Genomic DNA, 72,089 nt, shown 5'->3' with positions numbered 1-72,089 from the left:
AATGTTGTTGCCAAAACTATAATACTTATGTGCAAATAATATACAATTTTAGGAAAAGGAAAATATCAGTTTGTAACTTTCATAAAACCACAGGAGCCAACTTCATAACTAGAAAAGAACCCCGAATTTCAAGAGCTGGGTGAAAATTAATTTCCCTCTGTTTTTCCAAGGACCATTAGTGAGACTGGTGAACGGACAGAACGGGTGTTCCGGTCGCGTTGAAGTCCGTTACAATGGAAGATGGGGAACAGTCTGTGATGATGCCTGGGACATGTCTGATGCAGAGGTTGTGTGCAGACAGCTTGGGTGTGGCCAGGCCATTGAGGCCCCCACGAATGCCCGGTTTGGTGAAGGCTCTGGAAGTGTTCTCTTGGATGACGTGCAGTGCAGAGGGAACGAATCCTCTCTGTGGCAGTGCTCGCACCAGGGTTGGGGCACACATAACTGTGCTCACCATGAGGATGCCAGTGTCATCTGCTCAGGTACTCGCATTTGTATTATTTTTACCTGAAATGTATTTTAGAGGAATAACATCCAAACCTCCAAGTGGGAAACTCACCATCAGAAATTGGTCCTGAGCCATCTGAGGGCAAGAGTGTGTGTGTGTGTGTGTGTGTGTTTGTGGCTTCACTGAAGTCATGTTGCCAAGTAGGCAGATGGAGCTCAGTTGCCCAGTGATCCATACGAAGATCTGGGAGGATGGTGTGTACTCCGTTAACATCGCATGACTTCAACGGTCTTTGGGATTTCTCCTTTACTTTCCTCAAGTGGGAGTGCAGAAATCCTAGTCCCCCATCAAGAACTTGAACTCTATGGTGTAAAGAGAAGCATGGAAAGGTTTCCTCCAAGCCGGAAACTGATCTAATGGGTTTTCCCAGAGCAATGAGCAATAAGACACATGGTACAAGCTCATCTCCCATATATCCAAATTCCTTTCCCCAATTGCCTGGCCCAGACTTACTTAATTTTGGCATTAACATAACACTTGGGTCACTGTCTCGTTAAGTGTCCTCCTCTCTGCCGATCCACAGAGGATATGAGTGTGTTACAACCCCTGCAAGAGCCTTTTGAGTCTCAAAATCAACCTTCAGCACCTCGTACTTTTAGCTCTGGAGGTTGTGCTTCAACCTCTGGTGTATTGAGGAGGTGGACGCTGTCATGTGAGACCAGGCTTGTCCTGAATTTCAATTGCTGTGCCCGACGATGCTTGGGATCAGCTTTTTTGACCAGAAGAAGTAGGTAACCCACTGCTGAGAGTGTGTTACAGGTCTCCCTGTGTGCCCAATCCACTGAGGGTATGAATCTATCCGCTACATTAGCACTCACACGTTCTCCATTTGGGTTTGTAGTTTTGAATATATCTCGTTCTTCATTCACGCTCCTTCGGTGATTATCTTCTAGTTTGTGAATGTCTCTTGTCTTTCATTCTTGCAATTGTACGTCATAAAAAGTATTCAAATGTCCACCTAATAAAGATGGCTTTTAATCATCTTGAATCATTTTTAAGACTGTCCTTATCTTTTTGCATTGCCAGCTCCATCACCTCCAACAAACGGGCCCCCTCCAAGTGGTAAGCCTTTTCTCAGCTGTCCTTTCAATAATGGTCTTCTTCTTATCTTCTCCCTCCTGAGTTAAAGAGGCGCCCATAATTTCTCAGTGCAGTTACTGGGCTCCTCTCTCCAGCATACACACCCGAATTGCCGTGAAATGGCAGAAACCCGCAGAGGTAAATGTTGTTGCCAAAACTATAATACTTATGTGCAAATAATATACAATTTTAGGAAAAGGAAAATATCCGCTTTGTAACTTTCATAAAACCACACGAGCCAACTTCATAACTAGAAAAGAACCCCGAATTTCAAGAGCTGGGTGAAAATTAATTTCCCTCTGTTTTTCCAAGGACCATTAGTGAGACTGGTGAACGGACAGAACGGGTGTTCCGGTCGCGTTGAAGTCCGTTACAATGGAAGATGGGGAACAGTCTGTGATGATGCCTGGGACATGTCTGATGCAGAGGTTGTGTGCAGACAGCTTGGGTGTGGCCAGGCCATTGAGGCCCCCACGAATGCCCGGTTTGGTGAAGGCTCTGGAAGTGTTCTCTTGGATGACGTGCAGTGCAGAGGGAACGAATCCTCTCTGTGGCAGTGCTCGCACCAGGGTTGGGGCACACATAACTGTGCTCACCATGAGGATGCCAGTGTCATCTGCTCAGGTACTCGCATTTGTATTATTTTTACCTGAAATGTATTTTAGAGGAATAACATCCAAACCTCCAAGTGGGAAACTCACCATCAGAAATTGGTCCTGAGCCATCTGAGGGCAAGAGTGTGTGTGTGTGTGTGTGTGTGTTTGTGGCTTCACTGAAGTCATGTTGCCAAGTAGGCAGATGGAGCTCAGTTGCCCAGTGATCCATACAAAGATCTGGGAGGATGGTGTGTACTCCGTTAACATCGCATGACTTCAACGGTCTTTGGGATTTCTCCTTTACTTTCCTCAAGTGGGAGTGCAGAAATCCTAGTCCCCCATCAAGAACTTGAACTCTATGGTGTAAAGAGAAGCATGGAAAGGTTTCCTCCAAGCCGGAAACTGATCTAATGGGTTTTCCCAGAGCAATGAGCAATAAGACACATGGTACAAACTCATCTCCCATATATCCAAATTCCTTTCCCCAATTGCCTGGCCCAGACTTACTTAATTTTGGCATTAACATAACACTTGGGTCACTGTCTCGTTAAGTGTCCTCCTCTCTGCCGATCCACAGAGGATATGAGTGTGTTACAACCCCTGCAAGAGCCTTTTGAGTCTCAAAATCAACCTTCAGCACCTCGTACTTTTAGCTCTGGAGGTTGTGCTTCAACCTCTGGTGTATTGAGGAGGTGGACGCTGTCATGTGAGACCAGGCTTGTCCTGAATTTCAATTGCTGTGCCCGACGATGCTTGGGATCAGCTTTTTTGACCAGAAGAAGTAGGTAACCCACTGCTGAGAGTGTGTTACAGGTCTCCCTGTGTGCCCAATCCACTGAGGGTATGAATCTATCCGCTACATTAGCACTCACACGTTCTCCATTTGGGTTTGTAGTTTTGAATATATCTTGTTCTTCATTCACGCTCCTTCAGTGATTATCTTCTAGTTTGTGAATGTCTCTTGTCTTTCATTCTTGCAATTGTACGTCATAAAAAGTATTCAAATGTCCACCTAATAAAGATGGCTTTTAATCATCTTGAATCATTTTTAAGACTGTCCTTATCTTTTTGCATTGCCAGCTCCATCACCTCCAACAAACGGGCCCCCTCCAAGTGGTAAGCCTTTTCTCAGCTGTCCTTTCAATAATTGTCTTCTTCTTATCTTCTCCCTCCTGAGTTAAAGAGGAGCCCATAATTTCTCAGTGCAGTTACTGGGCTCCTCTCTCCAGCATACACACCCGAATTGCCGTGAAATGGCAGAAACCCGCAGAGGTAAATGTTGTTGCCAAAACTATAATACTTATGTGCAAATAATATACAATTTTAGGAAAAGGAAAATATCAGTTTGTAACTTTCATAAAACCACAGGAGCCAACTTCATAACTAGAAAAGAACCCCGAATTTCAAGAGCTGGGTGAAAATTAATTTCCCTCTGTTTTTCCAAGGACCATTAGTGAGACTGGTGAACGGACAGAACGGGTGTTCCGGTCGCGTTGAAGTCCGTTACAATGGAAGATGGGGAACAGTCTGTGATGATGCCTGGGACATGTCTGATGCAGAGGTTGTGTGCAGACAGCTTGGGTGTGGCCAGGCCATTGAGGCCCCCACGAATGCCCGGTTTGGTGAAGGCTCTGGAAGTGTTCTCTTGGATGACGTGCAGTGCAGAGGGAACGAATCCTCTCTGTGGCAGTGCTCGCACCAGGGTTGGGGCACACATAACTGTGCTCACCATGAGGATGCCAGTGTCATCTGCTCAGGTACTCGCATTTGTATTATTTTTACCTGAAATGTATTTTAGAGGAATAACATCCAAACCTCCAAGTGGGAAACTCACCATCAGAAATTGGTCCTGAGCCATCTGAGGGCAAGAGTGTGTGTGTGTGTGTGTGTGTGTTTGTGGCTTCACTGAAGTCATGTTGCCAAGTAGGCAGATGGAGCTCAGTTGCCCAGTGATCCATACGAAGATCTGGGAGGATGGTGTGTACTCCGTTAACATCGCATGACTTCAACGGTCTTTGGGATTTCTCCTTTACTTTCCTCAAGTGGGAGTGCAGAAATCCTAGTCCCCCATCAAGAACTTGAACTCTATGGTGTAAAGAGAAGCATGGAAAGGTTTCCTCCAAGCCGGAAACTGATCTAATGGGTTTTCCCAGAGCAATGAGCAATAAGACACATGGTACAAGCTCATCTCCCATATATCCAAATTCCTTTCCCCAATTGCCTGGCCCAGACTTACTTAATTTTGGCATTAACATAACACTTGGGTCACTGTCTCGTTAAGTGTCCTCCTCTCTGCCGATCCACAGAGGATATGAGTGTGTTACAACCCCTGCAAGAGCCTTTTGAGTCTCAAAATCAACCTTCAGCACCTCGTACTTTTAGCTCTGGAGGTTGTGCTTCAACCTCTGGTGTATTGAGGAGGTGGACGCTGTCATGTGAGACCAGGCTTGTCCTGAATTTCAATTGCTGTGCCCGACGATGCTTGGGATCAGCTTTTTTGACCAGAAGAAGTAGGTAACCCACTGCTGAGAGTGTGTTACAGGTCTCCCTGTGTGCCCAATCCACTGAGGGTATGAATCTATCCGCTACATTAGCACTCACACGTTCTCCATTTGGGTTTGTAGTTTTGAATATATCTCGTTCTTCATTCACGCTCCTTCGGTGATTATCTTCTAGTTTGTGAATGTCTCTTGTCTTTCATTCTTGCAATTGTACGTCATAAAAAGTATTCAAATGTCCACCTAATAAAGATGGCTTTTAATCATCTTGAATCATTTTTAAGACTGTCCTTATCTTTTTGCATTGCCAGCTCCATCACCTCCAACAAACGGGCCCCCTCCAAGTGGTAAGCCTTTTCTCAGCTGTCCTTTCAATAATGGTCTTCTTCTTATCTTCTCCCTCCTGAGTTAAAGAGGCGCCCATAATTTCTCAGTGCAGTTACTGGGCTCCTCTCTCCAGCATACACACCCGAATTGCCGTGAAATGGCAGAAACCCGCAGAGGTAAATGTTGTTGCCAAAACTATAATACTTATGTGCAAATAATATACAATTTTAGGAAAAGGAAAATATCCGCTTTGTAACTTTCATAAAACCACACGAGCCAACTTCATAACTAGAAAAGAACCCCGAATTTCAAGAGCTGGGTGAAAATTAATTTCCCTCTGTTTTTCCAAGGACCATTAGTGAGACTGGTGAACGGACAGAACGGGTGTTCCGGTCGCGTTGAAGTCCGTTACAATGGAAGATGGGGAACAGTCTGTGATGATGCCTGGGACATGTCTGATGCAGAGGTTGTGTGCAGACAGCTTGGGTGTGGCCAGGCCATTGAGGCCCCCACGAATGCCCGGTTTGGTGAAGGCTCTGGAAGTGTTCTCTTGGATGACGTGCAGTGCAGAGGGAACGAATCCTCTCTGTGGCAGTGCTCGCACCAGGGTTGGGGCACACATAACTGTGCTCACCATGAGGATGCCAGTGTCATCTGCTCAGGTACTCGCATTTGTATTATTTTTACCTGAAATGTATTTTAGAGGAATAACATCCAAACCTCCAAGTGGGAAACTCACCATCAGAAATTGGTCCTGAGCCATCTGAGGGCAAGAGTGTGTGTGTGTGTGTGTGTGTGTTTGTGGCTTCACTGAAGTCATGTTGCCAAGTAGGCAGATGGAGCTCAGTTGCCCAGTGATCCATACAAAGATCTGGGAGGATGGTGTGTACTCCGTTAACATCGCATGACTTCAACGGTCTTTGGGATTTCTCCTTTACTTTCCTCAAGTGGGAGTGCAGAAATCCTAGTCCCCCATCAAGAACTTGAACTCTATGGTGTAAAGAGAAGCATGGAAAGGTTTCCTCCAAGCCGGAAACTGATCTAATGGGTTTTCCCAGAGCAATGAGCAATAAGACACATGGTACAAGCTCATCTCCCATATATCCAAATTCCTTTCCCCAATTGCCTGGCCCAGACTTACTTAATTTTGGCATTAACATAACACTTGGGTCACTGTCTCGTTAAGTGTCCTCCTCTCTGCCGATCCACAGAGGATATGAGTGTGTTACAACCCCTGCAAGAGCCTTTTGAGTCTCAAAATCAACCTTCAGCACCTCGTACTTTTAGCTCTGGAGGTTGTGCTTCAACCTCTGGTGTATTGAGGAGGTGGACGCTGTCATGTGAGACCAGGCTTGTCCTGAATTTCAATTGCTGTGCCCGACGATGCTTGGGATCAGCTTTTTTGACCAGAAGAAGTAGGTAACCCACTGCTGAGAGTGTGTTACAGGTCTCCCTGTGTGCCCAATCCACTGAGGGTATGAATCTATCCGCTACATTAGCACTCACACGTTCTCCATTTGGGTTTGTAGTTTTGAATATATCTTGTTCTTCATTCACGCTCCTTCGGTGATTATCTTCTAGTTTGTGAATGTCTCTTGTCTTTCATTCTTGCAATTGTACGTCATAAAAAGTATTCAAATGTCCACCTAATAAAGATGGCTTTTAATCATCTTGAATCATTTTTAAGACTGTCCTTATCTTTTTGCATTGCCAGCTCCATCACCTCCAACAAACGGGCCCCCTCCAAGTGGTAAGCCTTTTCTCAGCTGTCCTTTCAATAATTGTCTTCTTCTTATCTTCTCCCTCCTGAGTTAAAGAGGAGCCCATAATTTCTCAGTGCAGTTACTGGGCTCCTCTCTCCAGCATACACACCCGAATTGCCGTGAAATGGCAGAAACCCGCAGAGGTAAATGTTGTTGCCAAAACTATAATACTTATGTGCAAATAATATACAATTTTAGGAAAAGGAAAATATCAGTTTGTAACTTTCATAAAACCACAGGAGCCAACTTCATAACTAGAAAAGAACCCCGAATTTCAAGAGCTGGGTGAAAATTAATTTCCCTCTGTTTTTCCAAGGACCATTAGTGAGACTGGTGAACGGACAGAACGGGTGTTCCGGTCGCGTTGAAGTCCGTTACAATGGAAGATGGGGAACAGTCTGTGATGATGCCTGGGACATGTCTGATGCAGAGGTTGTGTGCAGACAGCTTGGGTGTGGCCAGGCCATTGAGGCCCCCACGAATGCCCGGTTTGGTGAAGGCTCTGGAAGTGTTCTCTTGGATGACGTGCAGTGCAGAGGGAACGAATCCTCTCTGTGGCAGTGCTCGCACCAGGGTTGGGGCACACATAACTGTGCTCACCATGAGGATGCCAGTGTCATCTGCTCAGGTACTCGCATTTGTATTATTTTTACCTGAAATGTATTTTAGAGGAATAACATCCAAACCTCCAAGTGGGAAACTCACCATCAGAAATTGGTCCTGAGCCATCTGAGGGCAAGAGTGTGTGTGTGTGTGTGTGTGTGTTTGTGGCTTCACTGAAGTCATGTTGCCAAGTAGGCAGATGGAGCTCAGTTGCCCAGTGATCCATACGAAGATCTGGGAGGATGGTGTGTACTCCGTTAACATCGCATGACTTCAACGGTCTTTGGGATTTCTCCTTTACTTTCCTCAAGTGGGAGTGCAGAAATCCTAGTCCCCCATCAAGAACTTGAACTCTATGGTGTAAAGAGAAGCATGGAAAGGTTTCCTCCAAGCCGGAAACTGATCTAATGGGTTTTCCCAGAGCAATGAGCAATAAGACACATGGTACAAGCTCATCTCCCATATATCCAAATTCCTTTCCCCAATTGCCTGGCCCAGACTTACTTAATTTTGGCATTAACATAACACTTGGGTCACTGTCTCGTTAAGTGTCCTCCTCTCTGCCGATCCACAGAGGATATGAGTGTGTTACAACCCCTGCAAGAGCCTTTTGAGTCTCAAAATCAACCTTCAGCACCTCGTACTTTTAGCTCTGGAGGTTGTGCTTCAACCTCTGGTGTATTGAGGAGGTGGACGCTGTCATGTGAGACCAGGCTTGTCCTGAATTTCAATTGCTGTGCCCGACGATGCTTGGGATCAGCTTTTTTGACCAGAAGAAGTAGGTAACCCACTGCTGAGAGTGTGTTACAGGTCTCCCTGTGTGCCCAATCCACTGAGGGTATGAATCTATCCGCTACATTAGCACTCACACGTTCTCCATTTGGGTTTGTAGTTTTGAATATATCTCGTTCTTCATTCACGCTCCTTCGGTGATTATCTTCTAGTTTGTGAATGTCTCTTGTCTTTCATTCTTGCAATTGTACGTCATAAAAAGTATTCAAATGTCCACCTAATAAAGATGGCTTTTAATCATCTTGAATCATTTTTAAGACTGTCCTTATCTTTTTGCATTGCCAGCTCCATCACCTCCAACAAACGGGCCCCCTCCAAGTGGTAAGCCTTTTCTCAGCTGTCCTTTCAATAATGGTCTTCTTCTTATCTTCTCCCTCCTGAGTTAAAGAGGCGCCCATAATTTCTCAGTGCAGTTACTGGGCTCCTCTCTCCAGCATACACACCCGAATTGCCGTGAAATGGCAGAAACCCGCAGAGGTAAATGTTGTTGCCAAAACTATAATACTTATGTGCAAATAATATACAATTTTAGGAAAAGGAAAATATCCGCTTTGTAACTTTCATAAAACCACACGAGCCAACTTCATAACTAGAAAAGAACCCCGAATTTCAAGAGCTGGGTGAAAATTAATTTCCCTCTGTTTTTCCAAGGACCATTAGTGAGACTGGTGAACGGACAGAACGGGTGTTCCGGTCGCGTTGAAGTCCGTTACAATGGAAGATGGGGAACAGTCTGTGATGATGCCTGGGACATGTCTGATGCAGAGGTTGTGTGCAGACAGCTTGGGTGTGGCCAGGCCATTGAGGCCCCCACGAATGCCCGGTTTGGTGAAGGCTCTGGAAGTGTTCTCTTGGATGACGTGCAGTGCAGAGGGAACGAATCCTCTCTGTGGCAGTGCTCGCACCAGGGTTGGGGCACACATAACTGTGCTCACCATGAGGATGCCAGTGTCATCTGCTCAGGTACTCGCATTTGTATTATTTTTACCTGAAATGTATTTTAGAGGAATAACATCCAAACCTCCAAGTGGGAAACTCACCATCAGAAATTGGTCCTGAGCCATCTGAGGGCAAGAGTGTGTGTGTGTGTGTGTGTGTGTTTGTGGCTTCACTGAAGTCATGTTGCCAAGTAGGCAGATGGAGCTCAGTTGCCCAGTGATCCATACAAAGATCTGGGAGGATGGTGTGTACTCCGTTAACATCGCATGACTTCAACGGTCTTTGGGATTTCTCCTTTACTTTCCTCAAGTGGGAGTGCAGAAATCCTAGTCCCCCATCAAGAACTTGAACTCTATGGTGTAAAGAGAAGCATGGAAAGGTTTCCTCCAAGCCGGAAACTGATCTAATGGGTTTTCCCAGAGCAATGAGCAATAAGACACATGGTACAAGCTCATCTCCCATATATCCAAATTCCTTTCCCCAATTGCCTGGCCCAGACTTACTTAATTTTGGCATTAACATAACACTTGGGTCACTGTCTCGTTAAGTGTCCTCCTCTCTGCCGATCCACAGAGGATATGAGTGTGTTACAACCCCTGCAAGAGCCTTTTGAGTCTCAAAATCAACCTTCAGCACCTCGTACTTTTAGCTCTGGAGGTTGTGCTTCAACCTCTGGTGTATTGAGGAGGTGGACGCTGTCATGTGAGACCAGGCTTGTCCTGAATTTCAATTGCTGTGCCCGACGATGCTTGGGATCAGCTTTTTTGACCAGAAGAAGTAGGTAACCCACTGCTGAGAGTGTGTTACAGGTCTCCCTGTGTGCCCAATCCACTGAGGGTATGAATCTATCCGCTACATTAGCACTCACACGTTCTCCATTTGGGTTTGTAGCTTTGAATATATCTTGTTCTTCATTCACGCTCCTTCGGTGATTATCTTCTAGTTTGTGAATGTCTCTTGTCTTTCATTCTTGCAATTGTACGTCATAAAAAGTATTCAAATGTCCACCTAATAAAGATGGCTTTTAATCATCTTGAATCATTTTTAAGACTGTCCTTATCTTTTTGCATTGCCAGCTCCATCACCTCCAACAAACGGGCCCCCTCCAAGTGGTAAGCCTTTTCTCAGCTGTCCTTTCAATAATTGTCTTCTTCTTATCTTCTCCCTCCTGAGTTAAAGAGGAGCCCATAATTTCTCAGTGCAGTTACTGGGCTCCTCTCTCCAGCATACACACCCGAATTGCCGTGAAATGGCAGAAACCCGCAGAGGTAAATGTTGTTGCCAAAACTATAATACTTATGTGCAAATAATATACAATTTTAGGAAAAGGAAAATATCAGTTTGTAACTTTCATAAAACCACAGGAGCCAACTTCATAACTAGAAAAGAACCCCGAATTTCAAGAGCTGGGTGAAAATTAATTTCCCTCTGTTTTTCCAAGGACCATTAGTGAGACTGGTGAACGGACAGAACGGGTGTTCCGGTCGCGTTGAAGTCCGTTACAATGGAAGATGGGGAACAGTCTGTGATGATGCCTGGGACATGTCTGATGCAGAGGTTGTGTGCAGACAGCTTGGGTGTGGCCAGGCCATTGAGGCCCCCACGAATGCCCGGTTTGGTGAAGGCTCTGGAAGTGTTCTCTTGGATGACGTGCAGTGCAGAGGGAACGAATCCTCTCTGTGGCAGTGCTCGCACCAGGGTTGGGGCACACATAACTGTGCTCACCATGAGGATGCCAGTGTCATCTGCTCAGGTACTCGCATTTGTATTATTTTTACCTGAAATGTATTTTAGAGGAATAACATCCAAACCTCCAAGTGGGAAACTCACCATCAGAAATTGGTCCTGAGCCATCTGAGGGCAAGAGTGTGTGTGTGTGTGTGTGTGTGTTTGTGGCTTCACTGAAGTCATGTTGCCAAGTAGGCAGATGGAGCTCAGTTGCCCAGTGATCCATACGAAGATCTGGGAGGATGGTGTGTACTCCGTTAACATCGCATGACTTCAACGGTCTTTGGGATTTCTCCTTTACTTTCCTCAAGTGGGAGTGCAGAAATCCTAGTCCCCCATCAAGAACTTGAACTCTATGGTGTAAAGAGAAGCATGGAAAGGTTTCCTCCAAGCCGGAAACTGATCTAATGGGTTTTCCCAGAGCAATGAGCAATAAGACACATGGTACAAGCTCATCTCCCATATATCCAAATTCCTTTCCCCAATTGCCTGGCCCAGACTTACTTAATTTTGGCATTAACATAACACTTGGGTCACTGTCTCGTTAAGTGTCCTCCTCTCTGCCGATCCACAGAGGATATGAGTGTGTTACAACCCCTGCAAGAGCCTTTTGAGTCTCAAAATCAACCTTCAGCACCTCGTACTTTTAGCTCTGGAGGTTGTGCTTCAACCTCTGGTGTATTGAGGAGGTGGACGCTGTCATGTGAGACCAGGCTTGTCCTGAATTTCAATTGCTGTGCCCGACGATGCTTGGGATCAGCTTTTTTGACCAGAAGAAGTAGGTAACCCACTGCTGAGAGTGTGTTACAGGTCTCCCTGTGTGCCCAATCCACTGAGGGTATGAATCTATCCGCTACATTAGCACTCACACGTTCTCCATTTGGGTTTGTAGTTTTGAATATATCTCGTTCTTCATTCACGCTCCTTCGGTGATTATCTTCTAGTTTGTGAATGTCTCTTGTCTTTCATTCTTGCAATTGTACGTCATAAAAAGTATTCAAATGTCCACCTAATAAAGATGGCTTTTAATCATCTTGAATCATTTTTAAGACTGTCCTTATCTTTTTGCATTGCCAGCTCCATCACCTCCAACAAACGGGCCCCCTCCAAGTGGTAAGCCTTTTCTCAGCTGTCCTTTCAATAATGGTCTTCTTCTTATCTTCTCCCTCCTGAGTTAAAGAGGCGCCCATAATTTCTCAGTGCAGTTACTGGGCTCCTCTCTCCAGCATACACACCCGAATTGCCGTGAAATGGCAGAAACCCGCAGAGGTAAATGTTGTTGCCAAAACTATAATACTTATGTGCAAATAATATACAATTTTAGGAAAAGGAAAATATCCGCTTTGTAACTTTCATAAAACCACACGAGCCAACTTCATAACTAGAAAAGAACCCCGAATTTCAAGAGCTGGGTGAAAATTAATTTCCCTCTGTTTTTCCAAGGACCATTAGTGAGACTGGTGAACGGACAGAACGGGTGTTCCGGTCGCGTTGAAGTCCGTTACAATGGAAGATGGGGAACAGTCTGTGATGATGCCTGGGACATGTCTGATGCAGAGGTTGTGTGCAGACAGCTTGGGTGTGGCCAGGCCATTGAGGCCCCCACGAATGCCCGGTTTGGTGAAGGCTCTGGAAGTGTTCTCTTGGATGACGTGCAGTGCAGAGGGAACGAATCCTCTCTGTGGCAGTGCTCGCACCAGGGTTGGGGCACACATAACTGTGCTCACCATGAGGATGCCAGTGTCATCTGCTCAGGTACTCGCATTTGTATTATTTTTACCTGAAATGTATTTTAGAGGAATAACATCCAAACCTCCAAGTGGGAAACTCACCATCAGAAATTGGTCCTGAGCCATCTGAGGGCAAGAGTGTGTGTGTGTGTGTGTGTGTGTTTGTGGCTTCACTGAAGTCATGTTGCCAAGTAGGCAGATGGAGCTCAGTTGCCCAGTGATCCATACAAAGATCTGGGAGGATGGTGTGTACTCCGTTAACATCGCATGACTTCAACGGTCTTTGGGATTTCTCCTTTACTTTCCTCAAGTGGGAGTGCAGAAATCCTAGTCCCCCATCAAGAACTTGAACTCTATGGTGTAAAGAGAAGCATGGAAAGGTTTCCTCCAAGCCGGAAACTGATCTAATGGGTTTTCCCAGAGCAATGAGCAATAAGACACATGGTACAAGCTCATCTCCCATATATCCAAATTCCTTTCCCCAATTGCCTGGCCCAGACTTACTTAATTTTGGCATTAACATAACACTTGGGTCACTGTCTCGTTAAGTGTCCTCCTCTCTGCCGATCCACAGAGGATATGAGTGTGTTACAACCCCTGCAAGAGCCTTTTGAGTCTCAAAATCAACCTTCAGCACCTCGTACTTTTAGCTCTGGAGGTTGTGCTTCAACCTCTGGTGTATTGAGGAGGTGGACGCTGTCATGTGAGACCAGGCTTGTCCTGAATTTCAATTGCTGTGCCCGACGATGCTTGGGATCAGCTTTTTTGACCAGAAGAAGTAGGTAACCCACTGCTGAGAGTGTGTTACAGGTCTCCCTGTGTGCCCAATCCACTGAGGGTATGAATCTATCCGCTACATTAGCACTCACACGTTCTCCATTTGGGTTTGTAGCTTTGAATATATCTTGTTCTTCATTCACGCTCCTTCGGTGATTATCTTCTAGTTTGTGAATGTCTCTTGTCTTTCATTCTTGCAATTGTACGTCATAAAAAGTATTCAAATGTCCACCTAATAAAGATGGCTTTTAATCATCTTGAATCATTTTTAAGACTGTCCTTATCTTTTTGCATTGCCAGCTCCATCACCTCCAACAAACGGGCCCCCTCCAAGTGGTAAGCCTTTTCTCAGCTGTCCTTTCAATAATTGTCTTCTTCTTATCTTCTCCCTCCTGAGTTAAAGAGGAGCCCATAATTTCTCAGTGCAGTTACTGGGCTCCTCTCTCCAGCATACACACCCGAATTGCCGTGAAATGGCAGAAACCCGCAGAGGTAAATGTTGTTGCCAAAACTATAATACTTATGTGCAAATAATATACAATTTTAGGAAAAGGAAAATATCAGTTTGTAACTTTCATAAAACCACAGGAGCCAACTTCATAACTAGAAAAGAACCCCGAATTTCAAGAGCTGGGTGAAAATTGATTTCCCTCTGTTTTTCCAAGGACCATTAGTGAGACTGGTGAACGGACAGAACGGGTGTTCCGGTCGCGTTGAAGTCCGTTACAATGGAAGATGGGGAACAGTCTGTGATGATGCCTGGGACATGTCTGATGCAGAGGTTGTGTGCAGACAGCTTGGGTGTGGCCAGGCCATTGAGGCCCCCACGAATGCCCGGTTTGGTGAAGGCTCTGGAAGTGTTCTCTTGGATGACGTGCAGTGCAGAGGGAACGAATCCTCTCTGTGGCAGTGCTCGCACCAGGGTTGGGGCACACATAACTGTGCTCACCATGAGGATGCCAGTGTCATCTGCTCAGGTACTCGCATTTGTATTATTTTTACCTGAAATGTATTTTAGAGGAATAACATCCAAACCTCCAAGTGGGAAACTCACCATCAGAAATTGGTCCTGAGCCATCTGAGGGCAAGAGTGTGTGTGTGTGTGTGTGTGTGTTTGTGGCTTCACTGAAGTCATGTTGCCAAGTAGGCAGATGGAGCTCAGTTGCCCAGTGATCCATACGAAGATCTGGGAGGATGGTGTGTACTCCGTTAACATCGCATGACTTCAACGGTCTTTGGGATTTCTCCTTTACTTTCCTCAAGTGGGAGTGCAGAAATCCTAGTCCCCCATCAAGAACTTGAACTCTATGGTGTAAAGAGAAGCATGGAAAGGTTTCCTCCAAGCCGGAAACTGATCTAATGGGTTTTCCCAGAGCAATGAGCAATAAGACACATGGTACAAGCTCATCTCCCATATATCCAAATTCCTTTCCCCAATTGCCTGGCCCAGACTTACTTAATTTTGGCATTAACATAACACTTGGGTCACTGTCTCGTTAAGTGTCCTCCTCTCTGCCGATCCACAGAGGATATGAGTGTGTTACAACCCCTGCAAGAGCCTTTTGAGTCTCAAAATCAACCTTCAGCACCTCGTACTTTTAGCTCTGGAGGTTGTGCTTCAACCTCTGGTGTATTGAGGAGGTGGACGCTGTCATGTGAGACCAGGCTTGTCCTGAATTTCAATTGCTGTGCCCGACGATGCTTGGGATCAGCTTTTTTGACCAGAAGAAGTAGGTAACCCACTGCTGAGAGTGTGTTACAGGTCTCCCTGTGTGCCCAATCCACTGAGGGTATGAATCTATCCGCTACATTAGCACTCACACGTTCTCCATTTGGGTTTGTAGTTTTGAATATATCTCGTTCTTCATTCACGCTCCTTCGGTGATTATCTTCTAGTTTGTGAATGTCTCTTGTCTTTCATTCTTGCAATTGTACGTCATAAAAAGTATTCAAATGTCCACCTAATAAAGATGGCTTTTAATCATCTTGAATCATTTTTAAGACTGTCCTTATCTTTTTGCATTGCCAGCTCCATCACCTCCAACAAACGGGCCCCCTCCAAGTGGTAAGCCTTTTCTCAGCTGTCCTTTCAATAATGGTCTTCTTCTTATCTTCTCCCTCCTGAGTTAAAGAGGCGCCCATAATTTCTCAGTGCAGTTACTGGGCTCCTCTCTCCAGCATACACACCCGAATTGCCGTGAAATGGCAGAAACCCGCAGAGGTAAATGTTGTTGCCAAAACTATAATACTTATGTGCAAATAATATACAATTTTAGGAAAAGGAAAATATCCGCTTTGTAACTTTCATAAAACCACACGAGCCAACTTCATAACTAGAAAAGAACCCCGAATTTCAAGAGCTGGGTGAAAATTAATTTCCCTCTGTTTTTCCAAGGACCATTAGTGAGACTGGTGAACGGACAGAACGGGTGTTCCGGTCGCGTTGAAGTCCGTTACAATGGAAGATGGGGAACAGTCTGTGATGATGCCTGGGACATGTCTGATGCAGAGGTTGTGTGCAGACAGCTTGGGTGTGGCCAGGCCATTGAGGCCCCCACGAATGCCCGGTTTGGTGAAGGCTCTGGAAGTGTTCTCTTGGATGACGTGCAGTGCAGAGGGAACGAATCCTCTCTGTGGCAGTGCTCGCACCAGGGTTGGGGCACACATAACTGTGCTCACCATGAGGATGCCAGTGTCATCTGCTCAGGTACTCGCATTTGTATTATTTTTACCTGAAATGTATTTTAGAGGAATAACATCCAAACCTCCAAGTGGGAAACTCACCATCAGAAATTGGTCCTGAGCCATCTGAGGGCAAGAGTGTGTGTGTGTGTGTGTGTGTGTTTGTGGCTTCACTGAAGTCATGTTGCCAAGTAGGCAGATGGAGCTCAGTTGCCCAGTGATCCATACAAAGATCTGGGAGGATGGTGTGTACTCCGTTAACATCGCATGACTTCAACGGTCTTTGGGATTTCTCCTTTACTTTCCTCAAGTGGGAGTGCAGAAATCCTAGTCCCCCATCAAGAACTTGAACTCTATGGTGTAAAGAGAAGCATGGAAAGGTTTCCTCCAAGCCGGAAACTGATCTAATGGGTTTTCCCAGAGCAATGAGCAATAAGACACATGGTACAAGCTCATCTCCCATATATCCAAATTCCTTTCCCCAATTGCCTGGCCCAGACTTACTTAATTTTGGCATTAACATAACACTTGGGTCACTGTCTCGTTAAGTGTCCTCCTCTCTGCCGATCCACAGAGGATATGAGTGTGTTACAACCCCTGCAAGAGCCTTTTGAGTCTCAAAATCAACCTTCAGCACCTCGTACTTTTAGCTCTGGAGGTTGTGCTTCAACCTCTGGTGTATTGAGGAGGTGGACGCTGTCATGTGAGACCAGGCTTGTCCTGAATTTCAATTGCTGTGCCCGACGATGCTTGGGATCAGCTTTTTTGACCAGAAGAAGTAGGTAACCCACTGCTGAGAGTGTGTTACAGGTCTCCCTGTGTGCCCAATCCACTGAGGGTATGAATCTATCCGCTACATTAGCACTCACACGTTCTCCATTTGGGTTTGTAGTTTTGAATATATCTTGTTCTTCATTCACGCTCCTTCGGTGATTATCTTCTAGTTTGTGAATGTCTCTTGTCTTTCATTCTTGCAATTGTACGTCATAAAAAGTATTCAAATGTCCACCTAATAAAGATGGCTTTTAATCATCTTGAATCATTTTTAAGACTGTCCTTATCTTTTTGCATTGCCAGCTCCATCACCTCCAACAAACGGGCCCCCTCCAAGTGGTAAGCCTTTTCTCAGCTGTCCTTTCAATAATTGTCTTCTTCTTATCTTCTCCCTCCTGAGTTAAAGAGGAGCCCATAATTTCTCAGTGCAGTTACTGGGCTCCTCTCTCCAGCATACACACCCGAATTGCCGTGAAATGGCAGAAACCCGCAGAGGTAAATGTTGTTGCCAAAACTATAATACTTATGTGCAAATAATATACAATTTTAGGAAAAGGAAAATATCAGTTTGTAACTTTCATAAAACCACAGGAGCCAACTTCATAACTAGAAAAGAACCCCGAATTTCAAGAGCTGGGTGAAAATTAATTTCCCTCTGTTTTTCCAAGGACCATTAGTGAGACTGGTGAACGGACAGAACGGGTGTTCCGGTCGCGTTGAAGTCCGTTACAATGGAAGATGGGGAACAGTCTGTGATGATGCCTGGGACATGTCTGATGCAGAGGTTGTGTGCAGACAGCTTGGGTGTGGCCAGGCCATTGAGGCCCCCACGAATGCCCGGTTTGGTGAAGGCTCTGGAAGTGTTCTCTTGGATGACGTGCAGTGCAGAGGGAACGAATCCTCTCTGTGGCAGTGCTCGCACCAGGGTTGGGGCACACATAACTGTGCTCACCATGAGGATGCCAGTGTCATCTGCTCAGGTACTCGCATTTGTATTATTTTTACCTGAAATGTATTTTAGAGGAATAACATCCAAACCTCCAAGTGGGAAACTCACCATCAGAAATTGGTCCTGAGCCATCTGAGGGCAAGAGTGTGTGTGTGTGTGTGTTTGTGGCTTCACTGAAGTCATGTTGCCAAGTAGGCAGATGGAGCTCAGTTGCCCAGTGATCCATACGAAGATCTGGGAGGATGGTGTGTACTCCGTTAACATCGCATGACTTCAACGGTCTTTGGGATTTCTCCTTTACTTTCCTCAAGTGGGAGTGCAGAAATCCTAGTCCCCCATCAAGAACTTGAACTCTATGGTGTAAAGAGAAGCATGGAAAGGTTTCCTCCAAGCCGGAAACTGATCTAATGGGTTTTCCCAGAGCAATGAGCAATAAGACACATGGTACAAGCTCATCTCCCATATATCCAAATTCCTTTCCCCAATTGCCTGGCCCAGACTTACTTAATTTTGGCATTAACATAACACTTGGGTCACTGTCTCGTTAAGTGTCCTCCTCTCTGCCGATCCACAGAGGATATGAGTGTGTTACAACCCCTGCAAGAGCCTTTTGAGTCTCAAAATCAACCTTCAGCACCTCGTACTTTTAGCTCTGGAGGTTGTGCTTCAACCTCTGGTGTATTGAGGAGGTGGACGCTGTCATGTGAGACCAGGCTTGTCCTGAATTTCAATTGCTGTGCCCGACGATGCTTGGGATCAGCTTTTTTGACCAGAAGAAGTAGGTAACCCACTGCTGAGAGTGTGTTACAGGTCTCCCTGTGTGCCCAATCCACTGAGGGTATGAATCTATCCGCTACATTAGCACTCACACGTTCTCCATTTGGGTTTGTAGTTTTGAATATATCTCGTTCTTCATTCACGCTCCTTCGGTGATTATCTTCTAGTTTGTGAATGTCTCTTGTCTTTCATTCTTGCAATTGTACGTCATAAAAAGTATTCAAATGTCCACCTAATAAAGATGGCTTTTAATCATCTTGAATCATTTTTAAGACTGTCCTTATCTTTTTGCATTGCCAGCTCCATCACCTCCAACAAACGGGCCCCCTCCAAGTGGTAAGCCTTTTCTCAGCTGTCCTTTCAATAATGGTCTTCTTCTTATCTTCTCCCTCCTGAGTTAAAGAGGCGCCCATAATTTCTCAGTGCAGTTACTGGGCTCCTCTCTCCAGCATACACACCCGAATTGCCGTGAAATGGCAGAAACCCGCAGAGGTAAATGTTGTTGCCAAAACTATAATACTTATGTGCAAATAATATACAATTTTAGGAAAAGGAAAATATCCGCTTTGTAACTTTCATAAAACCACACGAGCCAACTTCATAACTAGAAAAGAACCCCGAATTTCAAGAGCTGGGTGAAAATTAATTTCCCTCTGTTTTTCCAAGGACCATTAGTGAGACTGGTGAACGGACAGAACGGGTGTTCCGGTCGCGTTGAAGTCCGTTACAATGGAAGATGGGGAACAGTCTGTGATGATGCCTGGGACATGTCTGATGCAGAGGTTGTGTGCAGACAGCTTGGGTGTGGCCAGGCCATTGAGGCCCCCACGAATGCCCGGTTTGGTGAAGGCTCTGGAAGTGTTCTCTTGGATGACGTGCAGTGCAGAGGGAACGAATCCTCTCTGTGGCAGTGCTCGCACCAGGGTTGGGGCACACATAACTGTGCTCACCATGAGGATGCCAGTGTCATCTGCTCAGGTACTCGCATTTGTATTATTTTTACCTGAAATGTATTTTAGAGGAATAACATCCAAACCTCCAAGTGGGAAACTCACCATCAGAAATTGGTCCTGAGCCATCTGAGGGCAAGAGTGTGTGTGTGTGTGTGTGTGTGTTTGTGGCTTCACTGAAGTCATGTTGCCAAGTAGGCAGATGGAGCTCAGTTGCCCAGTGATCCATACAAAGATCTGGGAGGATGGTGTGTACTCCGTTAACATCGCATGACTTCAACGGTCTTTGGGATTTCTCCTTTACTTTCCTCAAGTGGGAGTGCAGAAATCCTAGTCCCCCATCAAGAACTTGAACTCTATGGTGTAAAGAGAAGCATGGAAAGGTTTCCTCCAAGCCGGAAACTGATCTAATGGGTTTTCCCAGAGCAATGAGCAATAAGACACATGGTACAAGCTCATCTCCCATATATCCAAATTCCTTTCCCCAATTGCCTGGCCCAGACTTACTTAATTTTGGCATTAACATAACACTTGGGTCACTGTCTCGTTAAGTGTCCTCCTCTCTGCCGATCCACAGAGGATATGAGTGTGTTACAACCCCTGCAAGAGCCTTTTGAGTCTCAAAATCAACCTTCAGCACCTCGTACTTTTAGCTCTGGAGGTTGTGCTTCAACCTCTGGTGTATTGAGGAGGTGGACGCTGTCATGTGAGACCAGGCTTGTCCTGAATTTCAATTGCTGTGCCCGACGATGCTTGGGATCAGCTTTTTTGACCAGAAGAAGTAGGTAACCCACTGCTGAGAGTGTGTTACAGGTCTCCCTGTGTGCCCAATCCACTGAGGGTATGAATCTATCCGCTACATTAGCACTCACACGTTCTCCATTTGGGTTTGTAGTTTTGAATATATCTTGTTCTTCATTCACGCTCCTTCAGTGATTATCTTCTAGTTTGTGAATGTCTCTTGTCTTTCATTCTTGCAATTGTACGTCATAAAAAGTATTCAAATGTCCACCTAATAAAGATGGCTTTTAATCATCTTGAATCATTTTTAAGACTGTCCTTATCTTTTTGCATTGCCAGCTCCATCACCTCCAACAAACGGGCCCCCTCCAAGTGGTAAGCCTTTTCTCAGCTGTCCTTTCAATAATTGTCTTCTTCTTATCTTCTCCCTCCTGAGTTAAAGAGGAGCCCATAATTTCTCAGTGCAGTTACTGGGCTCCTCTCTCCAGCATACACACCCGAATTGCCGTGAAATGGCAGAAACCCGCAGAGGTAAATGTTGTTGCCAAAACTATAATACTTATGTGCAAATAATATACAATTTTAGGAAAAGGAAAATATCAGTTTGTAACTTTCATAAAACCACAGGAGCCAACTTCATAACTAGAAAAGAACCCCGAATTTCAAGAGCTGGGTGAAAATTAATTTCCCTCTGTTTTTCCAAGGACCATTAGTGAGACTGGTGAACGGACAGAACGGGTGTTCCGGTCGCGTTGAAGTCCGTTACAATGGAAGATGGGGAACAGTCTGTGATGATGCCTGGGACATGTCTGATGCAGAGGTTGTGTGCAGACAGCTTGGGTGTGGCCAGGCCATTGAGGCCCCCACGAATGCCCGGTTTGGTGAAGGCTCTGGAAGTGTTCTCTTGGATGACGTGCAGTGCAGAGGGAACGAATCCTCTCTGTGGCAGTGCTCGCACCAGGGTTGGGGCACACATAACTGTGCTCACCATGAGGATGCCAGTGTCATCTGCTCAGGTACTCGCATTTGTATTATTTTTACCTGAAATGTATTTTAGAGGAATAACATCCAAACCTCCAAGTGGGAAACTCACCATCAGAAATTGGTCCTGAGCCATCTGAGGGCAAGAGTGTGTGTGTGTGTGTGTGTGTGTTTGTGGCTTCACTGAAGTCATGTTGCCAAGTAGGCAGATGGAGCTCAGTTGCCCAGTGATCCATACGAAGATCTGGGAGGATGGTGTGTACTCCGTTAACATCGCATGACTTCAACGGTCTTTGGGATTTCTCCTTTACTTTCCTCAAGTGGGAGTGCAGAAATCCTAGTCCCCCATCAAGAACTTGAACTCTATGGTGTAAAGAGAAGCATGGAAAGGTTTCCTCCAAGCCGGAAACTGATCTAATGGGTTTTCCCAGAGCAATGAGCAATAAGACACATGGTACAAGCTCATCTCCCATATATCCAAATTCCTTTCCCCAATTGCCTGGCCCAGACTTACTTAATTTTGGCATTAACATAACACTTGGGTCACTGTCTCGTTAAGTGTCCTCCTCTCTGCCGATCCACAGAGGATATGAGTGTGTTACAACCCCTGCAAGAGCCTTTTGAGTCTCAAAATCAACCTTCAGCACCTCGTACTTTTAGCTCTGGAGGTTGTGCTTCAACCTCTGGTGTATTGAGGAGGTGGACGCTGTCATGTGAGACCAGGCTTGTCCTGAATTTCAATTGCTGTGCCCGACGATGCTTGGGATCAGCTTTTTTGACCAGAAGAAGTAGGTAACCCACTGCTGAGAGTGTGTTACAGGTCTCCCTGTGTGCCCAATCCACTGAGGGTATGAATCTATCCGCTACATTAGCACTCACACGTTCTCCATTTGGGTTTGTAGTTTTGAATATATCTCGTTCTTCATTCACGCTCCTTCGGTGATTATCTTCTAGTTTGTGAATGTCTCTTGTCTTTCATTCTTGCAATTGTACGTCATAAAAAGTATTCAAATGTCCACCTAATAAAGATGGCTTTTAATCATCTTGAATCATTTTTAAGACTGTCCTTATCTTTTTGCATTGCCAGCTCCATCACCTCCAACAAACGGGCCCCCTCCAAGTGGTAAGCCTTTTCTCAGCTGTCCTTTCAATAATGGTCTTCTTCTTATCTTCTCCCTCCTGAGTTAAAGAGGCGCCCATAATTTCTCAGTGCAGTTACTGGGCTCCTCTCTCCAGCATACACACCCGAATTGCCGTGAAATGGCAGAAACCCGCAGAGGTAAATGTTGTTGCCAAAACTATAATACTTATGTGCAAATAATATACAATTTTAGGAAAAGGAAAATATCCGCTTTGTAACTTTCATAAAACCACACGAGCCAACTTCATAACTAGAAAAGAACCCCGAATTTCAAGAGCTGGGTGAAAATTAATTTCCCTCTGTTTTTCCAAGGACCATTAGTGAGACTGGTGAACGGACAGAACGGGTGTTCCGGTCGCGTTGAAGTCCGTTACAATGGAAGATGGGGAACAGTCTGTGATGATGCCTGGGACATGTCTGATGCAGAGGTTGTGTGCAGACAGCTTGGGTGTGGCCAGGCCATTGAGGCCCCCACGAATGCCCGGTTTGGTGAAGGCTCTGGAAGTGTTCTCTTGGATGACGTGCAGTGCAGAGGGAACGAATCCTCTCTGTGGCAGTGCTCGCACCAGGGTTGGGGCACACATAACTGTGCTCACCATGAGGATGCCAGTGTCATCTGCTCAGGTACTCGCATTTGTATTATTTTTACCTGAAATGTATTTTAGAGGAATAACATCCAAACCTCCAAGTGGGAAACTCACCATCAGAAATTGGTCCTGAGCCATCTGAGGGCAAGAGTGTGTGTGTGTGTGTGTGTGTGTTTGTGGCTTCACTGAAGTCATGTTGCCAAGTAGGCAGATGGAGCTCAGTTGCCCAGTGATCCATACAAAGATCTGGGAGGATGGTGTGTACTCCGTTAACATCGCATGACTTCAACGGTCTTTGGGATTTCTCCTTTACTTTCCTCAAGTGGGAGTGCAGAAATCCTAGTCCCCCATCAAGAACTTGAACTCTATGGTGTAAAGAGAAGCATGGAAAGGTTTCCTCCAAGCCGGAAACTGATCTAATGGGTTTTCCCAGAGCAATGAGCAATAAGACACATGGTACAAGCTCATCTCCCATATATCCAAATTCCTTTCCCCAATTGCCTGGCCCAGACTTACTTAATTTTGGCATTAACATAACACTTGGGTCACTGTCTCGTTAAGTGTCCTCCTCTCTGCCGATCCACAGAGGATATGAGTGTGTTACAACCCCTGCAAGAGCCTTTTGAGTCTCAAAATCAACCTTCAGCACCTCGTACTTTTAGCTCTGGAGGTTGTGCTTCAACCTCTGGTGTATTGAGGAGGTGGACGCTGTCATGTGAGACCAGGCTTGTCCTGAATTTCAATTGCTGTGCCCGACGATGCTTGGGATCAGCTTTTTTGACCAGAAGAAGTAGGTAACCCACTGCTGAGAGTGTGTTACAGGTCTCCCTGTGTGCCCAATCCACTGAGGGTATGAATCTATCCGCTACATTAGCACTCACACGTTCTCCATTTGGGTTTGTAGTTTTGAATATATCTTGTTCTTCATTCACGCTCCTTCGGTGATTATCTTCTAGTTTGTGAATGTCTCTTGTCTTTCATTCTTGCAATTCTACGTCATAAAAAGTATTCAAATGTCCACCTAATAAAGATGGCTTTTAATCATCTTGAATCATTTTTAAGACTGTCCTTATCTTTTTGCATTGCCAGCTCCATCACCTCCAACAAACGGGCCCCCTCCAAGTGGTAAGCCTTTTCTCAGCTGTCCTTTCAATAATTGTCTTCTTCTTATCTTCTCCCTCCTGAGTTAAAGAGGCGCCCATAATTTCTCAGTGCAGTTACTGGGCTCCTCTCTCCAGCATACACACCCGAATTGCCGTGAAATGGCAGAAACCCGCAGAGGTAAATGTTGTTGCCAAAACTATAATACTTATGTGCAAATAATATACAATTTTAGGAAAAGGAAAATATCAGTTTGTAACTTTCATAAAACCACAGGAGCCAACTTTATAACTAGAAAAGAACCCCGAATTTCAAGAGCTGGGTGAAAATTAATTTCCCTCTGTTTTTCCAAGGACCATTAGTGAGACTGGTGAACGGACAGAACGGGTGTTCCGGTCGCGTTGAAGTCCGTTACAATGGAAGATGGGGAACAGTCTGTGATGATGCCTGGGACATGTCTGATGCAGAGGTTGTGTGCAGACAGCTTGGGTGTGGCCAGGCCATTGAGGCCCCCACGAATGCCCGGTTTGGTGAAGGCTCTGGAAGTGTTCTCTTGGATGACGTGCAGTGCAGAGGGAACGAATCCTCTCTGTGGCAGTGCTCGCACCAGGGTTGGGGCACACATAACTGTGCTCACCATGAGGATGCCAGTGTCATCTGCTCAGGTACTCGCATTTGTATTATTTTTACCTGAAATGTATTTTAGAGGAATAACATCCAAACCTCCAAGTGGGAAACTCACCATCAGAAATTGGTCCTGAGCCATCTGAGGGCAAGAGTGTGTGTGTGTGTGTGTGTGTGTGTTTGTGGCTTCACTGAAGTCATGTTGCCAAGTAGGCAGATGGAGCTCAGTTGCCCAGTGATCCATACGAAGATCTGGGAGGATGGTGTGTACTCCGTTAACATCGCATGACTTCAACGGTCTTTGGGATTTCTCCTTTACTTTCCTCAAGTGGGAGTGCAGAAATCCTAGTCCCCCATCAAGAACTTGAACTCTATGGTGTAAAGAGAAGCATGGAAAGGTTTCCTCCAAGCCGGAAACTGATCTAATGGGTTTTCCCAGAGCAATGAGCAATAAGACACATGGTACAAGCTCATCTCCCATATATCCAAATTCCTTTCCCCAATTGCCTGGCCCAGACTTACTTAATTTTGGCATTAACATAACACTTGGGTCACTGTCTCGTTAAGTGTCCTCCTCTCTGCCGATCCACAGAGGATATGAGTGTGTTACAACCCCTGCAAGAGCCTTTTGAGTCTCAAAATCAACCTTCAGCACCTCGTACTTTTAGCTCTGGAGGTTGTGCTTCAACCTCTGGTGTATTGAGGAGGTGGACGCTGTCATGTGAGACCAGGCTTGTCCTGAATTTCAATTGCTGTGCCCGACGATGCTTGGGATCAGCTTTTTTGACCAGAAGAAGTAGGTAACCCACTGCTGAGAGTGTGTTACAGGTCTCCCTGTGTGCCCAATCCACTGAGGGTATGAATCTATCCGCTACATTAGCACTCACACGTTCTCCATTTGGGTTTGTAGTTTTGAATATATCTTGTTCTTCATTCACGCTCCTTCGGTGATTATCTTCTAGTTTGTGAATGTCTCTTGTCTTTCATTCTTGCAATTGTACGTCATAAAAAGTATTCAAATGTCCACCTAATAAAGATGGCTTTTAATCATCTTGAATCATTTTTAAGACTGTCCTTATCTTTTTGCATTGCCAGCTCCATCACCTCCAACAAACGGGCCCCCTCCAAGTGGTAAGCCTTTTCTCAGCTGTCCTTTCAATAATTGTCTTCTTCTTATCTTCTCCCTCCTGAGTTAAAGAGGAGCCCATAATTTCTCAGTGCAGTTACTGGGCTCCTCTCTCCAGCATACACACCTGAATTGCCGTGAAATGGCAGAAACCTGCAGAGGTAAATGTTGTTGCCAAAACTATAATACTTATGTGCAAATAATATACAATTTTAGGAAAAGGAAAATATCCGCTTTGTAACTTTCATAAAACCACAGGAGCCAACTTCATAACTAGAAAAGAACCCCGAATTTCAAGAGCTGGGTGAAAATTAATTTCCCTCTGTTTTTCCAAGGACCATTAGTGAGACTGGTGAACGGACAGAACGGGTGTTCCGGTCGCGTTGAAGTCCGTTACAATGGAAGATGGGGAACAGTCTGTGATGATGCCTGGGACATGTCTGATGCAGAGGTTGTGTGCAGACAGCTTGGGTGTGGCCAGGCCATTGAGGCCCCCACGAATGCCCGGTTTGGTGAAGGCTCTGGAAGTGTTCTCTTGGATGACGTGCAGTGCAGAGGGAACGAATCCTCTCTGTGGCAGTGCTCGCACCAGGGTTGGGGCACACATAACTGTGCTCACCATGAGGATGCCAGTGTCATCTGCTCAGGTACTCGCATTTGTATTATTTTTACCTGAAATGTATTTTAGAGGAATAACATCCAAACCTCCAAGTGGGAAACTCATCCTTATAGGCGATTCCAGGGGCAACTACAGGGAAGGAAGTACATTGCAACGTGACTGAAATGAGCCCTGGGTACCATGTTGCCGCATATTCCATACAGAGGCCTGTGAGCTCCAGTAATCTCTGCTTCCCTAAAATCCTGTGTGCTCTGAAGGGTTTGGAGTTGAACCGTTGGTTCTTCTGCAAGGGGGAATTAAACTGCAAGAAACAAAGAAGAACCTTTTGGTTCTTTTCTTCTTCTAGGCCCCCATCACATTGTTCTCCCCACAGCAGCAAATGATTTAGCTCATTGTAATAGAATACCTGAGATGTAATTTTACTTTATTTTTTCTAGTAGCTCAATGTTTATTGAAATGTCTCTTTTGTAAAATATTTAATTTTGCCTTTTGTTTTCTTTCTTTGTTTACCAGCTTCTTCACCTACCACACAGGAGTCCATTACTACATGTAAGTTTGTATTCCAATTTAAAGAGTTACCTATTATTTCAGAGGGCACGTACTGGATTCCTGTCTCCACTGCTTTAGAAACATACCTGCATTCCAATGGAAAGAGCAGGTATCTGCAGAAGTAAAGCCATTTTCTTCTTCTCTGGCTTTCATACTATTTTGACAGTAGAGAATTATTCCATAGTTGGCTCCTTTTTTTGTTCTCCTTAGCCCTTTTCTACAACTTTAGGGTGTTTTGCACTGGTGTGCCACTACATAAATTACTACTGGCGAAAATTCCTAGTTTAGATGAGCTGCACCAATGCAACATGTGCTTTGTACCAAATGGTCTCATCCCAGGTTTGAAACTATTCCAGTGTTGTTTTCCCAGCATTATGTGAACAGGCAGTGGTGGATTTAGAGGTAGTGGGGTCCTGTGCTCAGCTTTATTTTTGGGGCCCCCGCAACACAACCCAGCCAAGAAAAAGAACATTCTCTCTTATCTCCTCTGCCCCTCCGTTTTTCATTCTTTTTTTCTTCCTCCTCCTTCTCTATTATAAGTAATAGACAACAAAAACAATCAAGGTACCTTACTTTATTTTCATTTTCTTCCTAACTTTATTTTCACAGACCACTTGAAAAGTGTTGAGGGTCTCAGCGAACCACTTAATGATCTTTCCAAATATTGTTTGTACCATTATTTACTATTGTAAAGTGCTTTGGAGAAGACCGCTTTATAAAAAAAAACATCATAACCTTTCCTCAGTCCACCTGAATGGAGTTCTCGGACCATAGTTTGAGAACTTCGGGTCTAGATGAAATTTGCATTATCCTAACGTGAAAAATGTGTAAATATAAAAAGTATAGAAGATGCATGAATGGAAAAATAAAAGTTAACTTCCTCTGAAGAAATCTATTCAATTTGAAAAAAAATATTTATTCAGATAGCTTTTTTTCCACACTTTTTCTTTACAAAATCATCAATTAAGTCATCATAAGTAATATTTTGTAAAGAGGCACTTTCAGTTGTCAATATTGCTGAACTTGTCAAATGTTCCCGACTCATCGTATTTCGCAAATAATTTTTAACTCAGTTTAATACAGAAAAAGAACGTTCACCAGAAGCATTTGTGATAGTTATTGTTTTAAATATTTTCAGAATGGATTCTACATTTGGAAAGATTGTCTGCAAACCATCACGTACAAGTCTGCACAAATCAACTGGTGATCTTGAAGCATAGACCTCATCATAAAATGAATGAAATGTTTCAGTTCATCTTCAGGAAGATTTATGTCTATGTCCTCCCGGTAGAATTCACTTAATTTCTTACTGTAGTGGCTTTTAGCATTTTTGTCCATACTTCTGTTAAAAAACACGCAAAATAAGTCAACAGTTTTCTTTAGAGATTCACTTCTACTCTGCAATTGCACTATTATTGTGTCACAAATAACATTGACTGTCTCAACGATTATCTTCTCTTTCCCTTTTAAATGGATTTCATTGTCTCTAAGTTCATCAAAAAATAACTTCCTGGGTTTTTTACGTTTCTCCTCAGATATATCAGAGGAACCTATATTTTCTGTTAACGTTAGTGCCTCTGCTTCCACCGAGCTATAGTCATTTTGAACTTCTATGACAAAACTTGTAACTGAGGCTAACAATTGTGAAGCATTCAATAAATTTGTATCAACCTTTTGCAGTGATTTACTGATGTCATTAATTCTTTGAAGTAAACAGTTCCACAAAAGAGTGAAAACAGCAATATCGTACTTTTCAAACTTTTCTGCAAAGGATTTTGCTTCAGTTTTCGCAGATGGTTTTTCAGAATTTGATGTGGCCCCACACTGGCTGGCCCAGAGAAGCAGGCAGAGACCCGCGTGCACTGAACACCCACCTGAAGGTGTGTGTGTGGGGGGGTGGGCACAGTTCCATCGGCGGCCACCTGAGCGCCCTACTGCCTCCACGCGCTCATCTCTGCTCACCTTCCCCGGCCGGCCCCCCTGCCTGCGGGCGCTGCACCGGCTCCTGCGGCCAGCCCCATGCCCCGGCCATGCCCCCCCCGCCATCATTGCGGGGGTTGGGAGAATGCCAGGGTATGGTATGTTTTGCGGTAAATCCACCCCTGTCAACAGGCACATGCATGTCGCTGGGAATTGTCATGTTAAGTAATGGCTGAGGCAGAACCAGTGAGGAAAGGGCAGAGAAACAGAGCACAGACCTTGCATGGAACCCATCAGACACAGGCTAGGGTTGTGTTTTATTAACTCCTGACAAGCAAATTGTGGGTTAGGAAAAGATCTTCCCTGTTCCTTCCCTGCCAGACTGAAATCAGTCATTTGGGTGTGTATATTGGTGATAAGACTGAAATGCTGTACCTGTCTTTTTTATTTATCTGTGACTGTTATGTGCACCTAAGGCCAGATACACTCCTATGGCCACAGTAGCATCTGCATGCACCTTTCTGGGCACATGGAGGGGAGGCTGCCACAGAGAGTAAATCAGCGCATCACACGTCTAGCTTGGTTCAGCCCTCACTTGGGCTGTCACTTCTAATTTTGAGGCTGCATCAGCTGGCTCCAGGTTCCTCGCAGAGAGGGGTTTGCATGACTTTGCCCACACACCAGACAGATTGACCATGACTCGAGAGTGAAAAGAGCATAATTCATGTTGCACAAAATGTAAAATAATGGGATTTCCCAAACTATTGTGATTTAATAATTAATAATAATGTAAATAAAGGCATGATTTGGATGCAGATGCAAAGTTCTGATAAGCTAGTGTAACCCACAGACCTCCTTGGTGTGATTCTCTGTTCTCTCTAGTAGCACCAAGACCACTTGGAGATGATTGAGTTTGCTCTACAACCTTAGCTAAGGGCTGTGTGGCTTTTAGCTCATGCAGTGGAGGTTCATGCTCTAGAGGTCCCAGGTTCAATCCCGCCCACCGATGACTGGGGTCTGTCAGTGTTGCAAGTAGGGGCTCGTCTGGGATTTCAACTGGAAAGACTCCGAAGCTCAGGACGCACTTCCTCAGCTAGGGAAAGTATGTAACCCACACACCACCTGGCTGTGGTTCTCTGTCCCCTCTAGTGGCACTGAGACCACTTAGAGATTTATGAGTCTGTTCTACAGCCTTAGCTAAGGGTCATGTGGCTTTTAGCTCATGCACTTAGCTCTAGAGGTCCCAGGTTCGATCCCACCTGCTGGTAACGAGGGTCTCTTGGTCTTACATTAGCACTCCAACCTAATGTGATGCCTTTCTTCAGATGTGAAAAACTTTTACCCAGTTTGTACAATAGTGTGACAGCTACTAAAGTGGAGCTTTTATTTTCTTTCATGTATCTGGCCAGTTCCTGCATCAACAGGTATTTCTTAGTTGGGTTCAGTATAATTATCAGAATCTTTCAACTCTCATTTGACAGTGAGGGGCTGCTTCTTCAGCCCTTAACCAAGCTGAAAAGGATTTGTCCTTCATTGGTCCTATTAAAGATAATCCCCTCCTCATACAAATATACCTGCTTGAGAGAATCGACTTTAGTCTACTCACCTAAGTGAGTGCTGCTCAACATGAGTAAGGGTTTCAGAGGCAGATAACTGTTAAACTGGCATAACACTGCTTGTGTTTATCAAATCAGTGGCAAATCCCCATTGCTTTCAATATCTGTGTGTGGGTTAGTAGTAATGTTGAAGCTCTGTGTTAGTATAGTTTAGTAGAAAATAATTCAATTAAATAAAAAAATCAGCCTTGCAATCTTAATAATATCACAATATCCACCTACAATCAATGAAGTCATGCTTTTAAAGAGGCTCAACCGTGACCAATAATGCAAAATTTAAGAAATAATATTATTTATAAGATTATTGAAATAGAACATTACTGCCCACACAAATTACATGCAACAGTTATATTTTGAGGAGTCTATTCATACCAGCTTGCAAATCACTTCAAGCATCAATTCTCCAGGAAAAAGGAATCACTCGCCTACATTTGCCTGGTATTTCAAATCATCCAGGGCCTTTTTTAAAAGTGTGCAAGTAATTTTGCACCTAATTTGGCATCCTGTTACCAAAATTGTATGTGCATACTGTGTTGTTTTGATTACAGTTGTCCTCCTTGTGGACTTCTGGCTGGATGTGATGTGTAAGTGTGGTCATTTTTCCTGGTACAGAAGGGAGTACACAAATTAGACCGCACATAAAGTAGTTCCATATTTTTATCGAGCTACGGGCTTCAGATGTTTTCAGATGCAACCTTAGTTTGTCCTCCTTTAGTGAGAAGAACAAGGAAGTAAAAGAAGTCTCTAAACCTACATACTCTAGAATACTATAATTCAAATCAATGAAAGAAGAAAGATTCCTTGGGTCCGATGTATCAAAACTAATGGATTTTGAATCCTCACAACAAAACTATTTCTGAAAAACCTAGTGATCAACATTTATTTTCAGAAGTTATTCACTGAAATATTTCATTACATTTCATTTTGAACACGAGACACTCCCTCTCATTCTAGATCTCCCACCCTCATATCCAAGATGGAGTTTAACCAGCTACACATGCAACAGTGAGATAGCAGGGCTCACTCAGCACCTCCTACTATTTTAGGACAAACACATGTTAAGTGTGCCGGTCCACAGAGCAAGAGCACCACCCTGTTACAAGGGGTTCTTAGTTATAGGTGGAGAACTGGTAGTGGAATGAATATAACTTAGTGAAGAGTGAAGCCTTGGGGGAAAACAAAAACAGAGTAAACTCTACTCAGAATAGAAACATGAAATCTAAATCTTTTAACCAACACCCCACTCTATTCATTCTTTTCCTCAACTTTCTGACAGCCGCTGCAGATTACACGACACCAGAAACAGATAGCTCCTCTTCATCCACTTTCACGGCAGAGACCACTGGGGCAATATCTACCCCACAACCACTGACTACAGCTAATGAAGGTAAGGGAAATTCGAGTGTGAACATAATCTAAGAAAAATGCTAGAATAAGTTATACTGTTAAATTAATAGGCAGGACCAGATGCCATTCAGTCAAGCTTTCTAAAGTAGCTCAGCTGTGACCAAAAATGCAAAATTTTAGAAATTATTCTCTCCAAGTATAATTTTTACTTTTCTTTAATTGCTTTTTAATTAGTGACTGTTTATAGAATTCTTTATTTTTTTATTGTTCCGCATTAATACATACTGGCTACAGAACCCCAGGACAATCTGGCAAAACATTTAAATAATTTCTGGTATGTACTTTAAAATATCTAGAAATGTCTTTCTGCTAGATTTTTTTTTTTTTTTGCAGCCTTCTTTCTTAACTTCTGCAGTCTTTTGGGTTTCTGCCACTTCCCAAATGACTACTGTGTCACCAGTCCTCCAGAAATGGAGCCAAGTGTCTTCTCATTCTATCTCTTTTCTATCACTCCCTACCTAAATTTTGAATGTTCCTCTTTGAACTCACTAAATCAAGTGATATTACCAGAGGACTAAACAAAGGAAGATACACAACTGATCTTCAAAAGATCTATATATATAATGTGAGAAACAACATTCTAACCTCGGTATAAGGTGCATTTTTTTTTTATTATTTTTTGGTAAATTAAACATGAGACAATCATCCACCAAGGAGACAATGCATGAGCAGGACAGAAATATTAAACATAAATGGGAGTTTTCCCAATATCTCTAGCAGTAAGAGACTCAGCCAAATAAAATGCAGATAGTTATTGTTTATGCTTTTACATTTTCTAATGGAGCCACATCACTACCTGTTGTTTAAGTTACAGGGCCCTTTTGAAAAGAGAATAAAATGTTTGCAGTGTTTTGCAGTGTTTTGAAATGATAGGTGGTAAAGAAGATGAGCATAAACTTACAATATTAACTTCTAGGTTTGCCCCTTAAAAATCCAGTCCTGAACTAATGCTGTCAATGACAAAAGTCCCCCAATTGCAAATCAAATAATAATTTGTAATTAACATTGAAATATAACTTTGACCCACATCTCCACAAGCAAAAGGTTTTTTTCCCCACAAAACATGAAATCTAAATCTTTTAAACAACACCCCAATTCTAGGTGCTATTACTAGATGCTAGTTCTATCTATTAATTTCTTTCCTCGTCTTTCTGACAGCTGCTGTGGGTTACACAACACTGGAAACAGTTAACTCCTTTTCATCCACCTCCGCACCAGAGAGCACTGGGGCAATATCTACCCCAGAATCACTGACTACAGCTAATGAAGGTAAGGGACAATCAGAGTGTGAACATAATGTAAGAAAAAGGCTGGAATAAGTTATACAGTTAAATAAATAAGTAGGACCAGATGCCATTCAGTCATGCTTTCTAAACAGGCTCAGCCATGACCAAAAATATAAAATTTAAGAAATGATATTAGTAATAATATTTGCATGAAAAATAAAAGACATAGAATTAGGACATTACTGCCCACAAAAATTACATGCAAGAATTATACTTCAAAGAGTTTATTAATATATCCCTACAAACCAGATTATCGAATTGTTTCAGGCATTTGGTAAGTACATATGGTGCCACATAGAGATCTCAGGCATGACCGCTTTAATATGTAGAAGAAAGGAAATAATTTGGCATTATGACATCACAATTCAGAAAGGGAAGTTTTCCGCTGGATGTGGAAATGGGCATCTTGTCTCTTTTCCTCAACTTTCTGACAGCCGCTGCAGATTACACGACACCAGAAACAGATAGCTCCTCTTCATCCACTTTTGAGCCAGAGACCACTTGTCTCTGAAACTTACAGAACATTGACTATTGTTGCTCTCACTATCACAAATGCTTAGGCAAAGTTGAATATTGACATGGCTAGCCATGCTGTGTATTGCCTACATGGGTTTCTCTGCTGGTGGAGGTATGATTGTCCGTGCTTCCTTCCATGCAGAATTTTTACTTGCTTTAATTAATTTCTTTTAACTCACTTCCACCTTTGCTCCTTAAGAACCCAGTCCTGAACCAACAATGTCAATGACAAAAGCTCCCTAATTTCAATTCTATAGGACTTTATTATTAACTTTACAATACAATTTTGACCCACATCTGTACAAGCGGAAGGCTACTGCGTTAACTCATTTTTCCACAAAACATTAAATTTAAATCTTTTAACCAATACCCCCAGTTCTCAGAGCCATGACTAGTTCTTTCTCTTAATTTCTTTCCTCATCTTTCTAACAGTAGCTGTGGATTACACAACACTGGAAAGAGATCACTCCTTTTCATCCACTTTCATGCCAGAGAACACTGGAGCAATATCTACCCCAGAATCACTGACTACACCTAATGAAGGTAGGGAACAATCAGAGCATGAACATAATGTTAAAAAATACGTTATACAGTTAAATAAAAAGGGAGGACCACATGCCATTCATTCATGCTTCCTAAAGTAGCTCAGCCATAACCAAAAATGCAAAATTTTAGAAATGATTCTTTCCATGTAGATGGATAATTTTTACTTTTCTTTTAATCACTTCTCTAGTGCAGTAAGTGGTAGCACTATTAGGCTTTAATCTTCTATGTGGAACTGCCACTAGAGGAAATGAGGACACACACTTTGTCAGCGTGTTTCACAGCTATTTGCTAGACAACAGAAGAATGCTGAGAATGCTCAGGAATAATGGGTTCCATTCCACATTCTAGAGGGGAACTTGCTGTAGTGCTTTCAGACCCTTCTGCCCCTTTCCCTGCCCCAGTCTCTCCCTGTTCCTTCAATATTTATCCCCTCGACTACTGTCCACGTCCCTTTTCCTGCGTCTATCGTGCCTGGCTCCCTGCCCACTCTTATCTTCCCCCTGGCTCCTGCCCTTCTTCCATCACCTATTCATTTTTTTCTGTTCTCTTTTTGTGTTACCAGCTCCTCCATTTACCACAGAGAAGCCCATTACAACTTGAAAGTATTTCCTTAGCTTTGCCTTGCTAAACTTTTACACCTGATCCATTTTAAATGTTAAAGAGTAGCCTATAATTTCATAATGAACTTCATAGACTTGGGTAAAAGTTTCAAAAGTATCTAAGTGACTTGGAAGAATAATTCCAATTTTCAGTACCCTCGGCTTCACAGTTGAAGCTCCAGCTTGAGCCCGAATGTCTGCACAGGTAGTTTTAGTGCTCTGGCACGAGCCCCACAAGCCTGAGTCTACACTGAGCTCTGAGGGCTTGTCTATGCTTACCGGGGGATCCATGAGTGATGATTGATGCATGGGTGATCGATTTAGCGGGTCTAGTGAAGATACAATACTACACTACAATACTATACAATACTAGACTCCTAATAGAATCAAAATTAGTTCAGTGAAGAGAGAAGGAAGTGCAGTTAGCATGTAAGACCCTCACCAAGGGACCCATACCATCAAGCATTAATACTTATCCCCAACCTCTCTCAATTCACAGTTTTGGAACCCATGACCCTTGCCTAGCGAGTGCTACTTAGGTGATGGAGAGTCCCTCCATCATAACAAAAGGCCAAGTACAGTTCCAAGCACAGTTCCATAATCAGGGTAATAATAATTTATTCTTCCTGCCCCAATAATAGAGACACTGGGGATCCCACAGCAGCCAAAATGACCATTTGTGCAGCTATGGCCTCATTCTAGGCGGGGTGGGTGTGTCTATGCAAATGAGATCGGCCCCTGAAGTTCTTTTCCACAACTTTCCACACCTCACCACCAGATGTCAGGGTGGAGCTCAGCCTGACACTGCTTACACTCACATAGATATATCCAGACTTTGCTTTTCAAATGTCTGACATACCTTAGGATAGCCTTGGTGTTAGCACTAACTGTGTCTCAGCCCTGGTCTACACTATGGGGTTTGGTCGAAGTTAGCCGCATTAGGTTGATTTAAAAATGACTGCGTCCACACAACCAACCCCGTTCTGTCGACCTAAAGGGCTCTTAAAATTGACTTCTGTACTCCTCCCCGACGAGGGGAGCAGCGCTAAAATCGACCTTACTGGGTTGAATTTGGGGTAGTGCAGACACAAATCGATGATACTGGCCTCTGGGATCTATCCCAGAGTGCACCATTGTGACCGCTCTGGACAGCACTTTGAACTCTGATGCACTAGCCAGCTACACAGGAAAAGCCCCGGGAACTTTTGAATTTCATTTCCTCTTTGGTCAGCGTGGCGAACTCAGCAGCACAGGTGAACATGCAGTCCCCACAGAATCATAGAGCGTAGAATGTTTCTACGCTCCCCCTATCATCTCAGTCCCTGAGGTTATCGCAGATTAGAAGGCGGAAAAAAAACACTTACGATGACGTTTTCTGAGCTCATGCAGTCCTCCCGCACTGATAGGGCACAGCTTAATGCATGGAGGCATCCAGTGGCAGAGACCAGGAAAGAATTAAGTGAGCGCGGAGAGTGGAGGCAGGACGCGATGCTGAGGCTAATGGGGGAGCAAATGAACATGATGAAGAGTCTGTTGGGGGAGCAAACGGACATTATGAAGCATCTGTTGGAGCTGCAGGAAAGCCAATAAGAGCACAGACCCCAGCTGCATCCACTGTATAACCGCCTACCCTCCTCCCCATGCTCCATAGCCTCCTCACCCAGATGTCCAAGAACGCGGGGCAGAGGGAGGCTCCAAGCACCCAGGCACTCCACGCCAGAGGATGGCCCAAGCAACAGAAGGCTGTCATTCAAACAGTCTGATTTGTAGTGTGGCTACAATAAGCAATGTGGCCTTGTCCTTCCCTCCTCCCCCACCCCACCCAGGCTACCTTGTCCGTTATCTCTTTTTTTTTTAATTAATAAAGAAATAATGCATGGTTTCTAAACAATAGTTACTTTATTTTTAAGGGGGGAGGGTGGTTGGTTTACAGGGAATTAAAATCAGCAAAGGGGGCGGGTTTGCATCAAGGAGAAACACACACAACTGTCACACTGAAGCCTGGCCAGTCATGAAACTGGTTTTCAAAGCCTCTCTGATGTGCAGCGTGCCTTGCTGTGCTCTTCTGATCGCCCTGGTGTCTGGTTGGTCAAAATTGGATGACAGGAGATTTGCCTCAACCTCCCACCCTACCATCAACATCTTCCCCCTTACTCTCACAGATATTATGGAGCACACAGCAAGCAGCAACAACAATGGGAATGTTGGTTGCGCTAAGGTCTGACCTAGTCAGCAAACTGCACCAGCGAGCATTTAAATATCCAAAGGCACATTCTACCATTGCATCTGATGAAGTGAGCTGTAGCTCACGAAAGCTTATGCTCAAATAAATTGGTTAGTCTCTAAGGTGCCACAAGTACTCCTTTTCTTTTTGCAAATACAGACTAACACAGCTATTACTCTGAAACCATTCTGCACTTGCTCAGCCTATAGTTGAACTGCTCCTTACTACTGTCCAGGCTTCATGAGCCATGGGAGCAAGGGGTAGGCTGGGGTAGGTGCGACCGCATGGTGCTGCTGGCTGGGAGAGCAGCCCAAGACAGAAGCCTCTAGCTCTCATGATATTCCAGGTGGGACTGAATCTTCATGAGACAAAACTTAAAGAAGAGAATGACCTGGAGTCTCTGGCTCCCATTCTGTGCGCTAAGAGGAGGATGGCCATGTCTGTCCAGGCGCCCCTGATCGACCTCACTGAGGAGGATTCCAAGGAGTCCTCCCAGAGCAGCAGTACCATGTCTTCCAGCAGCACCCAGGAGGACCAGAACGGATCCCCCGAGCTCGTCGCTGGTGGGCAGGAAAGGAGAGTTGCAGGGGAAGTGGTGGAATACCAGGATGGGAAAGCTCACGTGGGGGAAGATCAAGGGCTTCTCCTGGTGGCCTGCAATCATCACGTCCAAATGTCAGGCAATCTCCGGAATGAGCTGGGTGCAATGGTTTGGGGATGGGAAGTTCTCCGAGGTTTCAGCAGACAAGCTGGTGGGTCTGATGGCTTTTAGGCAGCATTTCAACCACTCCACGTTTAATAAGCTGGTCTCCTATTGACGAGCCATACACCATGCCCTGGAGGTTGCTAAGAGCCGGGCAGGGAAGACATTCCCAGAACCCCCGGCCAAGCGGCTAAAAACTAACTTCTGCAACAACAGCAAGGAGCCAGTGGAAGAGGACCAAAGCAGAGAGCAAATGGTTTCCAAAGTCACAAACAACAACAGGAGCCTTGAAGACAGTTGTTTATTGTGTGGGAGAAAAAACCCAGCCACATTCCACCCGCTGTTTGAGGGGGGCCTTTGTCAGACTTGCAGAGATTGATTCCTGAAGCTTTTCTACATGTACGATGAGGACAGGTACCAGTCCTAGTGCACTGTCTGCTGCGAAGGCAAGGAGCTGCTGCTGTATAGCAATGCCAGCTGCTGCAGGTGCTTCTGTGTCGAACACTTGGAGGTCCTGGTAGGGCAAGGTACCTCGGCCAAGGCAAAAGAGCAAGAGCCCTGGAGCTGCTACATGTGTCAACCACAGAAGTGCTATGGGGTGTTACAGCACCGACCGGACTGGAATGTATGGCTGCAAGACTTCTTCACCAGCAACAAAGGACAGGAATATGATGCATCTAAAATCTAAAAAAGGCCCACACATTTCCCAGAGTCATTACCCTTGATAACAGAACGTCAATGATTGCATTGGCTACTTGGATCACAGCAGCCCCCACAGTAGACTTGCCCACAACAGCAGCGGTGATGGTGAGCTGAGCAGGCTCCATGCTTCTGTGGTATGGCGTCTGCATGGGTAATCCAGGAAAAAAGGCGTGAAATGATTGTCTGCCATTGCTTTCACAGAAGGAGGGGTGACTGATGACATGTACCCAAAACACACCCGTGACAATGTTTTTGCCCAATCAGGCATTGGGAGCTTAACCCAGAATTCCAATGGGCAGCAGAGACTGTGGGAACTGTGGGATAGCTATCCACAGTGCACCGCTCTGTAAGTCGATGCTAGCCATGGTAGTGAGTATGCACTCTGCCAACTTAATGCACTTAGTGGGTACATGGCACCCCAAAGGGGTGGCACAGGGAAAGTTAGGACCATGGCTCTGCATCCACACACATTGGACAGCAGAGGGGGCTGGCCGTACAGAGGAGAAAATGCTGCACCCACCCATGAGGGAATCAGTCCCATCTGGACACTGGAGGATCCCCTGGAATGCATGAAATTGAAAACAAGGTAATTGTGTTAACATTAAAAATATTGTTTCCTGTGCTTTTTCAAGATACATCACTGAGACTGGTGAATGGACAGGACGGGTGTTCCAGTCGTGTTGAAGTCCATTACAGTGGAAGCTGGGGAACAGTTTGTGATGATGCCTGGGACACAAACGATGCAGAGGTTGTATGCAGACAGCTTGGGTGTGGCCACGCCATGAATGCCCGGTTTGGTGAAGGCTCTGGAAGTGTTCTCCTGGATGATGTGCAGTGCAGAGGGAATGAATCCTCTCTGTGGCAGTGCTCACACCAGGGTTGGGGCACACATAAATGTGCCCACCATGAGGACACCAGTGTCATCTGCTCAGGTACTCGATTTCTATTATTTTTTTAACATGAATTGTATTTTAGGAGCATTAAATTCAAACTTTCCAAGTGGGAAACTCATTGTTATAGGGGATCCCAGGGATAACTACAGGCAAGGAAACTCATGGCAACGTGACTCCAGTGTGCCCTGGGTACCATGTTACCAAATAGTCCATACAGAGCCCTGCGAGCTCCACTAATCTCTGCTTCCATAAAATCCTATTTGTTCTGCAGGGTTTGCAGCTGAACCTTTGGTTCTTCTGCAAGGGGAAATTAAATGGCAAGAAATGAAGAGGTACTTTTCCCCTTCCAGATCCTCATCACATTGTTTTCCCCACAGCAGCAAGTGATCTAGCTTACTGCAATAGCACGTCAGATGTAATTTTACTTTACTTTTGCCAGTAACTCAAAGTTTATTCAAACATCTCTTTTGTAAAGTATTGAATTTTGGCTTTTCTTTTCTTTCTTTATTTACCAGCTTCTTCCCCTACAACACAAGTGCCCATTACTACATGTAAGTTTGTATTCCAATTTAAAGAGTGGCCTATTATTGCACAGGCTGTCCTCGATTCCTGTCTCCACTGCTTTACAGAAATTACCTGTATTCCCACAGAAAGAGAAGTTGTCTGCAGAAGTAAAGCCATTTTCCTCTTCTCTGACTTCCTTACTATTTTTACAGTAGACAATTATTTCATAGTTGGCTCCTTTTCCCATCCTTCTGAGCCCTTGTCTATACTGGAGGGGGTAAGTCACTGCCGTAAGCAACTACAAGTGAAAATTCTTAGTTTAGATGAGCTGCACCAGTGCAAGCTGTGCTTTGTACCAAACGGTCTCACTCCCAGGTCCTTCTATTTTCTGAGGGGGCCTGGGAGGCCAAGGCTCTCAAGCAGTTTTTCCGTCAGGAGTCCCTTCTTCCAGGGGACAGGGAGCTCTGACTTGCAGTCCTGCTGGCCGGAGCAAGAGTCCTCCTTTTTAAGGGTCCACCCATCTTGAGGCCTGACAAGCCTTATAGGTGTGTTGCATTGAGGGTGATTGTGCCCAGAAGACAGCTTTAATTCTTTCCAGATGGGAGGCAGGGATCTGCCCCACTACATCCATACAGAAATTTGTGAGCTCCAGTGATGTCTGCTTCCCTAAGACTGGATGCAAACTGCAAGGTTTGGAACTAAGCCTTCAATTTTTCTGCACGGAGGAATGGGCAAATCCTGCTCCTAATGGAAAAATGTGAATTGAACTGTATAAGAGGAAGGTGGTAATTTCCTCCCTCCAGCTCCCCATCCCATTGGTTTCCCCACAACAGCAATGAGCTGTTTCATTGTAATAGCTCAACCCACATATAATTGTACTTTATCTTGTCCAGCAACTGATAACATTTGTGTGTGTGTTGCATAAACTATTTAATGTTGTCTTTCATTTTCTTTCTGTAGTACTAACTCCTCCACCTATCACACAAGAGCCCAGTACCACAAGTAAGTGAGAGAATAGTATTTCTGTTTCCTTGCCTATTTGAAGACAGACTTGTAATTTCACAGTGTGTGTACTTGATTCCTATCTCCAGTGGTTTACGTAAACTTGCCTACACTCCATAGTAAATCCATAGTGCTCTACTCTGGTTTCCTTACTAATCTGACAGTGGGAAATTATTCTGGTGTTGTCTCCTTTTCAAATTCCTCTCAACCCTAATCTATACTGGAGAGATTTCTTTTTAGCTATTCATTTAGCAGCACTGGTACAAATCCCTACTCCGGATGTTCTGCAAAAGTTCAAGTACCACTGAAGACTCTGGAATGCCTTACTCACATAGATATATCCAGACTTTGCCTTTCAAATGTCTTGTTTATTTTAGGACACCCTTGGTGTTAGCACTAACTGAGTCTCAGTTAAATTTGTAGTTTAGTATGTATTTTCCCTCTATCTCTCTTTCAGGGATGATGTTCTAGATTATGTCTTTCCTTTCTCCAGTAACTCATAAAGTTCATTTCAATGTCTCTTTAATAAACATGCTACTTTCATTTTGTCATCTTCTTTTTGAATTGCCAGCTGTACTCCCTACCACACAGCAGATGAGTACCACTAGTAAGTCTTTTGTCATTCTTGCCTTACAGAATGTTTTTTTCAACGTGTGATCCATGTTTACATGCCTATTTGAAGGGTAGCCCTTAAATTCACAGTGGATTTGCTGAATTTTCATTTCCACTTGAATACATATACACCTGTATTCAATGGATATAGCAGATATCTGCAGAAGCAAATAAAATATTTTAATCTGGCTTTCTTTTCTGTTTGTTCAGCAGAAAATTACTCTCGGGTCAGCTCATTTTCTAGTCCCACTACAAATAATGGTGTGAACACACCTGTGTATGTCCCTGTGTATGGTATCCATGGTACCTTCCCTATCAAATTTAATCATTTTATCTTAAATTAAAAAAAAATAGGTACAGAAATTCAGTTTATCAGTGAACTGCTATGCCTACTGAGTGTCAGATTCACTGCCACCAACATGGGCCTTTCAGTTTATACCCATTTGAGTGGAGGGAGGAGGGGTGATTGGCACAGAGAGTGGATACCTTCAGAATTAGTGCATCTCCCTGTTGATCTGTTGGTGTCCTGTCCCCCTGAGCAGGCTCCTGGTGGATCAGTGTTGTGGGGAGTTTGCAACATGACACACATACTGCTGATCAGTTTACCATCACCAGGGAATAACTATGGCCCCAAATGTTATTAGGGAACCACAATCATATTGTATAAATATAATGAGACCACCTAAGCCATTGTAATTAATTAATTAATCTAAGACATTATTTGGACTAGCACTGTAGCCCACTGTGCTTCCTTGCTTCAGCTAAGAAAAGTGTATCTAGTTTACAGATTCCTTGACTATTACTAAACTGTGCCTTCATTTTCTCTCATCTTTGTCAGTCTCTGACCATTACATGGCATCAGGAGCAACGGGTATTTATTAATTCATTTTATTGTAATTATTTGTTTGCTACAATGTATTTCCTTTTAAATACTTCTAGTGTTCTCAAAGCTGGCTCCACTGACTTACTGTTTGAATGTCCCAGCTGACAAAAATGGATATTAAAGGAAAAAGGCTTTTGTCTGACATTCCCAGAAATCTGCTAAGCTTAACTTGGAGTACAGTTTTGGAGAAGGTGATATGTGTTTTGGCCAAACTATATTAATCACAACAACCTGAGAAGAAAATAAACCATTACATATTTGGAGCCATATGTCATCCTAGAGCCAGATGGAATAAAATAAAAACTCCACCCCCAAACTTTTGTCCATTTTGTGTGCCACACGATACATATTAGAAACAAGGGGTTTCTGACCCTGCTGATGTCAATGGAAGATTTGCCACAGACATCCATGGGGCCAGGATTTCACTGTAAATCTTTAAACTTCAATGTATTCCATACTATGGTACTGGTCATGTTTTCTTTTAGTATTGCATAATAAAAGTCTCATATACCCTGTATCTGCCCCCAAGAGAGCCAGAGACCTCGGTGGATGTACTATGCATGGATCAATGACAAGATAGAAGCCTAAATCAGAAACATAGTGATGGTTTCCTCTAGTTTTGAAAATTAATTTCCCTGCTTTTCCAAACCACGTCGCTGCCACTGGTGAGCAAAGAGGGCAGGTGTTCAGGTTACATTGAAGTCCCTTACAATGAAAGCTGGAGAACAATCTGTGATGATGGCTGGGATACAAAAGACACAGATATTGTGTGCAGGCAGCTTGGGTGTGGACTGGTTATTTCAGCCCCAGTTAGTGCCCATTATGGTGAAGGCTCAGGAAGTATCCTCCTGGATGATGTGCAATGCAAGGGAGATGAATCTTTGGTCGTGCATAGACATAACTGTGGCCATCAAGAAAATGCCAGTGTAATATGTTCCGGTACTTCAGCGGGCTTTGTCTCAGACTCTGGGTTAGGTTTCCCTAAGAGGTATATCACTGCAGTGTTTGCTCATTTTTTGAACTAATATGTATTTCCAAGTTCAGTGCACCATTCAGATTATACAACCCACCAAATGCTTAGATAATGTGCTGGGGTCTCCTTGCCCAGTGGGACACACGTTTTAAAAAGGCATCTTGGTTGTAACTACAGAATATGAGCACTTGTGTGCAAACAGTTAAGGGAACATGGAAACTCTTCTCCAGATGCAAAATAAGTATTTGAGCATGCAATTACCTGTCCATGCAGATATACACAAAGAGCTTAATCTTCTTCACATTTAAAATAATAGTAATTCCCCTTTTCAATTTCAAGCAGGGATTTTTTTTCATTAGATTAGTCTTTGAAAACTGATGGTAAATGGCAGCTCTATTCATCAGAACATTTTTTATTAATATTTTCAAAATCTTTTTTAATTTAATTGCTTACTCGGTATGTTAATTGATTATGCTATAATCATAATAATAAATAATGCATGAAGCTTCATGAACTATCCTTAATTTTTGCCTTTTGTTATCTTCTTGCATAACTCCTCCTGATAATACTGAAGCACCCAAGACACCTGGTAATATTTTCTTATCCTTCTTTTACTACTGTACTGCAAGCTTGGATAAGAGAAACTAGTTGGGAAAGCCTGATTAGGCCATTTTATTTGGTGTCTATTGCACCTGTTAGGCATATTTGGACCATCGTGGCTTTTCCTGATGGTCACTCACTGCCTTGGAGGCTGTTGGAGCCCATGAGCGATGGGTGACTTTCCAGTGCGACCCAGTAATACAGTTTTAAAATTCCAAATATTCTGTGGTCCCAGTACTCACTGTGGTACACAGCCCCAGCCAATGCAGACTTTAAATGTTGCAGTGTCAGAGACCAACAGTAAGGTGGCAGATATGCTGAGCTCCAACAGAAAAGAATCTTCATTGTTAGGGAACTTCAGAGAAGCGTTGTCATGGAGGATGGCCAAGGAGGGGAAAGGGGGTCACAAACCCTCCAGGGACCAATCAAGAAAGGGAGGAAAGTAGGAGAAAAGAGTAAAAAGTTTTGAGATCCATCAGAGAAGGAAATGTGATAGACATCTGAAGACAATGGTGAAGCCAAAGAGGGATGCAGATTGTCCCATTAAACTGAGTCACAACATGTTTAAAGCAATGGCTCAAGCTCTACAGATTTTGGTAATAGCATGTTGCTCTAGTAGAAGAGCTGTGTTCTGGCAGCGTGCATGGAGAGAAGGAGCCAGTCTGCACTTGTATATTTTATCATTAAGCTAAGTCTGCATTTATAGAGTGGTCTTCATATGCATTAGTAGGCCAGTTAATTGAACCCCTGTTCACTGCACCTCGCTGGAGCAGGTGTCTGAGCCAAGAATCACAAAATGCAGATCCCTGGGTTATTGCTGTGGCCTAACTCTGAGCTCTCCCTGTTAGGTAGCATAAATAACTGTGGAATCAAACTAATTTATGTAACCTCAGTATTAATTCCATAAGGGAGATAGGCTGGGGAAGTGAACTTTCAGTTGTGTCAATCTTAGCAATAAAGAAAGGGCAAATTCATTTTCTCTCCACTCAGCTGTTATTTCCAGGCTAGTTAACATTCTGTGAGGCTAATTGCTTGCCAGTGATGTGAACATAATATATAGTAGCATTTTAATAACTACTGGATTTTTATACATGCTTCAATATTGTTTACTGATATTCAAAATTTCTCATCTAGTGGCACTTACATGTCTGCCAGATTACATGCGTGCAGTAATTAGAAGAGCCTATATCAGGTCAAAAGGCTATTTTTCATGGAATGTTCACTTGAATGACCCAGCTTGTAGACCTATGGTTACAAAATCCCATGTTATATTCCATATACCTTATGATGGCTGTGGTACAAAAAGTGAGGTAAGAGTTTACATCTGAAAATACTGTATATCAAAATAACTTGTTAAAATTACTTATTAATGAAAAGTTGTCAGAATAACTCTGTGCTTTTAAGTTTCAGAGTAGCAGCCGTGTTAGTCTGTAGTCGCAAAAAGAAAAGGAGTACTAGTGGCACCTTAGAGACTAACCAATTTATTTGAGCATAAGCTTTCGTGAGCTACAGCTCATTTCATCGGATGCATTCAGTGGAAAATACAGTGAGGAGATTTATATACACACAGAACATGAAAAAATGGGTGTTATCATACACACTGTAAGGAGAGTGCTTTTAAGATTCCTAAAAGATTCTCAATGGGAAGAAACCACTGTAATATTTATATCACCATGTAGTTTTGTGAGATCCAACACTTGGGGGATTGATCTGGGGACCTCTGGAGCTGAAAAAACGAGCAGCTACAACTGGAGCTAAAGAGCCAAAGTTCCTTAGCCAGCTTTGTGATAGACATATCCTCTATAAATTAGGCATAGAAGCACCACTAACACACCTACACAGAAATAAGTTTATTGTAAACATAACTCAAAGGAAACATTCAAGGGTCCAGTCCTGATCCAGATGAAATTTGTGGCTAAACTACTGACTTTAGGGGAAGCACACTCAGACTTCCTTTCCCCACATTTTTGCTTTAGGATTTGTTGGGTTCTGGATGGTTTAAGGATTGGGTAGGGTGCTGGCTGCTTATTTTGGACAATTAAGGAGAGAAGGTGGGTGAGATAATATCTTTTATCGGACCAACTTCTGTTGGTGAGAGAGAAAAGCTTTCGAGCCACACAGAGCTCTTCACTGAACTTGGTCCAATAAAAGATATTACTTCACCCACCTTGTCTCTCTAATATTCTGGGACCAACATGACTATAACTACGTTGCATATTTTTGACAATGTCTTTTCCTTTGTTCTGTGGAAGCAGTATGTGTCATGTTCAATAATGCACTTGGGCCTGGAGACTTTAGAAATCCTGTTTTCTTGAGTTAAAAGAGAAAGAGGTGCCTAGCCTTGTGCTGGATTTCTCCCACTGCAGTACCTAGCAAAGAAAATCATGAGGTTCACCAAAGATCCCAAAGGTCCAGTACACAGAGTATCATCTTATGTGCAGCACCATACAACTGCTGGAAGAGTACAGTAGGACATATAAAAATTCTAGGCACAATGGCTGCCACAGTTCATCAAGAAAATTGTGATCCGATTACAACATACATATAGATACCATGGCTGGCCTATCTTTTGTTAGGTTGTCTGTGAGCTCACACCACTGAGGACCCATATAGCTACTTCCCTATCTATCTCCCTATGCTGACACCAGGTTCAAACCTGCAGACATTAATCATGCAAGATTCCCACTGAGATCATCTGGAGTCCTGTACATGTAAGATCTGTTGCATTAGGCATCCCACCTCCATTTTTATGTCCAATCAACACAATAGTGGCTTCACACAATGTTGAAGAAAATGGAAACTAAATTATGGCCAAAACACACCAACAGATTAAAACCTCCCACCCTTCTTTGACCTAGAAAGGAAACAAGACCAACAGAAGTTACAGATGAGAAATGCATATTAGATCATTCAGTTCATCTCTCGTCCTGGGCACACTTGTCTCCTACAGTATTTTTTCCAGTGTTTTGCCCAGTCTAGTTTAAATATTCCACATAATGGGTCTTCCTTCACAAGCCTCAAGAGGCATACCCTAATACCTTTTACCATCAAGACATTTTTTCTTGATATTCAGACTAAATTTTCCCTCTGTTAATTCCATGCAAGACCAATGATCTAGCACAGGAGTTCTCAAACTTCATTGCACCGTGACCCCCTTCTGACAACAAAAATTACTACACGACCCCAACATGGGGGAACCAAAGCCTGAGCTCACCTGAACCCCACCATATTGTGGGGGAGCCCAAGCCTCACTGCCCTGGGCTGGGGGCGGCCAAAGCCCAAGGGCTTCACTCCCAGGCAGCAGGGCCTGTAACCTGAGCCCTACCACCCAGCAAGTCTAACACCAACCCTGGATACCCAATTAAAATGGGGTCATGACCCACTTTGGGGTCCCGACCCACAGTTTGAGAACTGCTGATCTAGCATAAAAGGCCATCTAAAAATATTCAAGCTGAAACCACTTTTTCACCTGTACTCAAACAATTCACTGCTGGCTCATCTGACTTTTGGATAACTTGTAGTGCATTACAGCTATCTAGGTTGTAATATTTCAACAAGACCTTTGAAGCACTGTACTGTGTATTTTATTTAATGTTTTAACAGGTAAGTAATGGGACTATCAACTATTCCAACACAGTCAGAGCATCCACTTCTGGTAATTTCATCACCAGGGCAAAGAGTCCTCAGTTACATTTCACCTGCAGAATGGACCAGAGCACGATAGCAGACATCATGCACATAGTTAATGAGTCTGACTCTTTAGAAACTGATGAAACTCAGTATGGATGATTCATGTGAAACTTTCCTTTTATGAATCACCATCTTTTTCAAGCCCCGTGAATGATTTCCCAAACTTTGTTGGCCTAAACCAGGACTTATACATTCAAGCCACTCTCTACAGCCCTGATCCAAATTTGATGTTGTTTATAGACACATGTGTAGCATCTCCTGATTCCTATGACTTTACAACTGTAAAATACGATTTAATCAAGAGAGGGTAAGGAAAATATTGAACTCACAGTTTAAAATGATTTTTTAAATGTAACTGACCTCATAGGGGACAGCAGCAGGGTTTGAACCTTGGCCTCACCGACCTAAAAGCCTCTACCATTTTGAGGTAAAGGAATGTGTATATATTAGCTAGCTGCAGTAGCCTTTTGTATAAACCAGCCATTAAAAGGAACAAAGAATCACACTTTTCATAGTGTGGATTACATATAATCCCATGGATGTATTCTACATATGGAAGGATTTGGAAAGAGAAACTAGTTTAAAATCTCTATAGAAATTTCCCATCTCAGTAAAATAAATTGCAGAAATTGTGAAACAAAGGTTTGGGTTTCTCTTCTTTTGTTTTTTATTTTTAGAAAATCCAAATGGGAAATAAAAAATAACATTAGAAAGATAGCAAGGCTCTTTATCCATATTTTTGAAAGATGCTTTCCGAAAGTATTCTTTTAAAATTCCATTGCGTGTTTTCAAAATGTTTTTGCATTTATTTCATTATTTACACTCCATCTCTGTGTATTAGGAATTTCATATTGCAAATGTTTATTAACCTTGTTGTTTCAAATGCATGAAGTAAAGTTCCAGTCAAGTCAACTTATGATGCAACAAAAGTGTTTATTTTTATGTAGCACAAAGTCACATGGCATAATACAATCTCCATATTTTATTATGCTGTGAGAACAGACTAATTTTATGTATTTTTTTCTTTTCTCAGGTGTGTAAAAGATGATACCTACACTACTTACACTTCATCAAACAAAAAAATTGTTCAGTTCCAATTTAAAGCCTTTCAGTTTTTTAATGGATACTCTACAGTTTACCTCCAGTGCAAAGTGGTGGTGTGCAAGGTGTACGATTATTCTTCCCGATGCTATCAGGGCTGTGTAACTAGGAACAAGAGAGAGACAAGTTCTGGCCAGGAAAATGTGACCGTTGTTGGGCCACTAAGCTGAAGTGAAAGAATCCCACTAACTCAGATGGGTGTATTATCAATTTAACATGATGTTATTTCAATCGCTTTTACCGTCAAAAGGATTGATTCATTGCATGATTTCCTGCTGATGAGCTCTAGAAGCATTTTTACCAGTGTAGCAAATTCCTAATAAACATCCTAATATAATAAATATAATAATATTATAATATATTATAATATAATATTACATCCTAATATACATCTGAATATGTTCCTTATCTGTCTTTACCATTCCCTAATTTCAAATCTGTTACGTTTACTTCCTAGACAAATAAAAGCCTATAATTCTCTTCAATAAATAATTTTGGTTATAAAAATATAGGTGAACCAGATTGATTTTCTGATCTAGACTTAGTGACAACAGAATCTTCTTGTGGCTATTCAAATTCCGCCCCCCTTTTCTTACATCATACTACCACTGAATAGCATGAGTGTTTATAGTTTAAGAACAATTATATAACTATATATTTATCTCAACTCACACTCATTCACAATGCAGTTGGGGAAAGGGTTGAGGTACAGGACCAGTCTATTATCACTTTGCTCTCAATAGTAATCATTTTGGTCCCTGCTGGACTTATTTTGAAAACCAAAGTGAGCAGAGATACATACCGAATGTGATCAGACGCAGAGGACCACAAGGCATCTATATATGGCACCAACGTGCAATATGATTCAAGCATCTAAATTTAAATAAATAAATAACTTAAGTTGGAGGAAAATAATGCCACAAATGTATTATGATAGGTTTCTGTAGTCAGTTTCCCTTGTTGCTGCTGATTAATCATAGAATATCAGGGTTGGAAGGGACCCCTGAAGGTCATCTAGTCCAACCCCCTACTCGAAGCAGGACCAATTCCCAGTTAAATCATCCCAGCCAGGGCTTTGTCAAGCCTGACCTTAAAAACTTCTAAGGAAGGAGATTCTACCACCTCCCTAGGTAACGCATTCCAGTGTTTCACCACCCTCTTAATGAAAAAGTTTTTCCTAATATCCAATCTAAACCTCCCCCACTGCAACTTGAGACCATTACTCCTCGTTCTGTCATCTGCTACCATTGAGAACAGTCTAGAGCCATCCTCTTTGGAACCCCCTTTCAGGTAGTTGAAAGCAGCTATCAAATCCCCCCTCATTCTTCTCTTCTGCAGGCTAAACAATCCCAGCTCCCTTAGCCTCTCCTCATAAGTCATGTGTTCTAGACCCCTAATCATTTTTGTTGCCCTTCGCTGGACTCTCTCCAATTTATCCACATCCTTCTTGTAGTGTGGGGCCCAAAACTGGACACAGTACTCCAGATGAGGCCTCACCAATGTCGAATAGAGGGGAACGATCACGTCCCTCGATCTGCTCGCTATGCCCCTACTTATACATCCCAAAATGCCATTGGCCTTCTTGGCAACAAGGGCACACTGCTGACTCATATCCAGCTTCTCGTCCACTGTCACCCCTAGGTCCTTTTCCGCAGAACTGCTGCCTAGCCATTCGGTCCCTAGTCTGTAGCGGTGCATTGGATTCTTCCATCGTAAGTGCAGGACCCTGCACTTATCCTTATTGAACCTCATCAGATTTCTTTTGGCCCAATCCTCCAATTTGTCTAGGTCCTTCTATATCCTATCCCTCCCCTCCAGCGTATCTACCACTCCTCCCAGTTTAGTATCATCTGCAAATTTGCTGAGAGTGCAATCCACACCATCCTCCAGATCATTTATGAAGATATTGAACAAAACCGGCCCCAGGACCGACCCTTGGATAATAGAATCATTAGATTAGAAAGACAGCTATTTTTAAATATAAATTCTCTCTGTTATAACCAGCTGCTTTATCCTTTTTCTGCTCTAGTAACTTCCATGATGTTAGAATCCAGTATTTATAGTCTCACCATTCTGTACTATAGAGGTGATTTTGAAGCTAAGCATACAGAATTGTCTTCTTTCGAAAGACTTAGTGCATCAGACAGGAAAAGCCTGATTATAAAGGAGAAATATTCTGTATAAACACAGTATCTTGATAGTCAATTGCAGAACTGCCTAAATAATAAAATGGTTATACGAGAAGGGAGACTGACTAAAATTATGATGATTTACATAAGTTTGGAGAGCCTCTTAATGGTCAAGTTTCTAATTTAACTATATTCTAATTAATCAAATTAGTTATTTTCTTTGGAATGAGAATGGTATTTACAACTCTGTATTTGATTTAAATCTGAATAGATTATATTTAGTCACCATGTTTAACATGCAAAAATGATCTCACCTTCAAATTATGTGCAATACCATGTGATGCAATAAAGCTTTTTCTTGCAACTTTTTGTCTTGAGCTTCATACTTGAAAAGATGAAAATAGAAGCATCTGTGTTTATACTTATTAAAGATAGAATAAATGCATTATGATGCTTGAAAATTATGGAGATGGACACATTAAAATTGCTTAAAGAGAGAGAGACATTATATAGCATATCACTTTATGGAGAACATAGTTCTAAGACTGCCTCTAATGTAAGAGATTTGTTCAGATCTGTTACTTATTTTAAAGGAAGTAAATAAAACTTGCTGTCCTGAAACAATGCAATGCTGTTGGCTTGAAAGAATATTTCAATCGTAATATTTAAATAAATTGTGCATGGGGCTGTCTATTAAGAGCACTTAGAAATTCAAATTTAATTGAATACAGCTGCTCACTTAAAGAGGTTTCACAAAAAAAATTATTAAACCTGTGCTTTGCATCTGCCGCCTTCTACATATAGTGAAGTACACTAGAACGCGCATCTATATAGCCCAAATTCACATATAACACGGTTGCGGCCATGGATCCCAAATTTAATTACTTTAATTGAAATTCATTTTAACACAGTACCATGCATGGATCCCAAATCCCGTGTTCTAGCAAGGGTCTGGTGTACTTAGATCTGACCTACATAGCCTAAAATCATTTGGGTCCTTTCTGCCACAAAGTCTTTCTCTGTCCTTGTGATACTCTAGGACAGGGATTGGCAAACTGTGGCACGCAGCCAGTCAGAGAAATCGGCTGACGGACTGGGACGGTTTGTTTATGGTTTGCCGGCATGGGCCCAGGGCTGTGCTGGCCGCCACTTCCTACAGCCCCCATTGGCCTGGAACAGCAAACCGCAGCCAGTGGGAGCTGCCATCCACCAAACCTGCTGATGCTACATGTAAACAAACTGTCCTGGCCCACCAGTGGATTTCCCTGATGGGCCATGGGCCAAAGGCTGCTGATCCCTGCTCTAGAAACTGCAGTAGCCTCAGGCACTTGAGCTGGTGATTCCCTGGTTTAAGTAGGAAGAGGGGCTGCTGGCAGGGTCTTCTCAGTGAAGCAACCTCAACTCTGGAACTGATCTCTACAGTACCTGGATGTGATAACCTTAAAGGCATACTGCACGGCTCATCAGTTTTTCTTTGCATGAGGGAGCAGGGTAGGAGGAGGAAAAAGAGGTGGTGGGGAGAAGAGAATGTAGGATAGGCTGGATACAGAACAGTCAATGGGGGCAGCTACTTAATAGCCACTGCCCACGCTGACACTTAATTTTTTTTTTGTATTTATTTTAAAATTTGTACATTTTGGTTTCAAACATTTTAGATATTTGAATAGAATACATTACATTAAGCTATTTGGAAATCAATTCTGTTCTACTTGCTCTCAGATGGATGGGAATGAAGATTAACAAGTTAGACTAAAATTTAATATAAAGTATAAGCAGAAACTTCAGATGTGTAGCTATCTCTGTCCTTTTGAAATATAGCTTCTCATAGTTCATGAGTCAAATTCTATTCTATAAGTAAAAATGCCCATAATTAAAAAAATACATATCTCTATTTCTTCACAGAAAGGAGGACTGTCTGCTTCTCAAAAAGGAAGATATTGCCTTTATCTCTGTGAAGCCAGATGAGTGTAGAACATCTGTAGTCTCTGCCAATGCAGTAAACATTGGGTGAAGGAGGATTCTAAGCCACCTTTCTACCTTCCTGATCCTGGAGCAACCATAATACTGTAGGGTCATTCCTCTGGTTCCGGATTGCCATAATGCAGCAGATCCTGTCCCATCAGACTCCCTATATAAGAGGGGACCCCCTTACATGCTTCTTTAGGGCAGTTTCTGCTACTACTGAGGTTCTGACCAATACTCTACATTAAATCCATCCAAGCAGTTGTGTGCTTGTTTTGAAATGAGCATCAATAGAGAAGGTCTGTCATTTAGCCCATCGATAATAGTCAATTCACTTTCTGTACTGTGCTTCAGTTCAGCTTAAGATGCATCAGATAATGATTCTGAACTGGTGCGTTAGAAGTAAAAGGTGCCCTCTTGTTATCCTTTAACCGAAGAAAAAAAATGAACTAAAAACTAAACAGAAACTGAATTCTGTTTTTTAAATCTTCTAGTAATGGGTTGCAAATAAAACAAAACAATTAAGCTAATAAATAGAAAAGTTACAACTCACTTTATTTATAGCACGAATGTCATAGTTCAAGTGGAGGTTGACAAAATGTATTCCAAGTGGCTTTTTAGAAATATTTTTTAATTAAATAAGCCACAAAAATACATACAAAATTCTTATACTTGTGAAAAATGACATTATTACAGATGTTTTATAACACTAACATTTAGTGTACAATACTGGGCAGAATTACAGTAACAAATGTAACAAACAACTTGGGGGGTTTATAATTAGTTTAATAAATATTAAGCTTTGTAAAGACATCAAAATAAATACTTGCCCCTGGAAAGTATTTATATTGGGGTCCTCTCTTTCAAATATTGTCTATCTCTCGCCATTTGAGAGTCCTTCTCCAGAGTCATAGTGTTCTTGTGACATTTTGTTCGTTTTGGAGTTTTGAACCATGTCCATTAACAGAACAACTTTAGTATCTATATGTTCCTGAAGTTTCTGCATACTTTGATCAATATAGTCCATTAGTTTTTTCTCCATCAGTTCCATATTTTTGGATATGACCTTTTCCAAGTAGGAGCAAATAGGCTGCTGTTCCCTTCTGTAAGAATGTAAATATAAATAATTAGTCATTCCTATTTTTAATATGGAGTCAGTGATCATGCTGGCTAACTGGCATAAATAGAGATCCCAGTGCCTCAAGGAAGGGCACTGAAGTTTTGAAGTATTATTGGGTTTCTTAGAATACGTACTCAGTAGAGGAGGTACTCTTGATGTTAAAGTCTAAATAATAAATACTTACACCTTTACTACACAGAAGGCCTAATTTTGGCCAAACACACACACACACACACAGTACAACATACATTAGTCAGATGTATATCATAAGTGCAAGATTTGTCCTATTTTACATTAGAATTTGTACCTTTACTTGTACAACTAACCAAACAAAATACTTTCTGAAGTTTGTAAGAGTTAAGGTACTATGCTAATCTGTGTTTAATGTAATCTTACCCCAATATTTAAAATGGTAATTTTTTTGTATTTTTTAAGAAAAGATTAGCACACTAATCTGTACAAATTTTACTTTATGCTTCCATACCTGCATAGTGAGAAACAAAGTTAGGGAATTCTCAGAAGAATAGCAGCACAAAAGCCACACATCATATCCATATGATGGACTTACATTATTTATCATAGTATTTATGGGAGTACGAAATAGTGAAAAAAATGTTTGCAAAAAAAAAAAATTGGCTTCCACTTGCAAAGTGACAAGAGTATTTATCAATTTGGACCAGCCAGTCACAAGTTTCAACTTTTTGCCATTTAGGGGTTGTGGGTTTTTTGGTTTTTTTCCCCGCCTTAAACACAATCTTTTTGTACGTATTTAAATGCAAGAGCTATCTTCCCCCCCTTTTAAATGTCTCAAAAATTAACAAATTTGTACTAAAACTTTCCAAGATATTCACCATACCCAAACCAGGGGATTGGAGGGAGGGGGAAAAAAAAACCAAACCAAACAAAAAAACCCCACTACCTTGTTAAATCACTTCCCACATGTAACCAATGCAATGTGGTGTTTGTCAAGCTGCAACAGAGGGAAAGTTAGCTAGAGTTCTGTCATTTTTCAATACTGCTATTCAGAACCTAGTGGGCAGCAGTTTCAATAAACTGATCATCTTCAGTCTGCTGATACTTGGGAAAGATATGAGCTTTAGCGCAGGCAGACACGTGAGCTTTTCACTAGGTGGGAGTACCCGAAAAATGGAGACACCCCACTCATACAAGTTCTTGGAGAAACAGAATGAGAATGCACCTTTTGCCACTTAGCAGCCATAGAAGGTTTTGGAGTAAAGGCTTCACATTTATCACATCTACTAGGCAGAGGCTCATAAATCAGAAATGGAGCCACCAAACACAGTTCAAGTAGAATGCCCAGGTAAGGAATACCAGCGCTTTCCCCTTTCCTGGCAGCTGGAGAGGTCTGAATTCTCACCAGAGTGCTGCCACCTATAAAGCATTCCTTTTCCTTTCCACCATCTTTCATAGCTTTAGACTATTATGCATCTGGTAACATGGGAGAGAAAAAGTTAAAGATAAGTATACTATAGAGACTTTGGCAATACAAGTGGAAAGAGAAAAATATAGGGGAGGAGGTAGAGTACATAATGTAGGTAAAGCAAGAATGTGATAAAGGGGAAGAAAAGAAAGACACCTAGAACACCACAGAAAAAGGTACACCATGATCTGCCACTGGAAAGAAACCAGGAATAGTATGAAGGTAATAATGAAAAATATTCTATTCAATACATTTCAAAATGCTGATTGACATTGTTAGTTAAATAGGAATTCATAGCTGTTATATTCCTTTAAATTGCAATGGTGGGGCTTTGTGGTGAGTGTCATCATGGCAGATTTTTTTTTTTTTTTTTAAAAACTACCATTACCAACAAGGCACGGTCCACAGGCTAGGACAGGCTTGATACACATATCCAACTTAACTTACCCAATAGTTTGAATGCCTTCCTCTTCATCCATTGTACTCTTCTCAAAATGCTTATTCCCATCGTCTAGCCGAAGATGATTTACTTGACCACATAAGTTTTGAAGAAAAGGAAGCAGCAGCCCAGAACTGGGCATATTTGGGTTTGCACTTGCTTGCTCTTGCATTAACGATGACAACATAACTTTAAAATCATTTCCAGGAAGAGGAGTGCTTTGTTGCATAGTTTTAAGTGTTTCAAGATCAGGAATATTCTCTCTACCAGGTATCCATGTTTTCATGCCAGTATATGTTTTTAAATCTCCAAAAACTGTTTCAGTTGTCAAACAACTTTTAAAAGGAAAGGGTTCATCGGATGATTGGTCTAATCCTTTAAAAGCAGCTGCATTGTGAAATCCATCAACTGTATGCTTGTCTCCAAAGACAGATTCTCTTTTTCCAAAGATACATTGAAGTTTGTCTCCAAGAGGAAAACTGTTCTAATGGAAATAAGAAAGTGTACATATTTAATGTGTTATTTTTTAATATAAATCTACGGAAATAATAGCTGTGCCTCTTCCCCTCCCCCCAAAATGTGTAAGCATTCTGTAGCATTTTAGATAACGATAGAATTGCATTCCATTCTCACCAGTGTAAAGTTTACTCAGAATGAATGTGATATGAAAGCTTTATTAGAATGCAAGTTATGTACTGATAATTCTACAGAATAAAGAAATCATGTGAACGTGACTAACATTTGCAAGATGAAGGTTTAGAGTAGCTACAAATTTCGTTAGATTGAACTTCAATTATTGAAGCAGGAGTTGACTAAATTAGGGCTCCAATACCAAAGGTTACTCCATGTGGGTGAGTGCAGGGGTCCGTACATATGCTTCTCTTCGCAGGATTGAGGCCTATATCCAATAGTTATTACTATAAGTACTTCCACTTTTATTTGGAGGAAACATTTTCTTGTAATGAAGATACAAGGGTTTTTTAAAAACAAAAAAACCCACTATACACACACCACACAATTCTCAATACAAAGTAGTGACAGCTCAGTTGTAACAAACTATTAAAATTATAATAGTCTGCCATCTCAAGTTCCAAGATCACTTTTTATCATTTTATTTTAGCAAGAAAGTTGTGACGTTTTCCGTTTGGATGCAAATCTCAGGAGTTATCAATGTTTGGTTAGTTTAAGGCTGGATTTCTGCTACAAGTGGCTGATCCTTAAAAATCCTTGACATTTCAGTTGGCACAGAATGGGGCTGCACAGATACTAAATGTTATTTCCTGCAGGAAACACATTAACACCTCACATACTCAGTGATCTGCATTGACTAGTACCTAATTTTTAGTTGAATGGTGTAAGTTTTGTCCTAAAAAACCTGAAATGGGCAGACTGTTACTATAATACTACAGTTTTAAAAGGAACTGCCCATAGCTGCAGATCTCAACCTAACAGCCCCCCTGTTTTAAATGGAGAGGGGAGGAAGGTTTGGTGGCATAACGTTTTTAGTGGGGAGTCTTCAACTCTAGAATTCAGTCAGTCAGCTTGGCTTGAGTGGCCTTCAGAGCATGTTGCAAGGCTCATCTACGTTCCCAGTCTTGTTACAGTGGTGGTGGCTGAATGAGGTTTGAAATAATAAGAAGTTTGTTTGGAGAGGTCTTTTTGATTGAATGAGTTTGGAATATGCATGTAATATGGACACAAAACGCAAAGTTCTGGATTCTGCGTTTTTATAAATTTAAATAAATGAAAAAAAAAGTGTGGTAACTTGCCTTCTGCTGAAGTCGAACCATATTCATGAGCTGCTGAGCACCTGGAGATAACTTTGACCCAATGGATTCCACCATAGTTTGAACTCTGTCTAGATCTACGTTTGATCCTAATGAAGAAAGATCTGAGGCAGATTTTGCAGAAACTGATCTTACTTGTACTACAATTTTAGTTAGGAGTACTCTTTGTCTTTCACCAATGGAAAGCAGCTATTGAAAAACAAAGAAAAATAAATAAGATTTTAGAACAAAGTACTACTTTGGAAATTAAAAGGTCATTTAATGGAAAAGTGAGACCTGTTTAATAGACTTCAGACTGCTATTATTCTGAGTAGTACTCACATTGAAATAGAATATGAGTGCAGATCTGTTAGGCTCTTATCTTGCCAACACTTAAGCACGTTTAAACTTCATGCATGTGAATAGTCCCATTCAGTACAATGAGACTAATCACATATGTAAAGTTACAAATGTGCATGTTTGTGTACAATGAGAATTTTAGGCATTGATCCCACAAACATCTAGAATATGTCTATTTTACAAAATTAGGTGTTTCTTTAAGAGCATCCCCCCCCCACACACACACACACTCATGCACACACTTTAATAATGACATTTTTTACGTGGATTTGACATGAGAACCCTGGTATAAAAATCCACCTACATTTTTAAAGAGAATACTCAAACCACATCTTAGGTTGATGTAAACCTAACTATTATCATCTGAGTATCAGATAATGCAAAAAAAAAAAAAATCACATAAGTAATAAAAAAAGAATTTAAAAACATTTTGTGGAACTTCCTACCTTAATTCTACAAGAGGTTGTGGAGTACTCCAATTTAAGATACTTTTTGTATAAGGTAACCTTGTCATTTCTGTTAGAAAAAAAATAAATGAGAACTGAGAAATCTCTATATGGTAAATGCTACATAAATGCATTCTACAGGAGCACAAAAATATCAGCTATTATATTCAGATAAAAGATGACCCACTCGGCTCTTCTCATTAACAGAATATTTTGGTTTGAACACTGAAATTCAGTCTGGATTTAATCATATGGCTGGCGCGCACACACACACACACACGTTCCTAGTTTTTTCATGCATGGTATCCATACGATTTTTTTTCCTAGTTTTGGCTTGACTGATTTGCTAATTTAAGAACCAGCCAGTCAAACAACATATCTGGCCAAACGTTGATGTACTGTAATTAAAATCTACCTCCTTTTAATTCCCCCCCGCCCACTCCACAGGCAAAAATCTTGCCAAGTATACAAGAAGAATCAATACTGACTTATTTATTTTCATTAAATTCTCTTTATATATGGCTCCAAAGAGAATAAAGTGATCCTAAATGGCTTTTAGGGATTACTACTGAGTTAAATACTTTATCTCACCGAAAACAGTAGCTGACAGCCTTAACCATCTGTTTGGCACAGACAACACAATGGCAATGTAAACCACTAATGTGCCTCAACAATGACATGGAGGGCCCACCTTGAAGGGTGAGAAGTGCAGTTTCTATGCCCATTCATTCCTTGGTCTCTGCTGAGACTGTCAAGGCTGCACAAATTGCGTTGGTGGTTTTTGTGATGTGGATATCTTACCACTAAAAACCTCAATTGAGACGAAACACCCAATGGATAGCAACACATTTTGTTCACTAAGACAGCTGGGCTACATTTAAGCCAACAGTCTAAAAGCAATATAATCCATCCCCAGCTCCCCCAAAACAGCCAGTTTCCTTTTCAAATGGATTTAATAAGCAAATATTAAACAAAGCCTACATAATGAAGACACTTACCTATCATTCTGGATGGTGCAGACATTCTGTCCCCTACCAGTTCCACAATACTCTTCTCCTACATATACTTCCATGTTTCTTGCCTCACTTACAATTCCAACACAGACTATTTGCTCAGATCCATGAGGATCACACTGCAGGTACAGTAAGCAGGGAGTTTCCTTTTCATCATTTAAACGTCTCTCCAAAACCAAAGAGTTCTCCCTAGAAATATAAGAAACATTCTGTTTAAGAAATTTAACTACATTTTATTTATTTAACCTATGCTTTCCAGGTAACACTATAGTTTATAAAACAAACAAGAATTCCCCATTTAAAGTGATTCAGTTTTTAAGAGAATGGTTACATAATCTATACTTTTGTAACAGAAGTATTTACCACATTACTTTCAAAGCAGTATCCTTTAGGAAGAACAAACGCTACAATTACAGGTTGTGTGTGTGTGGTGGGGGGGGGGGGGAGGGAGGGTATATTTATATCACATGTTTTACAAATTTCAAAACTTGCTGTGGATTCAGTCTGCAATGAAAACTAATGGCTGTGCCACATCTGAAGGAAGTTTTGCTCCCAAATACTGTTTTAAATGTTGGGGGGAGGAGAGAGGGGACAGGGAACTTGTGCTATCAATATGTTTAGCTACACACACAGGGAGATCCCTACCCTGAAATACACTAATCAGTCCCAATGATGTGCTAGTTCTCACAGGGCATGTTCTGATAAGCATGGACACAAATCAGATGTCAAGAATTATAACATTCAAAAACCAGTCAGAGAACACTTCAATCTCTCTGGTCACTTGATTAGAGACCTAAAAGTCGCAATATTACAACAAAAAAAACTTCAAACGAGACTCCAACGAGAGACTGCTGAATTGGAATTAATTTGCAAACTGGACACCATTAAGTTAGGCTTGAATAAAGACTGGGAGTGGATGTGTCATTACACAAAGTAAAACTATTTCCCCATGTTTATTTTTCCCCCGCTACTGTTCCTCACATATTCTTGTCAACTGCTGGAAATGGCCCATCTTGATTATCACTATAAAAGGTTTCTCTCTCCTCCTGGTAATAGCTCACCTTAACTGATCACTCTCCTTATAGTGTGTATGGTAACACCCATTGTTTCATGTTCTCTGTGTATATAAAGTCAGCCTACTGTATTTTCCAGTGCATGCATCTGATGAAGTGGCTGTAGCCCACAAAAGCGTCTGCTCAAATAAATCTGTTAGTCTCTAAGGTGCCACAAGTACTCCTGTTCTTTTTGAGGATACAGACTAACACTGCTGCTACTCTGAAACTAATCAGGTCTAGTCACTTCTCTTTCCATTAAAAGAGACAGCAGCAGAGCAGTGTACCTATTGCACCGAGGGCAGAGTTGTAATCTCCCCGTGGTGGGGGAGGGGTGGCGGCAGAGGACAAATACACCTGCCCGGACACGGTGAACCTGAGTGAAGACTCACTGTGAGCATAGGCATCTATTCCGGCCTCAGTACAGAGCCTTGCACTAGGGAGAACAGCCCTGTAGCCAGGGCCCCACAGCCAGGGGGCAGGCATCAGAAACTGCCTTCAGGGCCCCAGCCTGAGCCCATCGCACCCTGTCATAAATATAAAGTGAAGGGTAAACACCTTTAAATCCCTCTAGGCTAAACCTTAAATTACAAAAAGACACAAAAACAGGAATATCCATTCCATTCAGCACAACTTATTTTATCAGCCATTTAAACAAAACAGAATCTAATGCATATCTAACTAGATTGCTTACTGACTTTTTACAGGAGTTCTTACCTGCATTCCTGCTCTGGTCCCGGCAAAAGCAAGACACAGACAGAGAGAACCTTTTGTTTCTCCCCCCCAACTCTAGCTTTGAAAGCATCTTGTCTCCTCATTGGTCATTTTGGTCAGGTGCCAGCGACGCTGTCTTAGCTTCTTAACCCGAGGAACGTTGACATGGTGGCAGAGCGGTGGGATTAATTTGAAATCATTTTGAGATTTTTTGAACCAGAAGCACAGATTTTAAAAGGAATTTTTTTTTTCCTTTGGGCTGCTGGAAAGCAGGTTAAGCTGAAAGCAGTTAAGAGTTTTTTGTCTCTCCTTGGGGGCCAGAGCAGAGACAAAAGGGAATTGTCTTTTGTGAGCTGGAGTTTTCTCTACTTAAAGGCAGGGTAGTTAACCTCCTGCAGGGAAATTCACAAGTCTTCACAGACCTGAAAAGGTGGGGGTTTTTTTTTTTTTGTTTGTTTTGTTTTTTTTTTAGCTAAGAGCAACTGGAGGCTTTTTCTGTCTATTTGCCTGGAGACAAAGGTGTTAAAAAAAAAAAAATTAAGGATTTTTCTGTAGGCTGACAATCACTATCAGAGAACATAGGTATCCGGTTACAACACAACCTGTTGTTTTTTTTGACAAGCCAAGTTTTTTGTTTGTGTGTTTTATTTCTAACTCTCGGGTGTAAAATGAGTTAAAAACAGAGAGGCAAACATGACAGAAACCAAGGAAAAAGCCCAAGAGGCTGCCCACAGGAGAGCTATGGAGGCAAAGGAAAAAGAGAGGAAGCATGAGATGGAGAAGGCAAAGGCTGAGCGGAATCTACTGGATAACCCTAACGATCCTTCCCCAACAATCCACAAATGGAAGCGACTAGGTCCACAATGATGAATCCAGAGATATTGCTGAATATTTTCTCACCTTTGAGAGACTGTGCACTCTCCATAAAATTCCTGAAGCTCACAAGATGACCATATTGGTCACAAAATTAACTGGAAGAGCTCTGGACATATTCAATAAGATGCCTATTGATGAGGCTTCTGACTATACTAAGTTCAAGGATTTGGTTTTAAAGAAATTTTCAAATTACATCTGAAACGTACAGAGTAAAATTTCGAACCCTTAAGAGAGAGCCTGGACTAAGTAATGTGGCTTATCTAAACCAGATGAAGGGTCTGTTAGATAAATGGGTCCAAGGGGTGTCACTAGCTTTGACAGAATGTGTGATTTGATAGCTCAGGAGCAATTCCTGAATATGTCCAAGGAAGAAATAAACAGTGTTTATGCGATAAGGAAGTGGACTCAGCAGAAAGTCTTGCTTCTTATGCTGATCGATACGAGCAGTCCCAGACTGCCAGAGAGGTGGGGCAAGCTGGAACAAAACAGGTGAAGGGAGGAGAGAGGAACAACCCTGGTCGCAGTTGGAGTGGATACCAGAAGGAACACCCTCAGACCACACCTTACTACCAGGGGCAGCCCAAGACCCCAACAATACTCCAGAGACTTTATCGTCCTGCCACACCTTTCTCCAGCAACCCACCTCGCCCCAGTGACCCTTCAGCTGGACGATGTTTTAAATGTAACAAGCTGGGGCATGTAAAGGCCAACTGCCCCAAGAACCCCAACCGAGTACAGTTCATTGCACTGGAATCTCTCCAGAGGTCCTCAGGCCCAGATACCTCCCAGATACCCTCGAAGTGGAGGGAAACTGTGAGTGTGGGTGGGAAGAAGGTCACCGCTTGGAGGGTCATGGGAGCACAAGTGTCGGCTATCCATGCTTTCTTAGTGGACCCCAATTTAATTGACCCAGAGATCCAAGTGACACTTCAACTCTTCAAGTCCAACTCTTTCAATTTGCCTGCAGACAAGTTGCCTGTCCAGTATAAGGCCTGGTCAGGAACATGGACTTTTACAGTATATGATGATTATCCCATCCCCATACTGTTGGGGGAAGACTTGGCCAATCATGTGAAGCTAGCCAAAGGGGTGGGAATGGTCACCCGCAGCCAGGCTAAGCAAGCCGTCACGCCTAGCTCTGTTCTGGAAAACTTCTACCAGGACCTGGTCAGAGGTGATGGACCCAGACCCCATGCCAACGTCTGCAACAGCAGTAGTGGATCCAGTCCCAGAGACCCAGACAGAGCCAGCCCCAGAACCAGCGGAACAACCAGCACCAGACCCACTGCCAGCACTGAATCCAGTACTTGCAACCCCAACACCAGAGGGCCCCACCGAACCTGAACCGGCAGCAGCCGATAATCCTGCACAAGAGGCTCAGCCGGAGCCTGAACCCCAACATAGTGCACCAGCGAAGAGCGGTTCACAGTCAATGGAAACAGCCCCATCCCCTACATCGCTCCCAGAGGGACCAAGCCTAGGTCCACAATCCAATGAGGAACTGATGTCTCCAGCATCAAGGAAACAGTTCCAGACTGAACAGGAAGCAGATGAACGCCTCCAGAGAGCTTGGACAGTGACACGGAGCAACCCACTGCCTCTCTGCTCTTCTTTAATTTTTTGGATCGATTAGATTTGTCAGTTTACAGCCCAGGGAGGAGATGACGCTGAGTGGCCTAAAGGTGTCTACTACGAAGGGAAAAGTGCTGGTGGCGTGGAAGAGGTAAACCTCTCCATGACCCTTAGGCGTATGCAGCGACAACAGATCAAGGAGTTGTGCACTAGCTACGTGCCGACGTTCCCAGCCACCCCTGGACTGACTGAACGGGTATACCACTCCACTGACACAGGTAATGCTCACCCAATTAAAGTCCAACCTTACCAGGTGTCTCCTCAAGCTAAAACTGCTATAGAACGGGAGATCCAGGATATGTTACAGATTGGTGTAATCCGCCCCTCTGGCGGTGCGTGGCCATCTCCAGTGGTTCTAGTTCCCAAACCAGATGGGGAGATACATTTTTGCGTGGACTACTGTAAGCTAAATGCTGTAACTCGCCCAGACAACTATCCAATGCCACGCACAGGTGAACTATTAGAGAAACAGGGACAGGCCTAGTTCATCTCTACCTTGGACTTAACCAAAGGGTACTGGCAGGTACCGCTAGATGAATCCGCCAAGGAAAAGTCAGCCTTCACCACATATGTCGGACTGTATGAATTTAAATGTACTCCCTTTCGGGCTGTGGAATGCACCCGCCACCTTCCAAAGACTTATAGATGGTCTCCTAGAGGAATTAGGAGACTATACAGTCACCTACCTTGACGATGTGGCCATATTTTCAGATTCCTGGGCAGAACACCTGGAACATCCACAAAAAGTCTTTGAGCGCATAAGGGAGGCAGGACTAACTCTTAAGGCTAAGAAGTGTCAAACAGACCTAAACAGAGTGACTTACCTTGGACACCAGGCGGTTCAAGGAACTATCAACCCCCTACAGGCCAAAGTGGATGCTATCCAAATGTGGTCTGTCCCAAAGTCAAAAATACAGGTGCAATCCTTCTTAGGCTTGGCCAGATATTACAGGTGATTTGTACCGCAATACAGCCAAATCGCCGCCTCACTGACAGACCTAACCAAAAAGAAACAGCTAAATGCCGTTCAGTGGACCGAAGAGTACCAGAAGGCCTTTAACCAGCTTAAGGCGAAACTCATGTCTGACCCTGTGCTAAGGGCCCCAGACTTTGACAAACCATTCCTAGTAACTACAGATGCGTCAGAGCACGGTGTGGGAGCAGTTTTAATGCAGAAAGGACCAGATCAAGAATTCCACCCTGTAGTGTTTCTCAGCAAGAAGCTGTCTGAAAGGGAAAGCAACTGGTCAGTCAGTGAAAAAGAATGTTATGCCATTGTCTATGTTCTGGAAAAGCTACGCCCATACGTTTGGGGACAGCGTTTCCACCTACAAACCGACCATGCTACGCTACAGTGGCTTCACACCGTCAAAGAAACTAACAAAAAACTTCTTCGGTGGAGTTTAGCTCTCCAAGATTTTGATTTCGACATCCAACACATCTCAGGAGCTTCTAACGAAGTGGCTGATGCACTCTCCCCTGAAAATTTCCCAGAATCAACTGGTTAAAATTGTCCTTGAGATGTGAAAAATATTGTTAGTCTTTATATACTTGGTAGTATATTTAAAGGTGCATGTGTCTTATTCACTCTGTTTTCTCCTAGAGCTCCAGAAAGAAATCACAGCCAGTGTTTCACCCTATCTGTGATTTGGGGGGCGTGTCATAAATATAAAGGGAAAGGTAAACACCTTTAAATCCCTCCTGGTCAGAAGAAAAACCCTTTCACCTGTAAAGGGTTAAGAAGCTAAGACAACGTCGCTGGCACCTGACCAAAATAACCAATGAGGAGACAAGATACTTTCAAAGCTGGAGGGAGGTGGAAGAAACAAAGGGTTCTCTCTGTCTATGTGTTGCTTTTGCCAGGACCAGAGCAGGAATGCAGGTCAGAACTCCTGTAAAGAGTTAGTAAGCAATCTAGTCAGATATGTGTTAGATTCTGTTTTGTTTAAATGGCTGATAAAATAAGTTGTGCTGAATGGAATAGATATTCCTGTTTTTGTGTCTTTTTGTAATTTAAGGTTTAGCCTAAAGGGATTTTCTATGTTTTAAATCTGATTACCCTGTAAGGTATTTACCATCCTTATTTTACAAAGGTGATTCTTTTACTTTTTCTTCTATTAAAATTCTTCTTTTAAGAACCTGATTGCTTTTTCATTGTTCTTAAAATCAAAGGGTTTGGGTTTGTGTTCACCTGTGCAAAGTGGTGAGGATATTTATCAAGCCTTCTCCAGGAAAGGGGGTGCAGGGCTTCGGGGGGAAAGACGTTTCCAAGTGGGCTCTTTCCCGGTTATATTTGTTAGACGCTTCATGGTTGCAGCAATAAGGTCCAGGGGCAAAAGGTAAAATAGTTCGTACCTTGGGGAAGGTACTGGTAAAAGTAAGCTTAGGAGGTTTTCATGCAGGTCCCCACATCTGTACCCTAGAGTTCAGCCTGGGGAAGGAACCCTGACACACCCCAAGGCGAGGGTATGGGGGGGGGGGGAGAGTCCTCAGGACTCCATGCGAGAGAAGAGGTTCAGATCCACACCCCGCCCGGGATCCGGATCAAGCCTCCACTTCCCCGCAGGCGTGTAGGTGCCTGTGTTCCTGGGCGTTCCCTACCCGTGCTCAGGCGGCGCCAGCGCCTCGCCGTCACTGGCTCCCTCGGGAAGGAGACGCAGGGTGTCCGCCAGGCCCCCGGGAGACGAGGGGGAAGCGCAGTCCCAGGAGCAGCCGGCAGCGATGCGGGGGTGCCGGAGGGGGCCACTGGCGCTGCGGCGGCCAGCCTCGGTTGCCGCAACGCCCGCCAGGCTGCCGCTCGCCATCGCAACCGTCCTCCTCGAGGCCAACAGTCCCCTTCCGCGCCGGCCAGAAATAACCAGAACATGCTCCCCACCGGACACCGTTCCCGCTGGAACGTCCGCCTTTCAACGGTCACGGGGCATTCCGGCCCAGCTGCTGATTGGCTCGCAACCTTCCCGTTCTGCCCCATCCCCAGAGCGTCTCACGCGTCTCAGCCGCTGGGTGGCGCGCGTGCGCAGAGTGGCAGTGGCGCTCGCTTCCGCTTCCGTGCTTAGCTTCTGAGCGAGCGCGCGCTAGGGCCAGGGCGGCGGTGGTTGCGTGTGACGCGGCCTGAGGGAAGGTAGCTGCCGGCCCAGATAGCGCGTGGCTTGCAGCTGCGTCCTGCCCTGGGCCCGTTACCAGTCAGAAGAGCTGTTGGGTGGAAACTGTACAGCCCGAGCCCCATTCCGTGAAAGGCCCCTTGGTGCGAGCAGCGCCGGCCTCAGCCCCACGTTCCCCTTCAAGGGGGCTGCGCTCCTTCCCGGGGAATGGGCCCGGCCCAGGGGGGACGTGACCATGCCTGGTGCTCCTGGCCTTGCACCCTGAAGGCCTCCTGCACACACCGTGAATACCTTGTGCCGTTCTGGTCGCCTTAGCTCAGAAAAAGATATATTAGCATTGGAAAAGGTACAGAGAGGGGCAACCAATAATTAGGGCTATGGAACAGCTTTCAGAGGAGGAGAGATTAAAAAAATTGGGAAAGAGATTGCAAAGGGGGGGGGGTGATCGAGGTCTATAAATCATGCCTGGTGTGGAAAAAGTGAGGAAGCATTACTTCACCTCTTCATATAACACAAGAACTAGGGGATACCCAATAAAATTAATAGGCAGCAGGTTTTTAAAAACAGAAGGAAGTATTCCACACAATGAACAGTCAAGCTGTGGAACTCTGCCAGAGGATGTTGTGACAGCCAAGATGATAGGGTTAAAGAAAGAACTAGATATGGTCATTGAGGATAGGTCCATCAATGACTATTAGCCAGGATGGGCAGGAATGGTGTCTCTAGCCTATTTGACAGAACCTGGGAATGGCTGACAGGACTGATGATTACCTGTTCTGTTCATTCCCATTGAAGCACCTGCCATTTGCTGCTATTGGAAGATAGGATAGTGGGCAAGATGGACCTTTGACCTGACCCAGTTTGGCCAGTCTTATATACTTTTCTCCTAGTCCCTGCAAGGTTTTCTCTGTGGTTTCACCACTGGTGGCTGGATTGTGGGGGCCCTGTCTGTAACATGCTGTGAGAGGTGGTGGGGGGAGGGAATGAGGGCCTAGGGCATATGAATCATCCTGAGAAATCAGACTAGATGTAGATAAATGAGAGTGAGATATCTGTGCTTGTGGTGAACTCTGTGACAGATTGGTTAGGTTGCAATCATGCCTGGTGCAGCCCTTCCCCCGCCCCACACACAAACTCACTCTCCTGCTGGTAATAGCCCATCCAAAGTGACCACTCTCTTCACAATGTGTATGATAATCAAGGTGGGCCATTTCCTGCACAAATCCAGGTTCTCTCACTCGATCACTCCCATACACACACAAACTCACTCTCCTGCTGGTAATAGCTTATCTAAAGTGATAATCAAGGTGGGCTATTTCCTGCACAAATCCAGGTTCTCTCACCCCCTCATCCCCCTCCAAAAACCACACACACAAACTCACTCTCCTGCTGGTAATAGCTTATCCAAAGTCGACCACTCTCCCTACAATGTGCATGATAATCAAGGTGGGCCATTTCCAGCACAAATCCAGGTTTTCTCACCCCCACATTCCCATACACACACAAACTCACTCTCCTGCTGGTAATAGGTTTTTGGAGGGGGGTGAGAGAACCTGGATTTGTGCAGGAAATGGCCCACCTTGATTATCATACATATTGTGAAGAGAGTGGTCCCTTTGGATGGGCTATTACCAGCAGGAGAGTGAGTTTGTGGGGGGGGGGGGCGGAGGGTGAGAAAGCCTGGATTTGTGCTGGAAATGGCCCAACTTGATGATCACTTTAGATAAGCTATTACCAGCAGGACAGTGGGGTGGGAGGAGGTATTGTTTCATGGTCTCTGTGTGTATATAATGTCTTCTGCAGTTTCCACGGTATGCATCCGATGAAGTGAGCTGTAGCTCACGAAAGCTCATGCTCAAATAAATTGGTTAGTCTCTAAGATGCCACAAGTACTCCTTTTCTTTTTGCGAAGACAGACTAACATGGCTGTTACTCTGAAACCTCCCTTTTCCTGCCCTCCTCCTAGAAAAATCAGTGGTTATTTTTTCATAACAGCCATGTGAGGTAGATAAGTAAAGAAGTGGAAAAGCTATTGGCTTGATCCTGCACTGTTGAAGTTGGAAGGGAATTTTGATGTTGATTTAACTTTGGAGCAGCATCAGAGCCTAAATACATAATGTGATAATAGTACACTTTTTCTGCTAAAAGAAAGAGTTGATTGCTGACTGGCTTTCATCATGCACACAGTCTTCAAATTTATTTTAGAATTTGTTACTGAACAGATTATTTCAGTGGATATTTATTGTGATTGATTATGATCTGTTTCACCTAACTCAAAATTCTTGTGTCTGAAGCGAACTTTTGTGTGAGAGTGAAGGACAAAAAGGAAAGTATAAAAAAACCCAGAAGATTATCAAATCTTGATCGTAAAAACAAGGATTTCAGTCTTCAGTTTAAACACTAAGACATGAAAGGCACTGCATTTGGTGAAATTTTGATATTGCTGTTAGAGGGTATAAGAACCAGGGGTCACCTAGTGAAATTAATAGGCAGCAGGTTTAAAACAAAAGGAAGTATTACTTTACACAACACACTGTCAACCTGTGGAACTCATTGCTACAGGATACAGGCCAAAACTATAAATAGGTTAAAAAAGAAATAAGTTCATGGAGGATAGGTCCATTAATGGCTATTAGCCAAGATGGCCAGGGACACAACCCCATGCTCTAGGTGTCCTAAGCCTCTAGCTGCCAGAAGCTGGGAGTCAACAATGGGCTAGATCACTCAATAATTGCCCTGTTCTGTTCATTCCCTCTGAAGCATCTGGCAATTGTCACTGTTGGAAGAGAGGATACTGGCCTAGATGCACCATTAGTCCGACCCAGTATGGCCTTTCTTATGTTCTTACGTTTTATTATCTTTATCCTGAGGATCCTTCCTCATGTAGGGTCTGATCCAGCTTCAGCTGAAGTCAGTATTAAAACCTCCCTCTACTGCAGTAGTGTAGCATCAAATCTTTGCTTTCTGAGGCTCTGATCCTGCAAAGACTGATGCACATGCTTAACTTTATCCACTGTGGCTCATGCTTTGAGATCAGTGGGACTGTTCTGTGTAATGTTAACTACATGTGTAAGTCTTTACTGGATTGGGACCTAACTTTTTTCTTCCCATCAAACAAAGCTTACAGAAATTATACACTTTTCAGAGTGGAATCAGTGCTGTCTTTACCTTTGTTGTCAGGAATTTTATTACACAGCAAGTTAAAGAGCTCTCAATCTCCCATCCCTCCAGCTGACCAGGAAAACAAAAGTCCAGATCTAGACATCCAACTTGAGTCTTCCGCCTGATCATGGAGAAGACTAATAATCAGTCATTGACCAACTCTATCACTATGTATGTATTTAAACCAGTATATAATATTTGAAAAAATGCCCAATAGCAGCTCTTTTTTCACTACCAACGTTATTGTAAAAACTGTTTCAGTGAGATGAAAAAGACCACTGAACATGTGATAACAACAAGGACTTTTTTTGTACCTATTACACAGGCTTAACTGTGCTGTTGGGTTAAGGCATACAGTCATAGAACCCAAATCTGCAAACATTGCGTGTATGGTAGTCCAGAATGAATTTGTTGAACGCTGATGAGACACCACAGAAATTAGAGATGGAAAATATCTATAAAGTTATGCATTTGTTTCCGGTGATTTCTGGATTATATGGTTAATGTGTGATTTCTGTGTGTTCATAGGGACAATATTTTCAAACATTTTTGTGAAATAAAAATTCCTAAAGTGCAAAACAGAGAACAATTACAAATTGAACCTGAGTAATTCTGGTGCATTTTAAGATGCATTTTTGTTGAGCTGGTTCATATGAATTCAGTAACCTAGCTTATATGATGCTTTGTTTTCCTGTCTAGCATTTGAGAGTATATTGTTGCTGGTCTCAGAATTCTGGTCTTTGATCTCAAAGGGTTTTAGAATAAATCAGTTTTGTCTTGTAATGGGGTCAGTCAGTTGGCTTCTCCAGTCAGCATTTACAATCATGTTATATTGGGTTTGTTGTAAGTTGTCTAACCAGTTTTTGAAAAGCACAATGTGAGAAATTTTATTTCCTTCTTCCTTGGGAGTGTTTGCTAACATGCCTGAAATACTCTTTCAGTGCTATCTATTGTTTGCCTTGACAACAAAAGATTCTAGTTTTTCCAGTTCTTTCATTTAGGGAAACTGCTGGTAAGAGCACCATCCTCAGTAAAACAGTGTTTCTAAACAGCTTAGTAGATGAAGTGTTTGCGCAGAGAAAAATAACCATGTTAAAATGCAGCTTACTTTTGTTTGGTTTTGGACTAATATTTATTGGAAAGCCAATTCATACAGCAGGTGAGCTTCAGTTTTAATATTCAGTGAGAAAGTTGCTGCAAATTATGCTCGTGCAAATAAGTCATGATCCAGAACTCTTTATTCAAGCAAAATTCTTGTACGAGTCCCAGAGAAATGTATTGACTGCAGGATGAGGTCTGTAGATACATCTTTTTTTCTGTGTGACAAGTGTGTAAGTATGGTATGTTCTTTTTCTGCTTCATTGGCCAGCTTGTATGACAAGCAGTCTTGCTTATTTTACCACCTGAACAGACTGGAATTCTGAGTGTAATGATCCTAGTCAGTTTAATAATGCACATTTATACCAATAGACAGGTTTATGTTCCTTGATTTCACTTAGTAGTAGTATGGTAGTGTATTATGGTAGTGCTTAGAAGCCAGGCCCCATTGTGTTAGGCTCTGTATAAAGTATTGGTTGTGACAGTTAGAATAACTGGCCCTCATCTGTGATGAACAATGGATAAAACATTTCAGGTCTTCTGTGATGTGAGGGAATTCTCCCTTAAAATAATTGTGTATTTTTGTTGGACTTCTCATTTTTTAATTTCTTATTAATTTTCATTTAGGATTCAACAAAATAATAGTGTGTGTGGACCATTACTTGTACAGCTGTATTTTTGTGACTCGATTACAGTAATTTTTTTGTACTTCCCTCCCCTTCTAGTATCAAGATATAAATTAATAGAACTTGTTTTAAAAATTAATTTGGTGATGTATTATATCTCTGATCATACAGCATTATGAAGATAATAGGATAAATGAGATATGCTTCCATTCCAATGCCATACTTTCACATAAAACAGACTGTGAGAAAATTCAATTCTATTGACAATGGTGATGCTCGTGAGTTAGGTGAGGGCAGGATTGTTTTCAATATGTAGAAAATTAGCTTTGTTACTGGACATTTCAGTATTCAGTATTTTTACAGGTGTGGTATTAGCATAAAGTTATGACCCTGGATCTCTGGAGTTCTAAACCCTATTCTGACCCTGACTCAA

The 72,089-nt window shown here is 42.9% G+C and overlaps 2 protein-coding genes across 4 annotated transcripts; one reads left to right on the top strand and one right to left on the bottom strand.

Annotated features, from left to right (window-relative positions):
- Positions 1–20,726: 20,726 nt before the first annotated feature.
- Positions 20,727–49,010, top strand: LOC311523253 (scavenger receptor cysteine-rich domain-containing protein DMBT1-like; the record flags this gene model as incomplete). Its single annotated transcript, XM_084633025.1, has 15 exons — positions 20,727–20,745; positions 22,649–22,953; positions 24,162–24,204; positions 24,378–24,682; positions 25,893–25,935; positions 26,110–26,414; positions 28,714–28,822; positions 31,755–31,865; positions 33,044–33,154; positions 34,120–34,230; positions 38,989–39,393; positions 39,626–39,686; positions 40,819–40,860; positions 47,761–47,925; positions 48,652–49,010. The coding sequence occupies 15 exons, from the start codon at positions 20,727–20,729 to the stop codon at positions 48,887–48,889; spliced, it is 2,373 nt and encodes a 790-aa protein (XP_084489151.1). The 3' UTR covers positions 48,890–49,010.
- On the bottom strand, positions 48,722–66,593 carry LOC311523874 (ATPase PAAT). 3 transcript variants are annotated; one of them, XM_084634377.1, is made up of 7 exons: positions 66,271–66,593; positions 59,381–59,584; positions 58,383–58,452; positions 57,580–57,786; positions 55,819–56,294; positions 49,522–49,592; positions 48,722–48,824 (listed from the first exon to the last, which is right to left on the bottom strand). In XM_084634377.1, exons 1-6 carry the CDS (start codon positions 66,471–66,473, stop codon positions 49,556–49,558), a joined length of 1,197 nt encoding a protein of 398 aa, XP_084490503.1. In that variant the 5' UTR covers positions 66,474–66,593; the 3' UTR covers positions 48,722–48,824; positions 49,522–49,555. The 3 variants fall into 3 exon arrangements, with proteins under 3 accessions (XP_084490503.1, XP_084490502.1, XP_084490501.1); XM_084634376.1 differs by lacking the exons at positions 48,722–48,824; positions 49,522–49,592; positions 66,271–66,593 and adding exons at positions 53,405–53,913; positions 61,165–61,345; XM_084634375.1 differs by lacking the exons at positions 48,722–48,824; positions 49,522–49,592 and adding an exon at positions 53,409–53,913 and having other exon boundaries at positions 66,271–66,590.
- Positions 66,594–72,089: the final 5,496 nt, after the last annotated feature.

Source organism: Lepidochelys olivacea, assembly GCF_965140295.1.
Source record: "Lepidochelys olivacea isolate rLepOli2 genome assembly, chromosome: 7".
In the NCBI taxonomy this organism is placed as follows: Eukaryota; Metazoa; Chordata; order Testudines; family Cheloniidae; genus Lepidochelys; species Lepidochelys olivacea.
This window is presented reverse-complemented; position numbering and strand designations above follow the sequence as displayed.

Coding starts and splice junctions, on each gene's coding strand:
- LOC311523874 (XM_084634375.1), bottom strand. CDS start 66,473: ATGGCGAGCGGCAGCCTGGCGGGCGTTGCGGCAACCGAGGCTGGCCGC. Junction 59,585..66,270: donor CTGGCGCCGCCTGAGCACGG/GTAGGGAACGCC, acceptor TTATATTTCTAG/GGAGAACTCTTTGGTTTTGG. Junction 57,787..58,382: donor CAACCTCTTGTAGAATTAAG/GTAGGAAGTTCC, acceptor GTTTTTCAATAG/CTGCTTTCCATTGGTGAAAG.